The 72,089-nt window shown below is 39.7% G+C and overlaps 1 protein-coding gene across 1 annotated transcript; it reads right to left on the bottom strand.

Moving 5' to 3' along the window:
* Positions 1–34,370: 34,370 nt before the first annotated feature.
* Positions 34,371–66,736, bottom strand: MCHR2 (melanin concentrating hormone receptor 2). Its single transcript, XM_054196483.1, has 6 exons — positions 66,452–66,736; positions 56,411–56,511; positions 48,748–48,957; positions 37,942–38,136; positions 35,791–35,910; positions 34,371–34,695 (listed from the first exon to the last, which is right to left on the bottom strand). The coding sequence occupies exons 1-6, from the start codon at positions 66,734–66,736 to the stop codon at positions 34,371–34,373; spliced, it is 1,236 nt and encodes a 411-aa protein (XP_054052458.1).
* Positions 66,737–72,089: the final 5,353 nt, after the last annotated feature.

Below are 72,089 nucleotides of genomic sequence, written 5' to 3'. Positions count from 1 at the left end.
TCTTTTTTTTTTTTTTTTTTGGCTTTGTATTTTTGGCTGAATACCAGGTGACTCAGAGCACTTGCAGTTCTTGTGCTTGCAAATACAGCTAATAAAGAGTGTTACAGCCCTGAGGGGTGGCTGAACACATAGCACAAGGTGCCCAGTTGGCCTGCCGAGGAACCCAGCAGATGGAGCACTTCACTCACACAATACATGCTGGTGGGCCAGTGCAAAGGTTTTGGGTCATGGACTAACGCTGATGTTGTAAATTATACCCAGTGGTAGTCTTCTGGTACTGTAAGAGAATCCTAATGGGTTGTATTTTTATTTTTGTCACTGGACCCCGTATATTTGCAGTCTAACTTGATGATGCTATTTTAATGATGTTGGCAACAACAAATGTCTTGTAAAAGCATGTGTTGTTTTTGCACTTTCCAGCAATATATTACTTTAATTTGTCCAAAGAATGGTATCAGTGTGTTCTTTTTCCTCCCCAAAACATTAAGTCTTGTAACACATTCAGAGCTTTAAAAGTTTGCAAATTTTGTGGAACTAAACCATAACTCAGTCTTTGGAAGTGGATCTCTTGTCAGTATTCCAGAGCTGCGAAGACATTTTGCTGACGAGTCGTATTTTTTTCTTTTTAAAATCTTGCAGGCTTTAAAATGGAAATTAAGAAGGTCATTATAAAGCTCTCTAAGAAAGAAAAAAACTTGTGCCAGCACTGTAAAAGGCAATTGTTATACTGCTAGACAAATGAATGTAAATTAGAGAAGAGCAAAAGGCGGCATGAAAGATGGACTATGACACAGACAAAATCTGGAATAAAACCATACAAGAAAATATGAGTCAGAAAAATAATGAAAGGAACATTCATACTAATTTAGTGAAGGGAAAGAACAGAATTCAAAGTGACAAGACTGTGCGTCCAAAATGTCTTTCCTCTCACATCTTCCAGCCTGCCTAGTGGCCCACTGCTGTGAGTCACACTTACTGCCTTCTCCCAATTCCCTGAAGTGCTATCAGCTATGATTACTGCATGCAGTCATGTATTCTGTAACCTTGAGCCTTGTCCCATTAACTTTCACTGGTATATGAGACATGGGACTTGCTGAACTGCTGTCCCGGATTTAGGCACCTAAATTCAACCTACTCTCCAAATAAGGCAGTTCAAATCCTGTCCTCGGTCCTTGAAGTGAGATTTAGGTGAACTGTATGTGCCAAAGTCTGAAACTGGGGAAACATGAAAAAATCCACATTTCCTTTTCAGCTGCTGCCTATCCTTAGAGCACTGAAACCTACAAACCCTTCCCTTTATTACTGAAACTACCGTTGCACCTCTGTGCATATCCAGAACTTTGCCCCAGTCCAAATATCCCAGTGCCTTGTTCAAGCCCGTGGCTAATCATAATCCAGAAAATACTAATCAAATTCTGAATTAAATCCAGACTCATCTTCACTTTGGTCCTCTGGTGGGCTTGTTTGCCAAACAAACTGCACACCTGCCACTGGGACAAGCCCCCTGCAAAATGCGATTGTAGCCAGTTCCTTTTAAAGGGTGTGTGGAAGAAGAAAGTGCCCTATATTTTTACAGGGGCCAGACCACTCTGTCCCAGTGAATCATGATTTTTTTTCTGTGTAATGACACAGCTTCAATAAGAAGGACAGAGAATCTTTAACCCAGGCAGCGTAGCCTGGCAGTTAGGACACCCTCTTAGCAGATGTCTTGTGTCACCACAGGCTGTGGGAAGAACTGATTCCAGGTCTTGTTTCCTTGACAAGTGGTTGAGCTCCAGACTGGGAAGGTCAAACAGTTGTGGAAAGACTTTTAGAATGGAAAAAGACTGCTGCTCCTGCCTTTACCTTTTATGTCTCCAATGGCTGAAAAAGGCATCTCCTACAATGGCGACGTGTATTTAGAACACAAATGTTGGTTCACACAGAAACTGAAGGGAAAAGAGGTGAAATTCCTGGGACACAGGAAATTCCATCTCAACGTGAGGAAAAACTTTACTTTGAGGGTGGCAGAGCACTGGAACAGGCTGCCCAGAGAGGTTGTGGAGTCTCCTTCTCTGGAGACATTCAAAACCTGCTTGGATGCGTTCCTGTCCAGCCTCTGCTAGTTCAACCTGCTTTGGCAAGGGGATTGGACTAGATGATCTCCGAAGGTCCCTTCCAACCCCTATGATTCTGTGATTCCATGAAATTAAAGCAATGAGCGAACAAAGCTGTGTGTGCATCCAAACCAGCTTGCTCTTCTTGCCTAGTAGTGCTCCAATATCTGACTTGAAAGCCAAAGTAAAATGGGCCAGATATAAAACCAGAAACATACAAAGCACCAAGCTCATTGTGATTGAGACTTCTCTTGTGTAAATTGCATATTATAGAATCATAGAAACATTATGGTTGGAAGAGACTTTTACGATCATCAAGCCCAACCATTAATCCAGGCCCTTCACAAAGCATCACAAAGCTAACCACTGTCAGCTCTTCTTTTAACAACGGAATTTGGAGAAAAAGGGTCTGCAGATGTGTTGCAAATGGTATGTTTGAGTTCTTGCATCAGAACTAAACAGACTAAATCTATGGAGACTCATTGTAAGAGCTCTGAAAATGTTTAGTCAAGGAGCAATTAGAATACAAAACTAGAACAATTCCCTTTCAAGTGGGTGGATTTTAGAGGAAGGAAGGTTTATGCTTTTGGTATAAATGTTGCACTCCGGGCAGTAATGATCCTCCCCGCCTCGGAGTGAAATCTGGGAGGCCTAAAAGGATCTGAGAAGAATCAGCAGATTTACATAGTCCCTCCCACTCATAGTTGATTTTAACTGATCTTCTCTTGCATATGAAAATTTATAGATCAATACCACTGAAAACTTTGAACTACATGCAATGGAGAACATTTGTAGAAAGCAATGAAAACTTTCTGTAGTTATCTTGATGCTCCTGTGGAAGCCACCATTCCACAGGAAAGAGACAGCTATAGCAATAAGACCCTTCATAAAATGAGTTGAAGACAGCAATTTGAGTATAAAGTCATGTACCACAAAGAGAAGTAGGGGAAATAAACAGAAGATATTGTCATTTAGTAGGTTTGATATGCACAAAATTGTTAAGAATGTAACAGAAAATAAAAATTGTTGTTCTGATTCAGATGAAGGCTCACATACTCCAGTGCTCAACAGTAGATGTTTAAGGACATGATGTAAGAAGTAGAGGAGCTATACAAATGCTTTTCACAGTATACAGTTCTGGCTTTGGCTACAGGAAACTCAGGATTTCAGGAAAAATACTCACATGGCTCATAGGACCAAAAAGAAAGAAGAGAAAGATTTGAACTATGAAGAAAGCCCTAAAAGGAACTCAAAGGGCAGAAGTGTTCAATCACTATTCTTGTTCTGTATTTCGAGAGGAGGGGGTGATGTACTCATATGATGAGAAGATGATAAAGCACTTCCTAGTGTTGTCCTCGTTAAAAACTGTGGAGGATGTTGGTCACTATTTGAACAATCTACCAAGAGAAGCGATGAGGAGACCTTGTTCTGAAATGTTCAAATAATGTTTTTTTACCTCTGTACACGTATGTAATTTTTTGGCTCATACCTTTGAGCAGAACACACTGTCATTGCTATTCCTTTTGGTTTCCTTAGAATAAGCACAGTCTGATACCTTATGCTCTGGTATAATGACTGCAATTTCCAGCTCCTCTGTCCCAACGCCATTACTTCTTGGAAGCAGATATTGCCCTTTATCGCACAGTATTTAAATCCTTATCTCTTCACCAATCTGAAGATGTTTCTGATGGGCGGAAGTGGAGGATGGGAGGTGTGTAAGGTTTTTGATGATCAAGTCACAAGTTTGGCAATAGTAGCAGAAATAGTTGCTGTCATGCTCACCCATCAAAAGCCAGCTTTCTTGGCAGATAGTTCAGGGAGTGCGCTGAAGAGCTCACATAGCCTTGCTGTAACACAGAGGATGCTGGTGATGAGCGTGCCCTGCTAGGTGGAGGTCTGTAAGGTGATTGCCAGTGAGGTACTAAGCACTGAGATTGCATGAGGAGAAAGTTTGTTCTTCTAATGGGAGCTTTTTTAGAGAGTGGTGGAGGGAAAAGAGTATTGTATGTCAAAATACGACTGCAAGAGCTGTGCTTCCAGCCACAGTGAACTCAGAAGAAAATTTCCTCAGATATTTCTAATGCTTCAAGGGAAGATTTTCCATCACCTGACACTTCGATCTATTAGGTGAGATATAAGTAAAAAATATGTCATACTCTTATAATATGCAGTCAGCTGATATAATGTATCTAAAACCTATAGAGAGTAAGCTTGCCAATAGTACAGGAAAATGATAAACATTGCAAGTCACGCCCTTGTTGTGCTGGGGGGCCATGGGAAATATACGAGGAATTAATATCTTGTGAGACTAAAATGTAATAGTGAATATTATCGCAAATGTTTGAAGATCTGGAGGCAGAGTTACCTAGAGGAGAAAAGAAGGGTATAGCTAATATTCTTAAAGAGGGAATACCCAATTTAAGGAGTCATTGCAGGTAGGAAAGAAAATGAGAACACCAGTTGTAAGTGATAGGAGAACTGAAAAAGGGTTTGGGGGGGCAGATACTGTAGAAACCCTGGCTCTATATTCAGTTTGTCCTTAGGCAGCCAGCTGATCCTTTATAGCTTTGGTGGCCACTACTGAACCCTGTGCAGGACTAGTGACTAGGATGTTTTGGAAGCATCCTGTAAAGAGGGAAGAACCTATGAACCTGAAGAACTTACGTAATTCCAGCATAGGCATCCACCACCAGGAACTGTTTGTGTTTCTTGAGGAGTCAGCTCAGGCAACTGGGGCTATAAATGTTTCCTCTCTGTTTGACATTTTGTAGCTCCAGGATACGTAGACATAAAGAAAAAGCAGAAATTCACCACTGCTAGTGAGGTTACCTGTGGGTTTTCAGGGTTTCAGGTTACAGCTTTTTTGTTTGTGTTGCATTTTACTAATTGCACCTTGTCTAACCCCATAAAAAACAGTCTTTGCCACCAGCAGTTGATTGGTATAATTTTGTCCTTACTTCCCAATATAATTACTAAGTCCATAACACACAGTGTTTGCCTTCCCCAAAAGCTTCCAGTTCTATATTTCCAATTCCCCACTCCCAGTTCTACAAAACAGTTTACTGATAGAGAACAACAAGCCATCTATATCAGTCAATTATATGGCACCTTATATCCCCAAACTCAAACCCACTGTGGTTTACATTTAAATTAATACTTTATTTCACAGAGACCTTGCCAAAACAGTCTGTGAAATTAAGCAAGTATTTAATCCTCCAGAAAGGTTAACAATCTTTCAATCCCAGGAGTTTGAAAAACCTATATCTGTAAAACAAATCCGGTGGTAATGTGCAATCCATATGCATGTCAAATCAGTAAGATATTCGAGCCTCTGTGAATGTAAACACATATGCCATTCCTTTTCCCCTTGACCCTGGGACCCTGTGCTGAAGGGGGAAGTAGTATCTACTTGAGCATGTTGGCTAAAGCATCCCAAATGTCCAGGTTCATTTTGTATGAGAATGCTTCAGAAATGCACAGAAAGTCTCTTGGTTTGGGGATGTTGTCTTAGGAGAAGGCCAGTGTTTGTTTGCATCCAGTAATGTAGAGGAAGGTCTCTTTTGCCCTCAGCTTTTCCAGGCTGGCTTTCCATTGTCACTGCAAGTATGTGAATTTTCTGAATTGTCCCATGTTGTTTAGGTTTAGTTTCAGAAACCATGGGAAGAAAGGGCAGTTCCCCAAAATAGTGAAGGTTGCTTCTTCCCATCCCTACCAATGTGACTGTAAGGGAAGAGGGTCTCTGTTTGCGTAAGCATAGGAATTGTAATGTCATAAATCTGCCCAGCACTGCACCAAACAGCTTGTGCTTGTCCACTGGACATGCCACCTAAAGGCAGCTTCTGAACAGCAGACCACATGAAGACTATGAACACAATTAATTCAGCCAGAGATCTTCACTTGTTGGATATAATTTTGGGGAGTTAGTGACAAGCTAGGTTAATTGTTCCTATAGTGTCATTTATTCAATTATATTCCTTGGTTCCTTGCTTCCTGTTATTCCTCTCCCGTCATATTACTATTATACACGTGTAGAAGACATTTTCCAAAGGCATAGTAGATTTTCAAGCATCGGGTTTACCATATGCATGCAGAGTGCCTGTGATGCATAAGTACCAATACTTCTTTGCTGCGTGTGTATAATTAATCCATTATGACCGGGAAACCCAGCATGTGCTGTATATGTACAGAATTGTTGTGTCATAGTTCTGCACTGATCTATTGTTTTTGGAAACCACTGCGTCCTCTGAGCAGTCATGGTGCATTTTTTTCTCAGCATGCACAATAAATATGGTGGCCTTAGGAATAAGTAGACCTACCACTAGCAATCCCATCTTCTGAAAGCCAGCTATCATTTGAGGTACATTTTTTGTTCTTAAAACCCTTGAGGAAACAACTTTGATAATGGCACAGACATCCTGCAGCTTGCCAGCTGACTGGTCAACTCAATGTAATTGTTAGAGACCCACAATTCGCCAGTATGGTCTTGCCAGAGAACAAGAGCAAACAGCTTTTATTTCGGTCTTGGGCCTTAGATCTCGGTTGTGGGACCATGGAGCTAGGGCAGGCTCTTTATACAACTCTGTAAATCTCCAGTCCTTTATATCGTATTAAAGAAAAAAAGGGGTAAGTTAAACAAGACTAGAAGTGGCAAGCGAACTCCGGCTTGGAAGCCTTGGGACCCTGTCTTCTTCCAAATTCTGCTATCGATCTGATGCACATACACACCTTCATATATATGTGTGTGTATGTATATATACACACACTACTTGGGGAGATCAGTGTGCCACTTTCTGTCTCTCTCACACATACGCACACACAGAGACATATGCACATACCCCCTGTTGGCTGTAACGAGACAGCAATCTCTTCCAGTCTTGCCTGAGCACTCTTGGTGTTTCTCTTACACCAATATAACACAATCAGGGCTATATGGAGAAAGGTTCTCATAAAGGATTTAGGTGTTCTGACATTTTATGTCATTATGGCTGTGAGAGCTCCGAATGCTCCAGAAGAGCAATGTTGAACTAGGTACGTGCCTCTTTCTCTCGACACATGGAGAAGCGTAGCACAACTTGTTTTCCTTTACACTTTCTAGTCTACATGACTTTTGACAAAATAATAAATTAATGACCTTAGTAAGAGGAGAGCATATATGCATATGCTTACAAAAGTTACTACTAGTCTAATGGTGGATATGATCATTCTTATTCCTCATGTAGCTGTCCGCAGAAGAAATTAGACACCTTCACTGCTGTTCACATAATGGTAAAAAAGTGATTATGTGAAGTTGTTGACAGGATGATTCACATCAAGCTGGTGGGCAAAATTACCACCTTCAGCTAAACTCCACCGCCTCGGCACGGACATCTGCTAGTGAAACAGGCTCTGATCTGTTTGACTCATCGTGCCAGGCTGTGAACTCCAGCAGTTCAGGAGGTGCTTCAAAAGCGGGTCAGTGGTTCAGGCAGTCGGAGGGAGATCCACGACAGAATGGATTAAGCTTGCCAGCTACCCCCCACTTAGAAGTGCATGGAAGACAAAACTAATTTGCTCTCTTCCTTAGCGCTTAAATGGTACAGAGCATTTATCTCCATTTAAATAGATCAGATTTAAATACCTCATTTAAATAGATCAGATTAAATCCATTTATCTGATTTTTAGAGAAGTTGCAGATATATCTTTTATAAAAATAGGCTTTAAATGGTAATAATTTAGTTAAAATGACAGATTTATGCTGAAGTGCAATTATTGGTCTTTCATGGAGCAAGATGTTTTGTAAGGTTTCAGCAGTCAATAGGCACATGATGAGACTAAAAGTCTAAGCAACAGCGTTAAGGGCATAATGAGAGCTGTCTAGCTAATATCACTGGGATTACTTGTGTTTTTTAAGTGAACAGGAGTCTGAGCCATAATCCGTTAAAATTCAGAGCAAGTATTTTATTGATTTTTGAATAAATTCTTAAGCACTTTGCTAAACAGGAGGGCTCAGTACCTATAATCTTGTTTGCAAGTCAGGGATAACTACGCGCTGCTATTAAATTCTTACTTGTCATCATGCTCCACCATTGATAACTCATTGGGAGATCATTATTGACATTCCATACCTATTTTTGCTGCACCTTGCTCAGGCTTTGCAAAATGTTAATCTAACTTGTGATTTTCCTATTGCATCTGCAGTCCAACTCACTTTATTGAGAAGTGAGCCTTGCCAAAAGCTTGTCTGTACATGAAAAATTGCTTCCATAAAGTCTAAAATAATTACCAGCTGTGTCTTCTGAAATTCACACAGGCTACTATTCATCATCATTCAAACTGGACTTTGGATTCTTGTACTTCATGTTTATATATGAAACTTATGTATTTTTCTAAGTCTTTAAAAGTTCAACTTCTTTTGCAAGTCATTGGATTTTGTGAAAATGATGAAAATCAAATGATCTTTTTGAAGTGAGTTTAATTTATTTGAGTTTCCTGATCAAAAACTACTGGTCTGGATACATACTTGTGGTATAGAAATTAATTTAAACTTCTTGTATCCTCAAGTTACAGAACACAGTAGGGAACATTCTTCAATTTTCAACAGAAAACTTCTAATAGAACATCCTTATTTTTACATATGTATTAAAAGCTATGCAGATTGTGTATGAAATGAAGCAGCTAGCTTGCTTCATTTATGCATATCAGTGTGCATTCAATGTTAAATGCAAACAATGCTTATGATGTTTACTAGATAATCTTAAATGAATTGGACAAAAATTTCTGAGCCATTCATATTAGGATAGCTCCTTGCAATTTCTGAACCATCAGCTGATACTCCCTCCCCAGACAGCATGCACTTTCAAACTTTTAACTGAGTCATTGCACAGTGATTTATAGCCATAAATAAACATGCGCATATATATATATAACCTCCTCCAGATAATAAGCAGAAAACGAATGTGGAAATAATCACAAGTTATAAGTTATGAAATACAGAAAATTGATAAGGGAAGCTGTGGAGCTCAGGAAACATAGATGGTCAGCAGGGTGGGGGTATGAGCCGAAGGGGCCATGGAAGGTGGAACAAAGTTCTGCAGTTCATTAGAGTAGATAAGGGACACTGACTATAGGGGGAAAAACTCTTACTGGGAATGCTTAAGAGCAGATATTTCAATTACTGCTGATTCAGCTTCAACTTTGTAGAAAACAAGTCTGTCTAGATTTGCCATTGCCCTTGCAATAAAGTTATTCCTGTTTGTTCTTAATGTTAAGCTTAAAATGTCTTTAATTTGATGTAGCCCCCTATCCACTGCTCCCAGAGGGGAGAGCCACCAGCCTCTGACACAACTCAGACAAGCAGATATGAAAAGCAGCGTTGATCTACAAGTTCCATATAGGCTTGAAGGAGGCTGCCAGGGAAACTGAGGACAGGTGAGGGCATACTACACGAAGAAGACATCTCATGTCAAAAAGCTTAAATTATTAACGCCGGGAAGTGTAATTTTATGTCTTCCATGCATTTACAGGGACACTGACAGATGGATTAAAATAGTTTGGCATCATCATCATCTGATAAAAATGGCAAGCATAGCAAAAGGGACCCATGGGTAACTCACAGTTTTAAGGGGATGACACATATTACATGGGATTTACTTTCCTCCTCTTCAGATATTTTGGTAAAGACAGCAGGAAAGGAACTGCATGTATTGAGCTCTGATGGTTTTTTTTGAGCTATATAAATGCAGATATACGAAGTGCATCTCAGATACTAAAAACAACAGTTTGAAAACCACAGGGATTATCTTATCTCATAACTAATTTTGGAGTATTGTAAAACGGAAGCATATTCAGCTTTGCATCCTTTTGCTTATGCTATGTTCCTTTACCTTTTTCTCTCAGCATTTGCTTTTTCCTTTCAATTCTTGACTAAAAACCGATTACCGAATTACATGGGATGATTTCCCTACCCCACAGCAGCATTATGACTGTAAGGGTGTTAAAAACAGGGAAGGTGTCCCAGTGCCCTTGAAATATGGATGTGAACAAAGCTCTAAGATGGAGAGCCTTTAGCATGGATCCGAATGTCTGAGGTAAGTTTGTCTAGTTAAAAATAACTGAAGATGTAATTAAAGAGGGATGTTTGCAGCAGATGTCTGCATTTCAGATGCCACTGGGGATGCTATGAAAATAGATGGTCAAAACCTCTTTTCTTTTGGTTTCAAGGGAAACACTGCTAACTTTTCTGTTAACCTTTTCCAGTTCTCCCGTGGCCCTTTTTTGTTTTCTGTATATGAAACCAGCTAGGTATTTCTGTCTATTCTTTTGAAAAGTGAAAATTATTTGATTTTTTTTTTTTAAATTCCTCCTCTCTTCTTCCTGCAGAAAGTGATAATAACAGAGTTTTTTTTGTCTAAAAAATTACAATATTTTAACATAGACATTTAAAAGAAAATAATTTTATACTGGAAGATGTCATAACAGAAATGTTTCAACCAATTCTGTATTAAAAAAAGGGCAATAGGATTAATTTGCAGGTATAAGACTAAACCAAGGCAAGACCTAAAAGAGTAGGTATCTAGGGGACACGGATAGCTCTAAAATCTTACACTTGTTTCCTGCTGCCAGAGAAAATCCCTACTTCTTTGATTTTACTCAGCAACACGCAGAACTGTAGGAAAGAATCACTACCATAAAATTGGCAAGCTTTTTTCTCATCTGTATAACAAAGAATACAAAGTATGTTCCACACCTGTAATTTTCAATCATAGAGATTTTAATCCTATGAGATTTCATTGTTTTGGCTTCCAGAAAAAAGAGTTTTCAAATCTACTTACTTAAGGCTGCTATGCAGGCTTGTATAATAAATCCTTCACATTTTCTGCACCGACCCAGGTCAGTGGTTTGCTCTTTGAAGCTGATGATGTCTTCAATGCAAGTGTTCAAAAGAATTGTTCATATAGAGATGTCAGTTTTAGAGAAAGCAGGATGCATTGTTACTAGATTTATGCTTTATCGCAATACAGATTTGTCCAAAGGTATGCTACCGATTTTTAAGCACATTGGAGGAGAAGTTGTAGCAAATCCTGAAATTCCTTCAAGACGACTTTATTTTCTTAACTTTAACCTTGGTTTGGCATTTATTTAATCTCGATCACAGTTTAATTGCATTTGAAAATTGAAAGGATGCTGTCACATCTCTGTATCGTGCATTGTTTTTACTGTGTGAATAAAGAGGCTTCCAGCCAAACTATCACAATTTGTGGCAGAGTGATTTAAGAAATTATGGCCCTCCAGTTTACCTCCCTTTGCAGAGCAGGTAGAAGCAGATATGTACAAATGTCCAATGCTCCATGGGTCCCAGCCTGGCAGTGCTGAGAACTTAATGAACACCAGTAAGTGTGGCAATAGAGGAGCGAACACAGGTCTGTTTTTGCTGATTCTGAGAGGGCTAAGGATAAAACCTCTGGCAGAAGAGTAGCAGATACCACCTTGGAGTATCTTCTTTAGTTAGCCTAACTCGTCAGATGGCACTTGAAGTGTTTGAGCAGTTTTAGCTGCCAAAGAAAATATCAAAAAATCAGGGTAAATAAAGCCTCAGTTATCATTATCAGAATCTCTTATTTGCCTACAGTGGTTTGGCACATGGACTTTCCACAGCTTTCACGAAAGTAGTGTTGGCAGCTTCTGTGGGAGGAGAAAAGCCCCCAGATGTTTTGCATTTATTTAGGGATTATGCTTTCTCCAGTCAGGTCACAATCCTGGATAGGAACAATTTTTATCTCTTTTTACATTTAAAACTTAACTTTTCTTTTTTTTTTCTTCAATTTGATTGACTTATCCGGAGAGAAAACAGATATCATATTGCTAACTTCCACTATTTGTCCCGCATGTGATCCTCATATGTTATCTATGATATTTATGTTAATATATATCAGTCATATAATAAAAGACTATCTCACAGGCTCTGGTAGTTATTGCATGGATTATGAGTTCAAATTCTGATCTCATACGGGTAAGAATCTTCAGACATAATGTTTTACTCTTGCAAAGTGCTGATTCAACAAACCTAAAAGAGATCTTGCAGGAACTTAATGACGGGATAAGAGATATCTCAGAGAAAATTTTTAGATATGCTCTTCCTGTTGGACAGAAATTTCAGCTTTCAGATATCCCCTTCCTGAGCAGAGGCCTTGCTTTTCCTGTTTATCTATATTGCTTTTCGCAATTTACTTTGGCTAATGTTTTCAACAAATTCAGGCAACTTTGCCTAATTTCAGAACATTAAATGAATTTGATGTGGGCAGCTAAAGTTTAAAACCAAAGCATCTTGAGTCCAAAAAACAGAAACACCAAATTAAATGGAAAAACTTGGAAAATTAGATCATGAGTCTATGGACTTGGACACCTCAAAGAAAGGAACTATGTGGTTTTGAACCTTTGCTGTTTTTTTTGTTAATGTTGTTAACCCATTATTTTTTAATTATTTAGTTTAGGAGAAAAAGAAAGAAAAGCAATTGGGATCTTTTCTTAGATGCTTGGTCTGTTTATTGTGCCTGTGTGTAGCATGTATAAAGCATTACACTAAAACCCCTGTATTTTAAAGAAGTGAAAACTCTTCATGTTCAGAAGCCAGCTGCAGTCTTACAGGTTCACTTGTTAGAACACTTATTTTTGAATTTAGTGTGGTTCTATGCTTTGCACAGGAATGAGTTTTACTGCTCACAAGCAGTTTTAGAGTGAGTGGAAAATAATTTTGCCTGTGAAATCATAATATCATCATAAATACATGAAGAAGAGTGATGTTTATTAAAATAAAAGTGTAGTATTAATTTTCCCTAAAATATGCATTCCTCCGTGCAAAGTAACAAAAATGCACACAGAGAAAATATTTTACCAATTTCTGTCCTCATATTCTTTCAAGAAGGGCAGAGACAATTCAGATAAAAGCGTCTTTCTGTTAAAGACACTGGCAAAACCTTTGTTGTCTTTATGAAGTTGACTTAAATCCAATTCTGTCTTAAAAGCTAATTGTTCTGCTATGCCTCCATCTGCCCCCTGATGTTGCTTTTAGTCTTTCAGAGAGTTTTAGATATTTAGCACTGTTTTTTATATATAATTGCACTAATCCTGACAAAGGAGCTAAACTGGGCCCTGAAAAAGACTCCCTCCCTTCTCTCTAATCATTGTTTTAGAGCTAGTTCGTACAGAAGATAAAATACTTGAGGAAAAATAGAATGTTTTATTGTTATTTTGTCCTTTTATCCCCAGAAGATCAGTAATTTTCAAACATAATCTGTTAAAACCCTCTAGACATAAAAAAAAATATAATTGGGCTTTCAATTTTGACATTTGGGATTTAATTTAGGATATTTTTCTCAGTCAGTTTTTTTTCCAAATTGAATTGCTTTTCTTTTTGTTAAGCTATATTTTTATTATAATTCAGAGCAGCTAGAATGTATTCTTAAGACAACAAGATATTAAGTAACTCTGCAACATAACCTTTTTTGGAACCCTTATGCACTTCTAAGATGAACATCTTAAACAATAGGAAGTGTTTGAGACCACGTTTCTGTATAAATTTAGTCCCAAGGTTATAGATTTTTTTTTAAAACTTTAAGAAGAGTTTTTTATTTTTTAAAAAAAAATTCTAAACATTAAAAAATAAAGGAATTCTGAAGGCAAATTTATATGGTTTTGGATAGGTCGTAGAGGATACAAGAGATTTGGATTGAAATCCTTTCTTTTTTCATTCTGGATCTCAGTAAATTCTATTGTTTCAGCCTTTAGTAACTTTGAAGCAAGGTGAAGAAATTATTTTCCCCCAGGTTTTAGTCATTCATTGAGGTTTTTTTGTGGGGCAGAGAGCAAGACAATTTACAGAATAACAGTTCTTCATAACTTCTGTTTCATGAACATAGCTGTAGGCTCCATTGTCCAGCTTGGCAGTAGGAGAAGCATTTATCACTAGACAAAAACAGTGGGTGTTACCTGACTACACACACACTTTAATTTACTAGACACCTATATCTGTTACTGTGCACTCATTTTAAAGCAAGTGAAAAAAAAAAACAACCCATCCTGTCTAGAACAAGATTAGTCTAATCCAAAAGTAGGTGTATGTAGGAATGATTACTGTAAAACTCATGACTACTTTTGCTTTCCCCTGAAGGTGCATCATACTTCAGACTTTCTCCCACTCAAAAAATGATTTATGCTCTTTAATTACTTTAAATATCAAGTACTGACTGTTTTAATATTATCAATGACTGTAATATCCATTTACCCAGAAGGCAAGAGAACACATTCAAGAATAAATAAAAGTTTTCACAGCTAGTTTCTGCTTCTTCCTGATGACTTGCAGCATATAATTCTCTGTATTCGTTGATGTAAAGCCAAAAGGTATTTTAGATCATCTGCTCTAACCTCTGTTATCTCACATGTCATTCAGCCTCATCTAGTCACTCTTGTGTTGAACATAGTAACTTTATGTAATGTAAGGTATCTTTGAAAAAAGTCTTTCAGGAAGGAATCCAGTCTTAACGAGGAGATAGACAAGCCCCTGCCGCTTCTCTCAGACAGTGCTTGCATTTACCCAACACACTGTGTGCACAGACCCTGTCTGTGGAGAGAAGCTCTCCCTTTCAGTCATTCAAGATAATATATAATTTCCTTACAAGAAAACAACTCTACTCCTAAAGGATGCGCCCATGAGATCTTCTTGCTGCTATTTGAGATAAAAGCAAGGCTGCGCAGGTGGCGTAATTGCTGGTACCTGATGGGAGCTGCCTGCAGGCTCCTCTGTTACGACAGCTTGTGGCTGTTTAGGCTGACTGCTATGTGGATCACTAATGCCTAAACATGCAACGGTTTCTTGGTCAGTGTCATGGTTTGGGCTGGACTGGCTACTGAGACCAACAACAGATGCTTCTTTTACTTCTTTCCCCTTCAGAGAAGGAAGAGCATCTCCCTTCAAGGAGAGAAGGATGAGAGAGAAAGAGACTTATGAGTTTAAAAGCAAATGAACTATTTTAATGAAATGTTAATAATAACATAATAAAAAGATAATAATATAAAAAAAAGAAATTAATGAAATATATATACAATATATACAAAACCAGTAACAAGCTCCCAAGATGACGATCACGTCCCTGGCAGGCACTGGGAAAGTCCTAGACTGGACTCAGTGATGGACAGGAACTGGATTCTGGATCTGGATTCAGGAATGCATGTATTGGGATCAAAGGCAGACAAACAGACAGAGTCCTCCTCGGATGTTGGCCATTGAAGAAAGAGAGCTGACACTTTGAACCCTCAGCTTTCATACTGAGCATGTGGCAGATGGGATGGAATACCCCGTTGGTCAGTTTTGGGTCACCTGTCCTGTCCGCTCCTCCCCGCAGGTGGGATCCCTCTACACTTTTCCGTTTCCAACCCTCCAATGGGGCAAATAACAAAATTAGCTGACCTTGGTTGTTGTAGGAATAAACATAAGCAAGAGCCTCTCTGCATACCATTCCCTGGCAGAAATTACGAACATTAGGTCTTATCTCTGCTAGAAGCCGACAGTGTGTGAAAAATATGCTGTTAACTTCAGAGAGTTCAGTTAGAAGAGGCTTAACTGAAAAGTAAAATTACTGAACAGAAACTTTGTTCTGTTTTACCTCAAACACAGACAGACAGGATGAACACAGTCCCCAAATATTTAAAAATGTTTAGTGAAAGAATGAGCAGAACAAAGAAGACACTGAGCATTAAATCAGCGTAGCAAACTCACCAAGATCTCATCACGATCAAAGCTCAATAGGTCCCTTGTTTCCTTCCAAATATGCTCTCTAGACAGAAATTTGGATAAATTGCCTGAGCTAATAGAATAGAGAGTACTACACTGGTGCTGGATGATCAGCTACCCATAAAGCATTGTCCTTTTGTTTATAAAATCAAAGGTGATTTTTTTTTTCTTCTTCTGTATTGCATTTACTCACTGATTTAGCACACATGGGATTGTGGAAAAGGCCAACAAAATATCTGATCTTCCAATTGTACATCTTGCACAGATGTGGGTATGGGAATAGTGAAAAAATCTTACTGCATCTTGGCCTACTTGTGGACGTGGGGAAAGAGTCTCTATTGAGTTACTAATATCCTGGAACAAAGCAGGATTTTTTGTATAATAATATAAGAAAATAATAATAAGAAAAATATATCTTCTTCTGAAGGTGCACTCTAAAAAAATAAGATCGAAATATATACATCTTTTAATTGAAAGCTGACAGACTCTAGATACTCTTCTGTACTTAAATCTATTGTTCTTTTTAGCATTATGCAGAGATACAGAATTATTTAAAGGCTGTAGAAAGCCACTGCAGTGATGATATTAATGATAAAAAGCTGTCATGCAAAGGTTAACCTGGGTTTTCTTGACCAGCTGGCATTTCCCATTTAACCTTGCAAATTTTGCTACTTATTGCCTTTACCGCTGCACACCTTCTGTACCCTCTTTTATTGAATTTTTTTGAAGTGGACCTATATGCTTCTGACCCAAAACACAGAAAATTCGCAGTTGCCAAATTCCTACTCTTGGTATCCAGACTTTCTGAACATCTTTTCTCTGGCCAAGCAGCCTGCAGCTGGCATGAGTAACCACCATAGCATAAAGTCATTTATGACTGAACTCCTCTTAGACCTTTGTTAATAACCAGAAGAGTAACTGCCATTATATGATTTAAGATTCCTTAAGCAAACAGGAGGAGATAAAGTGAGCTCAGGAAAGTGTTTTTGGAAAGGCACAAAGAGAAATACCTAAGGCAGGTGAAGCAAAATCTGAAAGTGTTTTATCAATGCTAAAAAGAAAAATAGAAGGACTATTGAAGTTGATCAGAATAAAGAAACTGTGATTGTGTGAAGGCATTGAGTGTCAAGTAACTGAATATTCATGGAGAGTTGAAATACAACATAATGACGTTCCTGAGATCCAGCAAGCCTGGCCAACACGTTGCCAAAATCTTGTTATGGGGGATGGTTCTGCATATATCTGGTGAAGCTAACCTGCTGGAACACGGACTCATTTTATCTCATCTGGTAAGTAGTCACTGCCCACTGCAAAGGTCTGTCACTCTGGAAATTGCGTTATTTGATGCTGAATCTCTGATTTTTGTCAGGGTCTACCCAGTTGTTTCTGTCCTGTGTTGTTTGAATCACAGAATGACTAAATGGACATCTGGAGGTTATCTAGTCTGCCCCCCCACCCCCCGCTCAAGCAAGGCCACCAAGAATAAGTTGCCTGGGACTATGTCCAGATGGTTTTTGAATATGTCCATAGATGGATACTCCACACACTCTCTGGGCAACCTGTGCCAGTGCTTGGTCACCTTCAGAGTAAAAAAAATGTGTCTCCTGATATTCAGATGGAGCCTCCTGTGTTTCAATTTGTGATCATTGCCTCTGGTCCTGTCACTGGGCACACTGAAATGAGCCTGACTCTGTCTTCTTCACACCCTCCTTTCAGGTATTTATATACACCGATTGGATCCTCCGAACCTCCCCGAGCCTTTGCTTCTCTAGGCTAAATGGTCCCAGCTCTCTCATCCTTTCCTCATACAGGTGATGCTCCAGTCCCTTAATGACCTTCATGGCCCTTCACTGGACTCGGTCCAGTATGTCCATATCTCGCTTGTACTGGACAATGTACTCCAGATGTGGCCTCAACAGCTCGAATAGAGGAGAAGGATCATCTCCCTCCACCTGCTGGCAACACCGATAAAAATGAGTGTAGCAAACATGATTGTTTTAAGCCACTTGTGCATGTAGAAAGCACAATTTTATCCTAATAAGAAATCAAGGAGTATTGTAAGATCCATGATGTCAACTTTAACACAAAACCCATCTGTCACTCTTGGTGGGAATGGTGGCTCTGACAGATTAAGATTGAAAGAGTGATGATTTTAAAGATAAGTGCAAAAACACTTCGCAGTGCTTCAGCAAACCATGGAATATATATTCACCTTCTGGAAGAAGGCGTCGTTGTCATGAAATCTCAGTCCTGCTCGGTGATCTGCATATTCCAAGGCTATAAGCCAAATCCATACTGTATTAGTATTATGCTTTAAAAGGCAAGCAACGAGGTCTGTGCCCCTATTCCTCTCCAAGAGGAGGATTCTGGAAAGGAGTTCCATGAAATCCCTTTTCGTTGGTACTTGTCCTATGGGATTTTCCTGGTAAAGGTGTTATTCTTGTGTTTCTGAAGAAGAATCATATAACCCATCCATAAAGCTGGATCCCTCTCAAATCTCCACGACAGTGAACGGTCTGTTCTAGAATACAGTATAATAGTCTGATTTACTAATATAAGGATTTCTCATTAATATGCTCACTAGACAAAAATTTTGGAGAAATTATCTGAAAAGAGGCATGATCTTATCCAAGAAAGGGTATTACATTGATGTTGGATACCCATATTCAAGTTGGGGAAGAGCTGGCTAGGTAGTAGCTCTTCCATGGTGATTCTCATGTTGGCCAAATAGGCATCAGCAACATACGCTGAAGAGGGCTGACATAATTCTCTTGTGTCTGAGCAAGAGTACAACTTGCAAGGCATCAGAAATAATTCTTTTGTTGCTCTCAGCGCTGGAGACTGCACTCCAAGAAAAATTGGAGCCAAATGGAAAGAGTCCTGAGGAAATCAGAATCAACAGAAGCCTAGAAAATGTAATTTTATGGTGTGCAGCCAAAGAAGAAAAGCCCAAGGGAGAACATGAGAGCAGTTTTCAATTACGCAACACTGTTGTAAAGACATGGGGAATAATCTGTTTTCCATGTTCAAGACGGAGGTGGCAAGAAGTAATGGTTTTAAATTGAAGCAGATTAGATATTAGGAGTATGAACAGTGAGGATTACTTATTAGCAGTAAGAATAATGGAGTAGTAAGTGAGGTTGCTTAAGAAGTTGTAGACTCTATCATTAAATGTCTCTCAACAAATAACTGTCAAGCATGACATAAGCTATTACCTTATCTTGATGGAGGAGTGTGGTTGTGGTGATGTCTCAAGAACTGTTTTGAAGTCTGTATGTCTACCCTTCTACGAATCTACGAACTTTCTGGAGACACAAGTCAAACACTTAGAATTTTTCTCACTTCCATTTCATTTTTTTTTCGCACCAATGTTATATTAATCATCCTCATCTGTATGATGAGGCCAAATGTGTTATATAGGTCTTCCAGAATGCTTTTTGTTAGTACGCAAGAAACTCTGAGTAAGAGGAGAAGCATCATGAAGGGAGTGATAAATATAGAGCAGCTGACACATCTCAGAAAGCTCTAGCTGATTAGTGAGTAGTTGACTTTAGAAATTCATATTCATGCTGTGGAAGATTCCAAGCAGGACTTCACTCTTGGTTTGTCTTCAGACAAATGTCTGTGTTGCCTGATGGATCACTGAAGTACCACTCAGTCAAATGAAATGAAATCAGATCTTGCATGATATCATGCTGCTTCACTGGGAAGAGAATCAAGGTTGCTGTGTGCAGTGCCAAGTATCGACAAACCATTATATATAAAGAATTTTTGCTTGTAAGAAGGCCTGCCAACATGGTAGATGAGGGCTCAGTGTATGGCATGTGTTCCAGCACTGGTGAAGACCTTTGAAACAGAGACATGATTTAACAGATAATGATTTGCACTTTGAGTGTGGTGGCTGTCACCACATAGAGATGACTGAATCAGGTGGGGTAGGAGTCTACCCAAGCTAGGTACACTGGTCCCAGCTAAAAGACTGGTTCCAACTGATATAGCTACTGAAGTCCAAGTGGACTGGGGGGAGTTTGGAACAGTGTTGGTGTCAGGAAAATCGTAACTGGATTCAGCAATGGTGCAACAGTCCTGGTATGCTAAAGAAGATAAATACCACACAGTTCCAGTATGTGCACAGTGTGTAGAACCCCGAGGTTTTATTTTGTGGAAGAACCAAAACAAATGCTAAAAATTTAAATTTCCCCGTCAAATTCTAATGATGTCAGCCTGGAACAGAAAGCTCATGTCACATGTTTAATATATTTATAGATAAACACTGGGGCAAATACACATCTGGCAAAAGTAACGGTCTTAGGCTTGTTATTACTACTGCCATGTACAGCAGTAATACGCTCATCTAGCTGCTGTTGGCATGTGGTGGAGACCAAACGATGGTTCATTTCTAGCCATGGAGCAGTTCTGGCACATTTCTGACCATGCCAGTAACATATGCAGAAATGGTTCTGGGTGTGCAGATTCTGTTCCCAGGTGACTATTGGAGGTCTGGAAGAATCAATCAATGTGCTTATCATAGTGTGCTACTAAAACTCGAGTAGCATTTAACCGCACAATTTGTGTTTAGAGATGTTTCTTGGTGACGGTGTTACAGACACAAATCAAAGTTCTTTTTTCCAAGTGTTTTCTCCCCACCCTGTTTTCATAACTTCTGGAAGCGTATAACTGCTCTTATCACTAGAGAAGAAGAATTTGCTACTCGCTTCATCTTCCTATTAAGCTGTCATCAGGAGAAATTGTTCATTCTTTTTTTCAAATACAGTTTCATTTTCAAAACACATTTCCATATCTGAAAAATTATGAGACTCTTAATGTTAACATTTTTGGCCCTGGGGGTAGTAGGAATGTGAAGTAAATATGCTGTTTTGCTGCAGTTGTTTTCAAGACAGTCATTCTAGGTTATGGCTACTCTGGCACGTAGCCTGATGGATCCTTTCCCTCAGGCTGTGAAAAAACTCCTCTGTAACTTTGTCAAACTAAGCTGGAAGCAAACAGCTTAAGTGTATGCCACATAGTAAGTAACATTTTGCTTCTTTTGCTTTGTTTTGTTAACATTTTTCATTAAAATAATAATTTCAAGTCTTTTTAAAAAAATTGACAAATGATCTTCAGCCAGCTCTGCAGTGCAAAACTCACACTAGATGAGGTCCTGACATCAAACCCCTCCCTTTTAACATATTTACAACACCTCACAATGTTTTTTTTCTCACACTTGTCTCTCTGAAATGCTGATCTGTTCTGCAGAATAATTTTTCAAAAAATGAGTTATTCCAGGGGAATTGATCAGGATTAAGTAGTGTTGAGATCTACCATTTGTCACTAATCACTTGCAGCACTGTTTGTTTGAACCTAAGGGGCATTACAAATGTCAAAGAACCAGGCCAGGTAAAGCTGTGCCAAGATTTCTGCATCCTTATTAGACTTTATTTTATCACTATGGAAAACCCTCATCATACAGCTATAACCAGACAAGGTGAGATTTCATTATGACCTTTTAAAAAAAGGAAAGTGCCAGTAAATGCTATTTCTACTGTAGAGGGCATTTTCAGCATGTGTATTTCTTCCCAAAAAATGTCTGCTCCTGTGCATCTACTCACATAGAACAGGGAGGTGAGAACTGGTTTACTTGCTTGAGATTAGACAGAATTCCCTCAAAGGGAATGCCCTAACTGTGAAGTTGTAGCCTGCTTTAGCTGGGTTTGGGTGTGAGGAGGAGAAAATGGAACTTCAGAAGTAATAAGGTGAGAGGCAAAGAGAAAATGAGCACAAGCACCAAATCTGGTGGCTTCAGAACAGCTTAGGGATGATGTATTTCTAAATCTCTTTAATACAAAATACACTGATAGTCCCAGAAACAGATGCCAGAATCTAAGGTTCTCCTTCCAGTACAGGTCGCTAAACACCCGGCCACATGCTCCTCTTTGGCCAAGGGCAGCTTTAACTATTACATGTACCTGTAGGAGTGATGGAATCAGCCACATCCTAAACTTTTTTCATATGGAAGTTTCCAGGTGTCTCTTCTGTGCAATGACAGTCCCAGCAGATCAAATTTAGTTAAAGAAGTGGGAGCTGCAATGAGCTTTTGAAAGCGGAATAGCTGTCTTCAATACTCAGTCTGGAATGGGATACTACTATCTAAATCCTGCAAATCTTACTTGGGACATTAATGGAGGCGGTTTGTGCTATTAATAGAGCAGCTGGTTCCCAGCACATCTGTGAAGAAACAGCCTCTGGAAAGCTGCTGCATGTGCTCCTCAGGTCTTGGCTGCCCACATGTCGCAGGTGGCTCCTTTTCTTTCTCCTCACCTGTTGGAAGTCCAATGCCAAAGTCTCAGAGTCAATGCCTGTTCCCACTTGTGCATGGCTTGCTCTCAGAGCCACTTTTGCTTGCTTGAATGACCCAAGTCTTCCTAAAACAAGACTGTCAGCTATCTTTGAGACCTCTTTTTCTCACCTTAATGATCACATTTTGACATATTAGTTGTTCTGGACTGAAGCTGAATCACTTGAACAAGTTAAGACCTGTCTTTTGTTCATAAGCTCTGGGGTCAGTCCGCTCACCACTGGTGTGCCTGTCACAGTGTTGATAGCAAGGCTCCTTAATAGACCTGTGACGTACAGAGAAAAACTGACTCATTTTGTAGTACAGCTCACAGTCACTCCAAACAGCATAACCCAGGAAGGGAGAAAGACTTTTTTACTGCTGTAAATCATGTCCATGTGGGGTTTTTGGCAGCTTGGTGGTATGAGTAGGTTAGCTAGTCAAGCTGTGCAGTGGTGTCCTGGGCAGTCATGTACAATACCTTGTTCAGGGTGTAGGAAGCCTTTACTCTTAAAAAGATGGGATTAATCTGCCCTTGAAAACTAGGGCACGCTTTAAATGTATTTACCTCATTTTTTTACAGCATGTCTTGGAATTTTTCTGAGGTAAAACATTTGCCCAAGCTGGTCAGGATGCAAGAGCAATTTTCCTGGGTTCAAATTGCACAAATTATCGTTGTTCCAGACTTGCAGTTTTACAGGGAAAGGATGCCCTGGCCATTTATCATCAAATGTCAAGTTGAAATACTCACATCTAACTGACTTATGACATTCTTGTTCTGCAGATTTGGCTATAGATTTTGGGAAACTCACAGGGCATGATAGCAAATGGACAGCACAAAAAATGGATATGGCAGAAAATGGATATGGCAGAATGTGACAGTTAAAAAGGAGAAGCACATAATGACCTACACTTTCAGCTGGTGGGCTTTGTCAGGGCTTTCTGCAGAAGGTAGCCCCAGACCTGACCACTTGTTTAGTGACTGGTCATTAAGTGGGATGAAATATAGTGGTGGGTGATCCAGTGTGCAGCATTCTTTGCAGCTGCAAGACAGGTGTCCCTTGAAGCTTAAGACGCGCAGGGAAGTTTGAATGAGGTTTTTCTATATATGGCATATCCCACTGCCAATAAATATCCTTTTCCTTTTGAATATCTTACAGGTTTATTATAACAATCTGCTCAAATCTAAACGCTCATTTCAAACAGCCATTGAAATCATTACCAGTCTTTTCCAATATTTACTTTCCCATATTTTTTAGGAACACTGAGGTAAGTCTTCTGATCCTCCACAGTGCAAATTGTCTCTTATTCTGACAACGCTTGTTCCATCTGTCTGCGAACACAGTTTGCTTTTCATGAGGTCTGAATTAGCATTAGGATTTCTTTTCACTTCACCAGTCTTACACTTTTCAACTGGTTACTTATATTAGCACAAATTATGTCTTTAAAGTGTCTTTGGGTGATTTGTTTTACCTCATAAATCTGCAATGCTGCACCTCATTTGCCCCGTGGTACAAACAGCTCAGCTCCCTTCATGGAAGTCTAGGTGCTGTGCCTGACCAGCATCACCTGCCAAAGGAGGGAACCCTGCAGAATCTGTGAGCTCTGAAGCACATTGAGCAGCTCCACTGAAGTCATATGTGTAACAGTAGGCATATGCTTAAATTCTCTTTTGGAATTGTCCCAGAAAGTTCAGTGCTTTGGAAGACCAAGTCCAGAGCGCTTCAGTTCGCACCACACAAGCGAAGGGGGACGGCTGAGGTGTAGCAGAACGCACGAGCAGTGTCGATCTTGGCTCCCGGAGGCACTTTGCACTTTCTGTAGGAAGGTTGGGTGGAAGACGGAGGGGGGGCAAGCCTTCTCCTTAACCTGCCTGCCAGGTACACAGCATCAGAGATATCGCTGCCATTGCCACCCCTGCAGTTGTGAGAAGGGACCTTAAACTGTGATCTGGCCCTTAAAATGACCTTCTTCAGTATACAAATCTCTTAGTCTACACATAGCTAACTTTTTTTTTTTTGGGGGTAGGTCCTGACCGATAGCAGAGTCACTTCGAGATCATCATAAATAACAATAAATACTAGTGTAAATCATCAGCTATTAAAAATCAAGCTATTTTTACTTAGGTAACCACTTAAAAAATGCCTGCCTATTTCTAGGTGTCCAAGTGAAAAGATTGGCATGTGCTTTTTCTCCTGTTACACTTCCATGCGTGAAACTTCATCCAAGCATGTAATAATATATTAAAGAATATTTTTGCATGTATTTCCTAAATTTGTATTTAATTCAATCCATTTTGTCAATTAAAAATAGCTATTTTATGCTAGACAGTAAAGGAGTTCATCTCAACCACTGGATTTTGTATTGGGTAGACTCTTCAAAGCTGATTACTTGGTCTTTTTTATGCGCATGCTGAAATGCATGTGCATGTGTTGTGCATGCAATATTATAAGATCTGCTTCCCCAAGCTTAATTCCAAACCCAGCCTTCAAGGATCAAACATTTCAAACAGATAAGAGGTCAGTTTTTGTCTTTTTGACTGGATTTTTTCAGGACCCAAAAACTTGCTTAAAAAAAATTGAGTCACCATAGACATTTTGTGATCCTAACTGTATACTTAGTATAAATTCTCTTCTACTCTATTCTATTCTATTCTATTCTATTCTATTCTATTCTATTCTATTCTATTCTAGATTTCAGTGTCATCAAGATAGCATTTGAATGCTAGTAGTTCAGTAAATGACATAATACTTAGTACATATGGACATTCTATACATGTTCTACTCATAAGTAGACATATTAGGTGTGATTCATTTAATCAAATTCTGTATTTGTGATGCGTGTATCTAATCTGAACAGGCCCTTGCACTCCTTTTATAACCAGTGGAAGAACAGTAAATTGGTATGATTCATCTCATTCTAATACAGATGTCTATAATAAATCATATGAATTGCCGGAGTCATAGATTTTTCCCTCCTTAGCTCTAAAGGTTAGCAGAAGGATGACAAAACCTTATTGCCCATCTCACCACAAATCTTCTACCATAGTGTGTTAAATTACATGTTGGTGAGGGATGAAATAGCAAATGGTGACTTGGTTCAAAGTGCAGTGCTGCTTTTCTATATTCGTTAATAGTGATAGGAGCAAACTTATTTTCCAGTGTTACTGACTTTGAGTAGTAGCTTGAATAGACCTTTTAGTATAAATAGGGTCATTCATGCCATACAGTATGAACTGAGTTATGGCCAGCTATTATATCAGGTTACTCATAAAATATTGCTAAGCTGCACTTGAGAATAAGCTACATACTGCCACTCATTATGGTTGGTTTAGTCACCCTTTTATAGGGGACAACAGCCTCGTTCAAGTCTGCTGTGTAATGGTGGTCACAAGCTAAATATGGCTTTCCCATATGCCCAGGGGAATCTTAGGCATTGAATTAGAAATTCAGGTCTCCTTGGGGGAAATTAAGTGTTTAAATAGTGTTTAAACATGAAGTAGAAGAAGCAGACTCCCTTGCTCAATCACTTGAGCCCATCACAACAGATCTTCTACCTGTCTGCAGATTGGGATTGCACCAAGGTTTTTCACGGATTTACTGAGTGCTTGTCGCCAGACTGTTCATAATTGTTGCTTGCAGCTTGCACTCACAGTAAATTTCATTACAACTTGTTTCTTTTCCAAGAAACAGAGGGGTTTTTTCAACAGAAGATAATTATCAAAATTTTTGGAACCTGTTATAGTAAAACAGAACTGTTCTTCGAGCTATAGGTACTTTTCACTTTATTGGAGTTTTGAGCTGACTCACTGAAAATACTCTAGTTTTTGAAATGTTTTTATTCATGTTGATTTTTGGAGAAAATGGCTGATAACTTAGAGTGGGGGGTGCACCGTGAGCTTTGCCCACATGAAGGATCCTCCGCTGCAGAAGATGAATACTCAGAAACTTGTAATAACAGTCTCCCTTAAGATGCATAAACGGGGGCTAAACTCACAACATCTAGATCTGCAAAGAATTTCTGAAAATGTATGGTACTGCTTTTCTATTTAGTTACATGCAGCTCTGATAAGTGGCTAGTTATCTTACTAAAGGTGAATTAAATGTACTGCCACAGTGGTTTATTTAAAAAAGCTCATATTTCAGAATTCACTAATGAGATATTGAAACTTAGAAAAAGGATTACTAGGTCATTTTCATTTGTGCTTTTGTGCTGGAGGTAGTTGGGTAAATTCACAAAGTTTTCCTGTGCTGTTAAATATACAGCGAAAAGGAGGATTTCCTACTGGAATAAAAAAGTCATATGAATTTTGCCCAATATGTTCTATGAGAGAGCTGGTTGTTAAAGTAGTGCAGAGACCCAAAAGGCACAGCAAATATGTTCGGCGAGGACAGCCCATGCTACTACAGCTGGACTAGAGCTGGTATTCACGTTAGTTGTCTCTACTTGTAGTACAAGTTGAACTATAGGCAAAATCTAGCAAATGTGGTGTTCAGCAGGATGTGTGGCAAAATGCCAAGCAGTGTGTACATTTTTTCAAAAATTTGATTACAATTCAGCAATTAATTTTTTCTCCTCTAAAATCCAATGGAAAAATTGCAAGGTTAAATATTTTGTTGATGCAATTGTAGCTTCATAAGGATTAAAGTCCAAATCCTTACAGGTTTCTTGTACAGAGGAATCCTGAATGAGATATCATTGGAAAAAAGTAAATGTAGTTCTCCATCCGCGTGTATAGTTTTACTTCCAAAGCAAGAATATCACTATTTCAGTAGTTACATTGCTTTTTTCATCCACAAAAATCATAAGGTGTAGAAAGCAGTGCTGAAAAAGCCAGACCCTCCCATCCTCTTATTTTTTTGTGTTCTGCTAATGCTTACTGGATTTTTAGACTATACATATAAACTTTAGAGAAAATGGCTTATGTCCCAGGAATGCAATTGTTAGTTCTCTCTCCAGCTAAAAGCAAGGATTTAATTTAATGTTTTTGGTTTGTGAGACTTTACCCCAATTTATTTAAATAGAGCAGATTATGAGACTATTCAAGTTACTTTTGTTTTCTTTTGCTGCTGGTCTAATGAATGGCAGCAGTTAAAAGCACCACTAATGAAAAAAATGGAAAAAAGTCCTCCTCAAGTTTAAGTGAATGCATTTGTTATTAATTATTTTCTCTCTGTATTTTCCCTCTTCCTTAGTGAAAATACTTTCAAGAAGATGGCGTTCTGATTCTTCAAGTACCAAAGAATTGCATTTTCCTTCTTACTTTGTCTTATCTGCTCTCTCCCGTTCCCCTGCCATGATTTTCCGAATCACAGAAAAGGAGAGGGAGATGAATTTTGGGGGCTGCAACTAAAAAGGGAGAGGGCTGAACTGTATGAAAAGGCATTTCTCTGCTCCCTTCCCAGAGCCCAGGGAAGGATGCCAGCCCCCAGCTCCTTCCCTGCCCAGCGCTGCCAAATGCCAGCCCAGGCCACAAACCCTTCACCGTCCTTTGGTGACTGGAAGATGTGCTGGTAAGGGCTGTCTGCCTGAAATACCTAATATTGTTGATTCTCACTTGTCCTCCTCTTCCTACCCCTCAGTGACATTGCTTTTAGCTTCTTGACAATGGGTCCTACTTCAAAGTTATCTTTCTCTGCGGTGTTTGTACGTGAAGGAATTAGGAAATCCAGGCTCACAAGCAAGGCTTCCATTTTGATCCCACATCTTAAGCCAGACAAATGGCTTGAATTCCAGTCAGGTGCATCTTTGTTCAAACGTCAGCTTTATCCAACTAATTTGCTGAAGTGATGGGTGCAGGTTCTAGTGTCCTCATTCTTCCCACTTATCTTGTGGCTCCAGAGCTGGCCAAAGCCCCTCCAAATCTCAAACTACGCAGGAGACAAAGCAGTACATCATATCACAAAGCAAAGATAAAGTTTCATTGTCTTCAAGGGGTGATTTACAAAAAGCTGAGGAAATAGCTCTGATATTCTCATTTCTCTACAGGAGACCAGAAGATAGATGTCAAAGCATTCAAACATACTCCTAAATCCAGATGAATTAAGGAGTCAGAAGCAGGTGCGCGAGTATTCTACTATATCAGAGCTGCAACTACAGTATATTTAGAACAGACAATATTTGCAATATACAAAGATCTATTTTTCTAAAGTGACTGTGTCCATGGAAAGGTAAAGGACGTCTCTACACAGTCTGTAACATGATTTATTAAGCATTGAGAATATCCCCCAGCAGAGTTTGTTGCACTGCTCAAGAAAACAAGGAAGTGCAGAGACATGGTTATACAAATCCCATGCGGAAAGAATTCTTTAAAATGAAAACCTCATTGAGCCAAAATGTCAAAACCACTTATGATAAAATGAAGAAACCATTACTTTTGTCCTAAAGACTTTATTAAAAATACTTTTACTAAGGCTTTTAGTATTTTTTACTCTCCAGTACAAAAGGCCTAAACAAAACACTATCTAGCCTTTCCATCCCTTCTGTTACATAGAGCATTGTACGAAAAAGACATATGGAGCAAGTTTAAAGCTTGAGCTGAGACTGCAGCTATTGGCCCAAACAGTTCATACAGCTATGGCGTCACTTTCAGAGGTGCTTCTTTTCAGTTTGCAGGGTAGGACACCCAATTATAAAATAGGTTTTATTTTTTTCATGCCTAACCAAACAGAGAAAATTATTATTTTATTTAGCATCAGGAACAGTCCTGGGCCATTGTTAGCAACATGATAAAGATTCAGCAGTATGAAGTCAATCTGCAAAAGGACAAAACTAGAGCTTCCTTCGGTATCAGAAGTCTTTCTGGTGTATATGCTACAGGTCTTGGGGATTAATTCCAATGACATTCTTTGAAATGGGAAAGTAGAATGGTAAGTAATGGGCCCGTCAACTTTATCACCTTCCCTAGAGCAATGGGAAAGGTAGCCACCTATGATAGTGTGGTATGATCCACATTAGAAGGCATCTTCTATCTATCTATCTGGTGAGACAGTTCATACCTGCACACAGTCTGTCCTCTTTCACAGAGTGTGCGCAAAGAGGTCGTGGCACAGCAGTGAGTACAGTGGCAAACAGCATGTGAACAAAATGAGGACTGGCCAGTTCCTCCTGGGTAGGAGGGCAAGAGAGCACTGATAGTTAGAAAAAAGAAAAAAAAGGGAAAAAACCACACAAAAAAATAGTTAGTTTAAGAAACTCACAACCTTTTTGGCATGAACAAACAATTTAAGAAAGCTCGTGCAGCCTGTTAGTTCCTTTTATTTTTCCAGTTTTGCCAGTGATGCCATAGAAACTAATTTTCTGTTCCACACAGTCCTGCAAAACTGAAGGTGAAAGATTAAAAGGTCTGACAGGTTTTCATAACACCTCTTAGGAGGGAAGGAGAAAGGGGAGTGTGCATTAGCAGAAGCTGCTCTGAAGTAGTTTGATCCCAAGATCTGTCTGTCAAGCAAATCTCAAGTCTAAGGTTTAAAATAGTAATTATAATGTATGTGCAAGACTGGTTAAGTGATTGCAGAAATTGTCATTGTTATTGGATCAACAACACTTCACACAGAGTTTAACTGAACAGTAAACACGCTTTTAGCTTTACATAATACACTTAACTGGGTGGAAAATTTCCCTACAAATATTCAAATGTGCAAGTGTGTTGTAAGCACAAACAGGAAATCACTGCATTACTGAGTTTGCTCTTGATTTGGATGGTGTCGTTTCTCTTTGAAGAGCCACCCGGGTGATTCTGATTTTCTTTCAAGGCAGGAGGGAGCTGACAGACAGCACAAGGGACAGAAGACGCTACTGCTCTACAGCAGCATGGCCACAATAGGGGATCCTGGCCCAAATGCACACATGGGTGTGTATAAACTCAGCCCTTTGAAATCCAGCTCCAGGAAAGAACAGTCTTCCTATTGTAATCCTCAGCCAGATCACCTCTGGAATGCTAATTTTATCTGCAACTATTTCCAAAAAGCATACCTGCTAGGGACTGTGCACAGACATCCTCTCTCTCTTCTCCCTCTGCACAGACCTTTAAGTTGAGTATGCCCTGTAAATTCATCTCCAGATGGTAGTGGCATTTGGAAAGAAGATTTGGGCCCCAGTATGGCAAATCACGTAGTCACGTGCCTACATTGACTTCTGTGAGACTATCTACATGCTTCAAATGCAGTAAGTCTGTTAAGTGTTTTTACTGGATAGGGAATGCTGCATATATCATACCATTACCGACTCCTAAGCTATCCAATTTCACTTAGGCATCCAGTTTGCTCATGCAGGCAGTGTTTTAGACTGGATGATGGGATTACAGTAGTCATCACAATGTGTGTAACAGGTGATATGTTATTAAATCCCGAAGGTTTGACATTTAATTTTCTGGAAGCAGTTTCAGGTCCGTAGTGCCCTGGAGTACGTCAGGGTTGGATTCATGATGGTTTGGAAACTCTCAGCTGAAACAATCTGATTTAATGACTGAATATTTTCTCCCTCAAACTATTATCATAAGTTCAAATACAGTAAGAGCTTGAAATGCTGAACTGGATGGAGGTTGCAGCATAGTGTTTATAGTCCTTATCAAAAATGCTGCATTTTAAACAAGTGTTACTTGCAAAATAAATACAAAAAAAATTATCTGAAGGTATGAGCGTACCCCTCACCTGTACACAGATACTACTCACCAGATTGCAAGTAAGTATCTTGAAAGAAATTTTTTGAAATATAGTTTGTGTATAGCTTACAGTTATGTGTGGTGCTGCAGTGGCAAAACTACACAGAAAAGCAGGGAATGGAATTGATGTTCCAGTTTGATTCCAGCAATACTTTACCTTTACATGGCCTTCTATGGTTTTTCTTCTATAGCATTCTTCCTTTATATCCAGACTTTCATTATCAGTACTATTTCAACTAAATCACCTAGTTTACAAGCTTTCAGAGCTATTTAAAATTCAACAGGATTGCAATATCTTCCTTTCCCCCCCATATCTATAGACTGGTTTTATTTTCCAATTAACTGCTTATTCTCCAAAACATTAAAGAAAAAGAGTTATTTCTATCATATTCCTTTATGAACTTTCGTTAACATAGAGAATTTAGTAACTCGTAAATAAAAATTTTGAATATTTACACAAATCTATTTGAAATACATCCATTTTATTTTCAGATACAGAGAATTAAAGCAATATGGAGAAGGTGAGAAAAACACCAAATTGTAAACTATTTTATTAGTGTCCCACACAAGAGGGCATTCAACGTCTTGTTGAGCTTGCTGTTGGTAGGATAATTTCATGAAGTTGCACTTCTGTGGTTCCATTTCACTGCTATGACCCCAGAAGCACAGGAGCTTTAAAAGTGGAGGTGTGACAGGCAAAAGAGAAAAACAACAAGGCTATTAAAAAGGACTATTTTACCATTCTTATAAGTGTTAAATATCATATCCCGAGTTACCAAGGAACTGATGTAACTCACTGAACAGTTAAACAAGTTTGAGAAAAGTCTTCTTTGAGGGGAGAACTTGTGCATAGTGATCTACTTTGATTCAAAAGGCCGGGGTGGGCCGGGGGGGAAGGAAGAAAAAAAGGAAAAGAACTGAAACTCGTAAAGTCACAGTTGTAACTCAGAAGCAAAGGTGGCACATGCAGGCACAGACCAGAACAGCGAGCTAACCAGCTTGCTCTTAGCAAGGCTATATTTTGGTAATACTTGATAAGCCACCTTGTGCGCAGACTGTTAATTAATTAATTAATTAATTTTTAATGACAAGGCCTGTAGGTGCAGACCAGACTTTTAACAGACTAATTCATAAAGCTTGGAAAAGTCGAAAACCTTTTTCAGATCTGAACAAACTGATCTGCTGAAATCTCATCATTTTGCAGCTGTCTTGTACAGTTTAATGATATTTCCTCCACTCATAAAGTTTATCTTGAGTATTCCCTTAGGCTACTAAATAACACCATCACAAACGCTTTATGATGCATTTTCTATGTAAAACTTTAGCTTTACACTATGAATAGCTATTTCAAACCCCTTAAAATCCTTTTTCTGTATGTGTGAGACCCTATGGGACTGGCAGGTGCCCCGTGATGGCAGAAGACAGGGCAGTAGCTCAATCCACAGTTTGGGAATGCCCAGCCCAGCCTTCCCCTGGTGAAAGATGTTTTCTTCTTTCCTGTGCCGTGGGTCCTGCAGTCGGTTGGCAGATCATTGTTACGTGCCGGTCCAACTAAATTGGGCCTGGGAGAGGTTCGCAATGATTCCAAGTGTGAAATTAAGACGCAAACGAGGTCAGACGCCGCTCACTGCAGGTTTATTGTTATTCCCCAGCAAAAATCACTAAGACAAGCGATAGAGTAAAGGCAGAAGTAGAGGAAAGGCAGAAAAGAGAAGCAATATTAGGGACTGTAGCAAGAGTATAGTCACCACCACAGGCCTGATGACATCTTGGCAGTCCTCTGGAAGTCCAGTGGCGTCCCGTTGATCTGTGGTTGATGGTGATGGGGGTCTCAGTCCCAATTCCCAAATTGTGGTGGGTCGGCGTGCCAGTTATAGCCCAGGTAGCCCAGGTCAGTCTGTAGCTTGACCAGTCAACGTGACAGTGGCCCTTGCCCAGCTAATTGTCATTTTACACAGTTGCCATATAACCTTTTCCTGTCCCCTTGCTGTTTGGGCAGTGCTTGGCTTCAGCAATTTTGGAGTTAAGAACACAGGCTCGGGTGGGCCCCAGGCTAGGCAGGGCCTGGCCACTCTGGTAGCCAGAGGCCTACACCCTCTCCAGCTGTGGGGAGCAGCACACCCCTTTTCAGCTGATGGCTATCTTGGGTGGTGACTGGCAAGCAAGAGGATGGTCTGCAGAAGGTGCTAAATAGACACAAGCAAGCTGCTTATCAGCCTGCAAGCCTGCCATTGATTTGCAGAAGCTTAAGCAAGCTTTGAGACAGTTATTTTAAAGTTCCAGTCTTTCACAATCATGGAGTGGGATCACAAAGCGTGACCTCCACAGGGCTGCAAATAAATTAATAAAAGGCCCACTTGGGATGGGACAACAAGACGGGAGCTAACCTAAGTGTTTCAGATTCATCAGGTCTCCGAATAACAAGAATACTGTAGACATAAAACCTCTGGTCCTAGTGAAATGTTGTTTTCCCCCAGTAAAGTGATAAGTGAAGTCCTGAGGTAAGACAAAGAGAGAACATGATGCAGATAAACTCACAGTGTGGTGAACACCAAAACTGTGAACACTTCTCAAGACATTAGATTTTTCAATAGATTTTTTTTTCCACCAATTTTCTGTATTAGCTTTAAAGGTGCTAATAATATTGCCTGACTACATCCTACTACTAGAAATCTCGTGGATTAAGTGTCGACAACAAGCAGGCATTCTTCTACCCTTCTTGAAACGAGTGAGAGTGCATCCTGGGAAAACACCAAGTTCCTCTCAGCGCTCATAGTGAGATTAACTCTGGGCTCTTTCAGGACTGAACACCCTTCTCGGAGCTGTCTTGGAAGCAGGGATTTTGACAAAAGTGAAGCAATGACATATCCCTGAAACACAAAGTTCTTTTCAAAACTTAGGTTTAATAATTTCCAATGACACACACTGTGAATTCGCTTCTTTGTTTACAAGGGCACAACAAGGTTAATTCAAAGGCAGTTTTCCTCCAAAAGTGCCTTTTATGTCTCTCCCCTGCCTTTAATAGCTGCAGAAACGAGTGTCATATGAGACAGCTGTAGATAGGATAAAAATCAATAGTTACTCCCTTCTGAGTCATCAGTAACTAAGTCTCTTTTGGTCATTAACTTATAGTTTCCATGACTTCACGCACAGCGTCAGATCCCAAATGCTTGCCACAGTCATTCTATCTTCTTACTACTAGAGGAATAGTTTTTTAAAATCCGCTTTTACCTCTATACATTTGTTTCATCTATGTACAAATCATCATAAAAAAAAAAAGCAATGACACAGTAACAAAGAATATTTTTGCAGAGAATCCCTCCTCTAGGAGCTCTAACCTTTCAAACAGCGGTGCAAATCCTCGTCTTACAGCAGCTTGACATTTGTGCAATTCCAGCAACAAAGCCACTTCTGAGTTACACTTTCATGAAGGAAGTAAAATCAGACCCATCTATTGCAACCGATAAAATGTACACATGGATAATGCGTTTTTGTTGGGAGAAGGCCCTCCTTTCAGAAACTTGACTTGAGGGCGTTTTCGATGATGTTGACATCCCGTTCTGCCATCCTGACTTCCGTGTTTGTGCACCGCTGGAGACGCTTCTGGAAGTTCCCACTAAGCAGGATGTAGAGAAAGGGATTAATGCTGCTGCCAGCGTAGCTGAAGCAGATGGAGACGTAGTAGCTCACATAGAAGGTCAGGGTCGGCTGAGAAACCTGAAGATTCATGAGCTGGATCACATGGAACGGGGCAGCGCTTACCACAAACACGCTGACCAGAGCAAGCACCATCTTAGTGAGCCTCATGACTCTCTGCCTGGGGATACGGGTGGTGTAACTGCAAAACAAGGAAGGATCCCTAGCATGGGAAGTCAAGGTGGGAAAATGATGGCATGGATTGAGTGTGCTAATGAATTGCAGTTATTTGAGACCAAATTCACCTACAGTGCGAGCAAAGGCCGTCTCTCAGCAATTTCATTTTTTTGTTGTTTGCACATTATTGTTTCTTCTGCTTAGGTTGAGTTTGATCCTGTGCTACACACATACAGGAGCCACTGTGAAATGTTTACGTGTATTTGATGAAATACTGACAATTATTTTAATTTAAAACGCTTACTCTTTTTCAACATGGGAGCTATATAGCTTTGCATCCCTTTTCATACACAACTACATTTTTTTTGCTAACAACTGGAAAAGAAATATCCAGTTAAAACATTATTATTATGAGCTTAATGGAGATTTAGAGAAAAGAAGCAAATGACTCTCCTGCCTGAGGAATTAAAAACCACACTAAAATGGAAACCAATTTCTTTTTTCATAGAAAAATCCAAAGCACATAGTCCTAGAACTAAAACATGCTGACCAGGAGCTGCTGTCACGGAAACCGGGAAATTGTATTTCATTTGTTTCATGTGTCAGTTTTCGTTTCTTGCCTAGACTTTCCCAGGCTGTGAACAGCAGCTAGGGATCCTTGTGGGGCCTGGAGTCCCCTTCCTACCAGAGGGGAAATGCAGCCTGGAGGCACCCAGCCTGCAGCTCCCTGGGACACGGCAGGTGGTACCAGACCTGGCACCCACCTTCTCCCAGGGCTTCCTAATCCCTGAACCGAGAGCTTGGACCCACAAAACCTGAATGGACAGGTGCTCTCCTGCAGCCAGAAGCACAGGGTTGGGTTCTGCCTTTTTGTTGACTGAGGACTTCAGCCAAAACTTTCTCCACAATGTTTCCTTCTAACTGGATTATCTTGCTCCCTCCCCTGAGTCCCGTCCCTAGTCTGTTTCCTGGGAACCTAATGCAGTTTGAAGCACTGAAAGTTACATGATGTAATACCTAAGTGTTGTTTTAGGACTGTTCCTTTTGGCTTGTTACTTATAAAACCTTTGCAGTCTGAGCAGAGCATGTGAAATAGGAGGAAACATGAATAATACTTTACCTTCCTGCTTTCTTGTTTTGCTGATACATCTCCCACGTGTAACATAAAATTAAAATATAGCAAATAAGTATCAGTGGTAAAGGAAAAAAGAAAGTCGTCATAGTAAGATAAAGTGTATACCTGTCAAGAAAAATGAAAAAAGAACAAACAACGTGATTACACAAAGGCGATCTCATAAATGTAAAAAAAATATTAAAAATTTTTCATAACGTGGTCTCTGATTTGCGGTTCTTGATTAGAGGTGGATGGAGCCTGTTTTATGTAGCAGCAAGTACCTACAACTCCAAGTACTTTCAGGTATTAAAGTCTGCATTAGGCAATTCTAGGAATACTGTTGACTGCAAGAAGACAACTACAAATTATACCACTTTGCATTCTAAATTCTGTATGTTTGCACTTTTTCCAGGGCCTGTATAATAAGTAAAAATTCTTACAAGCATTTTTGGAGGATGCAGTCTGCTCAGTCCACTGACATTTTGCTACTCTGATAGTAAACCAGTGATGACCGTCTTCTGAGCACAGTTTTTTCAATTATTCTTGCATCGTTAGTCTAATCTAATCTACACCATATTTCCTAGTTGGTTTGCTGGTATTTTGTTACAATTTAAATTACTTTGTTTCTAGTTATTCTTTATCAACTGGAGAACTTCCATCAAGGAAGAAAGTTAGGTTGTTTTGTTATAATTTGTTCCTGAGAAACAGACATAGAGTTTTTCTTACCACTTTACAGATTGAGAGTTTAATAATTTGTTAAACTTTATGGTCATTGAAGTTCATTGCTTTTAACTCTATCTACCAGAGTCTCCTGTTACTTGTCTTCATACTTCTCTGTGTTAAAGCCTGTAATGTGGAATGAAACGAGCCTCTGACAATTGTTCATGCCATCTGAGAGAGGATGGACTAGACTGAATTCCCCAAATCCTTTCAGCTCTGGTTTTCTCCTATTTTCTCTGATTTCTTTCAGGTTATTGGGGGTGTCATGTCTTTCAAAAGTTCTTGAAAATAATCGGTCATACTTCAGGGCTTGTTTTTACTAATATCTTAAATCTTCAGCAGTGGATTTCATCAAGCTTTGCTGGCATTAAAAATATTTAACTTCTGTACTCTTTCATATTTTCCTCTCTTTTTCTGGTGCTCTGGAGTTAGAATTAATTCCATTAAATATCTGGTTGCAATTTAATTGCAAGAGGGGAGAGGGGAAAGGTGCTGGAACAAAAAATGCTCAAATACATTCTTTTAGGCTTTGTCTACATTAACATGTAGTACAAATGAGTAGGGAAAATCTGTAGAATGAAGTACGTGGTGCTTGGGACATGACACATTATACTCATGTTAGGGGGTTTAACTTTGGATTTTCTCTAACTAGATACTGTGGATTGCGGCCTGAATACACAACAGTGGTTTGGAGTCCATTCACTGAGTTTCCGGAGCACTTTTTCCAGTCTGATTTCACCTGAAAAGCATACAGATCATGTGTGCTGAGGCTGCTGAATAATGTGAATTCAAGTGTGGTAATTAGAGACAATTCAGATACTCACTCCAAAAATTCTTTCCTTATCCAAACAACATGCTAATATAAAACCACCCAGCATCAGCCAAAATTTGCTATCTGTTGCTTAAGGTTTTAAAAATTTTCTCTTATGTCCCTTGCTAGTCATCACTCAACAAACTAGCTTGAATTTAACAAATAGGCAGGAATCTGCTTGGCCATGAGATACTGGAAAGTCACATATGCAATTATGAGGAGTGTTTAATCTCTTCTGTGATCTATATCTTCCAAACATGACAGTCTGCCAGGTCAGAAAGGGCAATGAGATCCCATTTGTGAACAACAGTTACCTAAATGCAGCAAGAGAAGATAAGGAGAAACAGAAATCTTTCAGTTATGTTTGCTATGTGGGAGCTGTCTTGCTGAATATCATCGCGCTGGGACTGCCTCTGTGTTACCAATACAATCTGAGATGCAATGACTTGAATGATACAAGGCTCAGCTGTAGCTTGAATTCGATTCCTTCCTTCCTTCCTTCCTTCCTTCCTTCCATCCATCCATCCATCTGCCTTCCTGCCTGCCGGCCAGGCATGTCAAAGACAAAATGGGTGGCATCCTCAACAGCAGCTTAAGACAAGATCCCCCAAGCTTTGAAAGCTTACCAGAGAACATCACCAGGTGAGGTTAGATCAAAAGCACAACTTTCCAAACCATCTTTGAACTTTATTACTTTTGAGTAGACCCACACAGGGAACATCAGAATAAGTGATGCTACCCATAAACATAAGTTGACTCGAATTGTCTTTGATCTTGTTCTCAGGTGGGTTAGACGAAATGGCTGGACAAGAGCGAGGTACCTGTAAAAGCAGATACCAGCAATATAATAGAACAAAGATAAAATATTTAGTTTAATATTTTTGATTGCAAAATGAAAATTCTAAGAATAGCCATGGCAAGGTAAGAAAACTGCATTTTTAAAAAGTCGTCTAGTACAACATGCCAGAATGGCTTTTATTCAAGCAATTCCCTTAACATTCAACAAGTATTGCTATAGCTGATCGTGCTTTTGGTCACAATATTATTTAATTAATATGATAAGAGTTTTTAATAAATTTTAGTGGATTAGCATATAGGAGACAGAATTTAAAAACTCAGACATACAAGAAGCAAGTAGAGACAAAATCTGAGATGAAGTTAGTTCTGGAAAAGGACTGGAGATAATTTAGTGCAGACAAGACTTATTTTTAAAAAAATAGAACTTTTTGACATATTTTAGCTCTAGGAGTGCTCAAGTTATAGTTATAATTTAAATGTTTAGTCTCCCCATAACTGAAGATACAACTGAAAGTGTTCACTACCTTAAAAATAACCTTCAGTTAGCAGCGGCTTATGATACAAAACAAATTCAACTTCTCTTTCATGACCTTCATGTTTTGCAAAAGGTTGGGGTGAACTTTAATCTATTAGATCAAAATGGATTAAAGCGGTCAACCTTTGAGCCAAAAGCAGAATATTAAATGGAACAATTAACATATAAAAAGAAGGGGAAGTTAAAGGAGGGTGTGTTTTCCCTCTATTTTTTTCAGGAGTGAGTAGGGTAGGTAAAAAGTCCACTGCATTTGGTACGCTTTTGCATTTCCAGATGAGAACAGACTACCTACTAACACTGATTCACAGCTTAGCAACTTGTTTGGGAAGAATGTCAGATCATTTTAGAATAAATTCAACAAAGGTAAACAAAGCTGACAATTAATTTCTTCCTTTTTCTTTCCATTCTTTGCACACACAGAATCTGGCATACTGGGACCATCATAGGCCTGGCCAAAATGTACTGGGTGCAGACAGTATGTAATGGAGGCTGAAAATTCCCATTGCCCTGGGTCTTGGTACTGTTTCATGGCTGTCGAACTCACTGCACTCTGTAAAGCCGTTTGAGGGGCACTGCAGCACGGCCCTGTGATGGCTTAGAAGTGATATAACCACATGAGACAACCAGAAACCTGCATCGACTGACCTCACTTTGGTGCTCCACGGGCAAGCTGCTGCAGATACAGCTCTCATCAGCGGGGTCTCCTAGTGGAGACCCCAGCAGAGGGATGATTCTTGTCACATAGCTGTCAGCTTAAGGACATGATCAGTTATGATCCCCTCTGATATGTGATGAGAGGTCTGCCACTGAGGTCCTAGCCCTGCTAGTGGCAGCTGTATCCATTGCTACCCAGATTGTGGGTGATTGGAGGCTTATGCTTCTGCCTTGGCCCCATGTCCACCAACTCGCTCCCTATGACAGGGAAAAGGGCGGGTGGAAGAACCCAGCCTCTGGCAGCAGGAGCTGGTGGGTGTGTGAGCAACCATAATGCTGAAGAGAAATAGGTGAGATGTAACTTATGGAGAAAACACAGTTCATCCATTTATCATTTATCATAATTCTTAAATTAATAACAAGCGATACAACCAAATGAAAGCTCCTGAATGTCAAAGTTTTACACAAAAAAAGGGGTGAGGAAGCTTTGGGGCATGTTTCTTTTTATGACGAGCCTCTAGAAAATGGATTAAAAATTTAATTTTACCCCTTTCAACTATATAATACATGCTTTTTTTCGTGCATAAAGCTGGAAGAATTTTGGGTAGTAGCAGTGAAAGACACCTCTCTTGTGGGACTTAGATTGACTCAGTTTCTTTTAAAAAGACTGAAAACAGAAACATGGTCACAGAAATCTTTTAAAACTATGATTTTTCTGAAATTAACAGAAAAAGATTTACTAGCTGCTATGAGAAAGACAAATTATATAGAAATTTTAACAACACTTGAAAATAATTTTCTTAGTGATTGGCTGGTATCAACTTCTCTACCTAATTCCTTTCTGATACCTTCATGTGAGGGTATTTAAAACTTGTACAAGTTGAAAGGATAAAACAGAGAAATGTTTAAATACTGGTGAAATTTTCACTGAATTTTAGTTTTTGTAGAGGAGAAAAAAATGACAGCCCAGCAAAACAAGGCAGTTCAAGCAAGCGTAATATGAATGTTAAGATAGCTTCTGGTACTGCCTAAGAGGGCATCTTTTTTCTAAAGGGTTATAATGTGTGCGCGGACTGCCACAGCACTGCTCAGCTAATTAAGGAAGCTGATTCAGAAAGTACATCATTCTTGTAGAAGACTTTTTTTCCCCAGAAAGTAGTATTTTTGGTGTGTTCTGAAGAAGGGCCATTACAGATTAATTTTCTGTCGCTCTCAAGCTATACTGTAGCTAGAAATGAAAAACTATTTCTCAATCAATGCTGAACTACTTATGTTGTTCACAGACCAAGTGAAAAAAATGCAGAAAAAACCACAATAAAAACCTGCAAGGAACAGTCTTCATAGTCATGTAATTCCTTCTTAAAAGTATTTCAGGAAAGCAAAACAGGTGTAGACATTTATTAGGATGATTAAATTATTAGAAATAAAGGAACAGAGTTTGGTGGAGCTATTCTAGATTTACATTGTTAAAAACACAAGAAGCCAGATAGGCGTATATAACACCAACTGCAATGCGTGCAAATTAAATGGTGCATTTTGCTTTCAGATACCATGGTATGCATCTACATTTACTCCTCTAAACCCAGCAACACTGCTGTGAAGTTTCTTCAATGCAGCTGAGGGCAGAAGCTTAGTAAGTGACTGGCTGCTTAAGAATGTCTTCACCAGGCTGAAACCTCAAGTTTAATTAGACTGTGGGTTAACTAGTCCAGTACTGGTATCAGTAAATAACCAGAAATATCGTTAATTGTACAGCAGTAACTTTCAATACCTGTCATTCCTTTGCTATATCTGTATTAATACATAGCCATACTTGCACATTCAACACCATGTAAATATCTGACACAAATGAGAAGATCCTTGTCTGTAGGTGCCAGCAACATGTTTCCTGCAAGACCTTGGACTATTTCTTGGGGTCCTGTATTTGTTTTTCACAGATGAGGTTCACCAGCCTGTCCGAACGTTGTGCCTGCGGCACCTCAGTTGCTTGGTATTACTGCCCTTGGGCCAATGAAGATCAGGAACCAGTGCATAAGATCAAGAAATATTCATATTTCATGTGATAATAAATTATTTTTAGTCTTGCTTGAATATGAGTATGAAAGAGATTTCTTTCATCATTCAAGCTTTGCAACAATCGAGTTCTTTTCTCTAAATAACATTCGAGTAATGGCCATTATTGCTACAACCACAAAAGGCTTTTCTGGCACATGATATCTTAAAAAGCTGTGTCTAATTTCATGCAGTTATTCTCGATCCTTATGATGGTGACAGAAAGAACAGAAATCCTCTACATTTGCAATGGTGGAACTGCTTTCTACCGTTCTCAATACAGCTACCTCTCCTATTTCACTGGCGGCTTCATGGAAATAGCTTCTGCCACTGATACTGCTTACAGGATCACTGTAATTGAGAGTAATTTACAGGCTTCTCAAGTTCTTAAAACTTGTGATTACTCCCACTTTCCACAAAATTTGACCTCTTAGTTGCCGTGTAAGCATACTATGTATGCTTTGAGCTTGCTTTCATTTTTTCAAGTGGTGCAAACAACATCTCCATGCAAAGTAAGGGAGCAATAGTGCAACTCTTTTTAAAATTGGCAGCAGAGACGTTTCCAAAGAATGAATATGGAAGAAAATTACAATGGGCATTGGAAGAAAATTACAATGGGCATTACAAAAGTAAAATTTAAAAAAAATCAGCAAATAAACTGTGAATTGAAGGAAATCTTTGTGAGAAAATGAAAGTGTGTAAGATGGAAATAGGGCGTTGGGGAAGCACAGAGAAGTGACATTAGTAGCTGACATGGAGGAAGAAGTGCACCTAACCAAGCACCCCTCTTCCCGCAGGCTGCAAGGAAGGTGACAGGACATGATTTTCCATCCTTTTCTGTGCTCTCCATAGACCCCATGAGTCACCTCTTAGACATACACGCTTGCTGCCTGCTGTTAGTGAGAGACTGAACTTTATCTCGTGCCTAAGTTGGATGATATAAAAACACCTTAATGCTTTCATATGCTTCTCCGTGGCAGGGAGGTTTCAGTGAGATCTCCCTTTTGTTTCAAGCTGTTTAAGCTTGAAACAAAGGTTAGGTAAGTTGTGTTAACTTACCTAACCACAAAACATTGGTTATTTCTTATTAACTCTTTCATTAAGAACTGTGTATCGCACAAAGATTTTTAAGAAAGGTTCACACACATAGAGATTTATTACCATGGTCTGTAGCTGATGGCATATAGTTACTTTAAGGGAAAAATTAAAGTGAAAATAGAGAGTGTGGAAAGGTAAAGCTGTCCTGAGTGGCCAGCTGGGAAGAGAAGCAATAGGGGGTCTCCAGAGAAGCATGCATCTCTGGGCCTCTTCTCCATTGCCATGCATGGCTCTCCCTGCAATGCTCTTTTCCACAGTTTCAACATAGTTTTCATCGGGACTCACTTCTTACCAGTTGCTCCTGCCTATGATGCTGTTGGTGTTGCTGAGATCATGCTTTGCTGAGGCTGCACGCTGACTTACTGTGAAGTTTGGGGCACGCATGTTTTTGGGTCCACTAATTTCAACCAGAAGCTTTGACCACAGGGTAGGGAAAGGGAGGGGAAGAAGGGGCGATTCCCACGCTGGTGGCAGTCACTTCCCACGAGAACCCACCGTAAACAACGCGGTTGGGTTTGCAGGTGCAAGGCCTGAGGATAACAGCGCAAGATCCACAGCGTGGGAACAAGGGGAAAGAGCTGCCCCAGAGGCTCTGGGAAAGGCTGCTGCGGCAGCTTGGGTGACCGGGTGCAGAGCTGCCAGCAGAAAGCCAGCTACAGAGCTTCAGAGAGAGGGCTGTTAGCAATGCAAAAGGCTGAGGCTCTTAAGGCACCGTGAGACGTGTGGCTTAACGGATGAGGTTGCCTTTGCTCAAAGAACCACGGCCCAGCGCAGCTCAAAACTGGCCAACAGTGAATGTAACATTTCAATAGCAGCTGCAGTCTAGCGGTTGTCAGGCTAACGTAGGTTGTAATAAAACTAACTGCGTTAATGGGCATTGAAGACCATTAAGGGAAGGAATGGCATGTGCAAACGAGCCCTCTAGCCTGGGATGGGTACTGAATCCACATCTTCCCGCTCCAGAGGTTCCCATCACTGCCCAGGTGTTGGCTGATCCTGGCTCCTTTGCGGGGTGGACATTGTTTTCCTGGATGTAGAGCTGAGTTTTCATAGGTTTCTCACAAAACCGTAGGGCAGGTGACTAATGATCCCTTAAAATCTGGCCTGCATATATGTGTATTTCCCTAAGTATTGTAAGATGACTTTTCACACTTCCTGGATCAATGATTTTGCTGGACATTTTCATATACTGATAGGTGACTATAAAGGATAATTTCGCTGGGTTTCTAATTCTCATTTTTAATATTCATCGAGGCAAAGGAAAAAAAAGACATTTAGTGAACTTAAAGATGAAAAGGAAATCATTAGGGTGGATGGAATGAAAACACCACCAGGGGAGGGGAGGGCGGGGGAGATTTAGATTAGATATTAGGAAGAATTACTTTACTGAAAGAGTGGTCAGGCACTGGAACAGCCTGCCCAGGGAGGTGGTTGAGTCACCATCCCCAGAGGTATTTAAGAAACGTCTAGATGTGGCACTTCAGGGCATGCTCTAGTGGCAGAGATTCTAGGTTTTTTTTGTGTGTGTGTGTGGTTGGACTCGATGATCTCAAAGGTCCTTTCCAACAATGAAGATTCTATGATTCTACGAAAAATTCCATTCCTGATAGAACTTAAACTTATTCCAGCCTGCCGGTGTTCTGACTTACTCTTCCCCGGACAATGAGAAATTAATCTCACCCTAAATACTTATCAAGCAGCTTTTATCTCCATTCTTTTGCAGCAGTGGGTTTCTACTGGTCATTTCAGTTTGGATGTAATTTTCAATCTTGCCTATTTTCTGATGATAAATTTGTGAAATGAAACATGATTGGTGCATTTGGGGAAACATGCTATCTTGAAGCTAGGAAGTAATTTCCACTTCAAACAGAGAGTGGGACATAAAGGCAGACTTGTGCCTCATCTGACAAAGTAATCATCAGCAATAAAAGAGTATTTTGTTGGGAAAAGTCTGAAGAATACTTAACCTGAAACAAACAATAACGGGAGTGTCTGAGTTGTGTCTCTGACACAGAGAGATGGCTAAGGAGGCAGTGATGGAGCCTGCAGAGCTCTCAAAAAGCGCAAGGCACCATGCATGTGATGTCTGTTACCCATGCCTATTACAGCATTTCATTTTTTGCCTTTCTGCCAAACTTGCTGTTACAATGCCTGGAGCAATATCTATCAGGCCAACCATCACCAAAGTACACGGTACAATCTTAAAAGCCAAGGTGACACTTTGAAGGAGAAAATATTTCATGGGAGCATGCTCTCCTAGATGAAGTTGTAGGTAATTGCATGTCATCTTGTGTGATTTCTGGCAAAGCCATAAACATGGGGTCATACTGATGTCATGCACATAGGACAAGGAGAGGGGAAATGTGTCTTAGAGCTTGGATTTTTCCTCACTTTTTTTCTTCCTGCTTCTGGACATATCTTAACCTATCATATTTGACATTTTATGGTCTAACATTATTACTATGTATTGCATATTGTCACAATATAGTATACCGACACTATTATTATGATTGATATAACTAATTATTATAAATTATCTGATTGTTAATTATTAATATATCATCTGGATTGGCTCAAAATATACTGCTGTTAGGATTGCCCCAAGAGGCAGCAAAGTGTACTACACTCAAAGGCACATGAAGGGCTGCTCAGGAGACTGAGCTTTTAAAAAGCTTTTACCTTTTCCTCTGGCTGGGGTGTTTGTGGCTGCATGTGAAGGGAAGCAAGGAGCGACAGAAGGAGTGTGAAGAATGAGTAAATGGATTAGCCCATGACAAATCAAGTGGTTCTGGTTTTAAATAACTGAAAGCCCACGACTTTCATAGAGATATGGCCCCGTCCTACCAGTGATACTGCCTTGGTAAATATTTCTTTGAGCAACATTACAACAACGGGCAAACCGGGAACACATTTTCTCACGCCTGTCAGTCTTGGCTGCTGCAAACACTTGGAACACCTGCCTGTTTCTTCTCAGCCGTCACAGAGCTACTTACTCCAGATTTATCTTCCCAGCTTCACCTCTCCATTTATGTGCCTGAAGCCTTACAGGGATAGGCTAAATAAATATTTATGCAGCCCTCAAAATTGCCTGGCACCCTGTGTAACTCTCAGACTTCAAGAACTTGCTCAGGGAATTTTTCCCATGCACAGAGACACTTTGCAAACAGGATATTCACCAAAAGCAATTATTTATTGGTGATTACAATAGGCAACAGACAGCTAGGGCTTACCACCCCTGTACGGCACCCTTGAGTCTGTGCTGGGCAGTGTCTATGGGAGTAAAGGGGCATCTTCAGACTCCCTGATTTTTGTTAGTATTTTATGTTTCTTCATGACTATGTTTCTCTTCTTGAACCTTTGAGCTGCTGTCTCCACCTCAATGATCTTGTCTCTGGCTGCAATCTATCTGACCTTTCTTAGCCATGCATGGTTCTACTCTAGGAACTTTCGCAAAGCTTAGCATTTAGCAGCTTTCTCAGGAGGCTGCGATGAGATTGTATAGCTGTGCCATACCAAAAGTACGCCTCGGATCCCCTATCAAGAGGTTTACACCTTTTCTTATAACCAAAGTTTGCAGAAGTAGGCAGAAGGAAGTGCACTCTGTAAGAAGGGACCCAAACAGTGGCATTTTCCTGTGAGGTGCTCCAGTGGATTCGTGTGACAGGGAAAATGAGATGTGCCTCCCAGCCTTCTGTCACAGGAATAAAGTATGACATAGGTTTTACCAGCTGCATCTTGTGTGCTGTGAAGGAATAAGGAGTGATGTGACTTCTGAATCTGGATCAGTTTTTTTGAACGTGTAAGTCTTGGATCTTTTCTTAAAGCGTTCCTTTGCCATTTTAAAGAAGTCACTACCGTCGCTAATTGCAATATTAATCTTCATTTAAGTCAAGTGACTTCTTGGAATGTTCCAAGTAACGTTAGTATAGGACATCATACTGTACTTTCTTTTCACCCATCTCTCCTGTCTCACGAGAGACTGTGACATGAGACTATGTCAATATTTGGGCTTGAGGAGATGCTGTCTGCATCGTACACAGTTCTGATTTCACTTAGGCCATATTTGCATAGTGATATTTTAATCAAAGAGTCAGATTTACTCTTCGTGTACATGGGAGTAAATTATATTAGGATTGTTGCCTATGCATGCCTATGTGCATCCAGAGAACAGGTGCTGTGAGCTGCTTCTTACGAAACGTTCTTTTAACCAATAGGCAAAAGTTCTGCTACCAAAGTTTCATCCAGGTTTAATTTAATATCTGCCTGTGGCATAACATGAATCTGTATTAAAAAAGTGTGCTTGATATCAGCTTAGGAAACTTTCTCATAAATTTTAATATGCACACTCAACTGGCATAGTTTTTACAGTTTTCCTTAATGTTTCTTATTTCATATTAAAGTAAGTAATGGAAAGCAAACTTTTCTACATAGTGCCCCTCATAAATTGACCCTTAAAACTCCATGGAGAGAACAGCTGGTTTTAACACTTCTTAAGATCTTATAAAGAAATTTGATTTGCAAAAAGAAATGCTGAAATAGTAAGGTCTCTGTTGGACCGTTGCGTGACATAGTTCACTCCTATTATGAAATAGAGGATTTCAGTGAATAAAAATGTTATCCAGCAACGCGACAGGTATTAATTTGCATTTTATTCATCTCATGCTTCTTCTGGAAGTGTCTTCCCTGGTCTGACCTGTTCTTGTCTTCCTTTAGAAGTGCTTTTATTTTTGAGAAATGTGAAAGAGAACATGAAGCTGTCCGATATTACATTAGCCATAGCATTTACTAAGGTATAATTATGTTTCTTGCGTTTATTGTGAATTTGGGGTGATTTTACAGTGAAACAAAATCTGATAAACTCTGCTGATTTGTTTTTGCAAAATAGCTGATTTAATCCTTTCACTTAATGAAAGCTCCTGGGTGGATTCAGAGGTGCTTTACTGAAACTATCAAGCACTAAACAGTTTGGGAGCTTGTTATCTGAAAAACCTTTGTCTCTCTTGGCTATGGTGTCACAATTGGTATTAGCAGTTATAAAAGAAATAGGAGAGAAGTAATTTGAAGAGCTTTCCCTAGGCAAGCGTATTTGAGATGGGAAAACTTGCCTTAAAATAGAAAAGAAAGCACAGGCTTACCCTCAGTAATTTGAAAAAAACCCACCCAAATGTCTATTTTAAGACATGGCTTTACTTGGGACATAAACTGGTTTTTTATACCAGGTTTTAATATTTTGACTTTCCTCATTAGGATGTCATGTCTTTTTCCTGCCTTAATGCTTACTGTCTTTTGCATAAAATATTTTTCTAAACAGCAAGATTAAAGATACTGCTATGTGTAAATTCTTTAGGAATATAGGAAAAGACTGTCATTTGTCATATTACTCATATGCAAATTACGAACAGAGCTTTTAACATCGAACTTCAAAGGAACTGATAGTTTCTTGGCTGTTTTTTAACTACATGTCAACCAAATAAGACTTCTAATATCATGCATTAGTGTAGCCTCTTTGTGACAGCCATACTTTATCTATTTCAGAATTATTTCAAACTTTCAATTTTCTACTTTCTGCTTGCTGTTTTCTGATGATTTTTCTCTCCCTCTCTTTAGCAGCTGAATTCCACTTCCATGGAAGTATGCTGTCTCGTATGCTACAAGTTCAATAGCAACCATCCTTCTCATTGGCTCTGTTGATTCTAGCTCATAAGTTCAAAGCTGTCTCTTGAATGTCTTAATGACTGACTAGTGCCTTGTGCTATGCAGGAAAGTTTGTCTTTTTGTTTTCCTTCATGCTCTCTCTGACATATGAAAGAAGACCTCTTTGGTCCAAAGCAGACTTTTCTTTCCTGAGTTTCGTGACTTTTTCCTTAAGGTCAGGAATATACAGATGCTGGTTTTGAAATCTTTAGTTGTGATGAAATCTAAAATTCTTGTTGTACTTTTCCTGTATTTTCATATAGGTTTTAAAAAAACAAATGATACAGTAGGTTTCTGCAGTCAGCCTGGAAGAAAATTTTTTGTCTTCAACAAGAATGGGTAAAACAAATATAGTTTTAGTGACATTAAGCCTTTAGTACATGCTGCGTCCCTAAAAATCCCAGAAGAGTGGCAATTAGGATCCCTTAAGGCCTTGTTCACAGCATGATGCTATAGCAAGACATCAGAGAAGAATTCCTGCAGTTTTCAAAAAATCATTAACCATAACTGATGGCATTTCTCATTCTTGAATTACTACAGCTTTGCATAAACACAGGGATTATTGTCCTGGGGTACAGAATTAAAATCTGAAATGACATACCTGTCCAAACTCATTGCTGTCATAATGGCGCTGCATGTAAACTGGTTGCATGTGTCCAGGGAGGTAATGATGGTGCAAAGAGGGCTGCCAAAAACCCACTTGCCTCCACGTGCCCATTGGTGAATGAGAAAGGGCATGCCAATGATATGAACCAAATCTGCTATAGCCAGATTGCAGATGTAGATATCTGGGATAGTTTTCTTCTGAGTTCTGAAATAAATTGGAAGGCATGAAGATGATTACTTGACATAGTTACTGTATTGTTTTCCAAGTATACCGTTGATAACCAGACCTCAAAACTGAACTGGACAGCAATAAGTACACTGTCAGAATGACTATTTCATAGTCAGGGGAAGTTTGTCAACCCACAGATATTTCAAACTAAATATTTTAGGCTCGAGAAAAATATATTGGTCATAATTTTGCTTTCCGGTGAGGCTGAATGAGTTATTTAATTTATTAACATCAGCACAGTTATACATATTCTCCTTTGAAAACTATAAAGGTTTCAAAATAAACACAGGTCTGATGGACATAGGAACTCCAGAAATAACAGCCTAGCATAAATAGGAGGAGAGAGCAGAGCCTTCCTGTAATGGAGTTGATCCAGGGCTGAGTCTTGCTTAAGGATGCAGACAGGATGTTCTCAAGTGCTCAAGGTAAAAAGGGAACTGGTGAAAGAGGAATGATCCTCTGGGGAAAAAAAATAGTATGCAATCAAATGTTTAAAGGTAGTATCATGAAGTTCATACATACATAGGGAACACAACTGAGTTAAAACTGTATACACAGTCTTCATCTAAGTAATGCAAGTTTGGCTTTTACAATGTCGTAATGTCTATATTGCATAGTTTTTGTGTGATATATATGCTTTTCTAGATTCCTTTACCAAAATGTAATCCTTATCTTAGTATAGCCCCTGATTTAGGCTTGGAGGAATGTTATACGTGCAGTTGAAAGAATTATTGACTAAGTTGCCTTATTCTATACAGATCAAGGAAAGAAGCACAAAGCATCTTTGAGAACCACTGATATTTGTAAGGTATTTTTTAATTACAGGATCTTTTTAAAAAGGTCCACAATCTCCATATAGAAATCAGCTCACCTAAATTCGCTTACAAATTAGATGTCTAGTCTGAGCTAGTTGTCTGGGTTGCCTCTCAGTATCTCTAACCAATTTTTTTTCCGGTCTACTGCAAAGTACCAGTTTATTTGTCATTCTTATGGGAAGATCCAGAAGAATCTGCAGCTGGGAAAACTTCATCTGGCTGTCCACAATCCATATTCAGAAGTCCAACTCTATGACCATAATTTCCTAAAATGACCTGTGTGAGAAGAGTTCTCGATTTCATATTTTTCATGTTGCCTTCACTGCACGCTACAAACTATGAAATAACTATGTTTCCAAAGAAACAAATCTAAGCTAAAGGGAATGAGACAGACAAAAGTATTTTTTTCAAACATTTTCGATAAATTATGAAGTATGATTCACTGTCATCTGGTTATGATGCTGAAACCAAAGCCAGACATCTATAAAGTATATCTTCTGGCAGTAATGACCGGAGCTTGTGGAGAGAATGACGCATATGTGATCTTTTTCCTCCAGTGCCTTTAGCTTTGTGAATACTGAAGGATGCAAAATCTCCAGGAAAAGAAAAGCCCCAAACTGTGTTTCCTGCAAGGCATCGAATGGTGCCATTATGCTCAAACACACAGGTTTCAAGGCATTTGAAAACTGCCTGCACATGTCATTTTACGAAGAACTTGAAAGGGTTTTTTCTGCTTTATATCATTCACATTAACAGGATAAATCATACTAAATTAAAAATTACTTTTGGACTCAGAATAAGCATCTCAAATTGTCAGCTCTCACACTTCATGCTAAATCCAATCAAAAAAGAATATACAGTAAAAAGTTGTCCCATGGTTGATGTAAAGGGAAGTGTTGTAATACCCACTGTCTCGTGCTTTACACTGAGGTTCGGAAAACGATGCCTTTTTAGGTCAGTGTCCAGAGGCCAGGACACGTATTTTCATATGGACTTTTGTATAGTTTCCTGGGATGGCTTGGAGCCACAATATTTAAATGGTAACTTATGCAGTAAACTTTATAATCTCGAATAATTTTGGCCACATTTTATAGTTTATAACTTTCTTATCTTTCATTAAGATGATGGTGCTTGCCTTCTGCTAAAACTATCACTTTACAACAACAACAACAAATCCAGAGAAATAATAGTGATAGACTCAATTTCAAGCTTCTTTCTTTTCGTCCTTTCAGTGATTTCTACCTTCTTGCCACAGTTTCGAAAGTTTCTCAGCAGTTTCTCAAGCCACAGATATTAGCTGGTCAATTCATCCTTCCACCCAAGCCAAGTCAATTTCCATCTCTGAAACACCCTATGAAAAATGTACAAAAGGACAGCCGCTGTTCTGCAAAATCTGTGAATATGTCAAATCTGTGGTTAGTCCTACCTTCTCTTCAATTCTCCTTCTACAGATTAAACTCATTAAAAATGGATTTGAATGATCCCAATCCATTAAAAAAAAGACGTGTTGAGCATACACGACAATGTGATAATCCATACACTGGCTGTCACTCCAGTAACAACTTCAAGGAACATGACAAGTGCATTATGTGTTGTCATCAGTCATTATTTATCCCCTCTGACTGCATTATGTGCTGTCATCAGTATTTGTTTATACCTTCCTGGACAGAGAGTCTTCATTAACGAGAAGCTTAAGTGTTAATTTGGAAGTGATCTTTCAGGTCAAAGAGAAGATGATTTATAAGTATCACAGATTTAAAAACATAAGCACATACCCTTTCTTCAAATAGGAAAGGTGAAAATAGCATCCCTTATTGGCTAGGTCTGCAATGGCAGGTAGCACCATCTTTAAAGTTATCCTCCTGCCCAGGCCTGTCCACTCCTACAAAATCTAACCATTCCCAGCAAAGCAGCTTGACTTAGAAGCAGCTTTTTTAAATTTCCAGCTCTGACGGTAACCATAGCCCACTTCCCTTCTGCTCTCACTTGGAGTTTATCTAGATCCTCGGTCCCTAAGAAGAAGAGGTCCAACAGCAGCATCCCTACACCTACTTAAGACTATCTTATAGCCCTTTTTTTCTGGTAAGCATGCACCATGCTTCCTTTTGGATCATTTATATACATGTTGTTTTCTCCTAGTGGCTGAAAAAACATCTCAATATTTATCAGGAAAGACTTAGAGTATCTTTTTCTCCTTTTAATTGAGGGTGGAACACTTCTAAGCTAATTTTATGCTTGAAATTTAGACCTGTAATGTCTCCAAGTGATCTTGGCTCCTATAATCACTGCAGAGAAACAGAACTCTGGGGGCAATTAAACCTGTCTTAGATAGGTATATGACAAAGATGATATGTATTACTCTCAGTAGTGCTTCTCCATGGAGAGACCCAGATGACTGGCTTGGGCAATGAAAGTTAGGACAAAAAATTTGCTCACATCTGTACAATTGGATAAGACCTATAAAATCTTGTGAGACTGAATCTTGCTCAGTACCCATTATGAAAAACTGCACAAAGAAATTTCTGTTCTACATCTTTGCCTGTGTGCCTTCCCTGATTTAACCATATCTAGCAATGAATTCCAATTAATTCAACTACCTAATTTGTTGCTGGGTAACACAGAAGTTTGTCCAAGATATTCTGGTCCAAAAAACCATTACTGTTTAACTGAATCTCACAGTCAAGCCAGATAACATCACTTAGAGACATGTATCAGTTGCTGTGCAAGATGTCATCATGGGAAGTACCACATTCTAACATTAGCTTGTTTTTTATTTCGGAAACAAATCTAAAACAGAATCATAGAAGTCACAGTAAACTGACAGCATGCTGTCTCAGTGCAGAGACACTTAGCTTTCCCATATCAGCAAGGAATAAAGAACAGAACAGCTGAGATACGTTGTAGGGCACTGGGTATGTTGTTTAACATGTTTGGGTTTTTTTGCTGGATTTTGGAAATGCAGGAACCTAAAATTGGAAGAGATAACCCTTGTTACAGAACTGAGTCATCAGCTGTCACAGGTAACAAGATCAGAAAAGACCTTCTCATGACAGAGGAGGTCATCTCAGAAATACTGATTTTATTTCCACTACTCTTACTGAAGGCTATCACAGGACATCACTGTTCTAGAAGGTAAAAATCACCTTCTAGTCATCAGCCTTTAACACCTCCTGACTGGGGTCTACCCAACTGCTCTTGTATCCGTTTTGGCCTTTAGTTTAAACAGTCCTTTACCCATTCTGCTGTATTTGATCCTGATTTATAGAGAGCAAGCATAGACATCTGAGCTTTTTTTTTTTTAAAAAAAGCCAATTTAGGTGAATTTTCATAGTTCTCCATTCTTCTGGTTGTAGTAATTGTTCTTTTCTGTTCTTATACCAGTCTGAATATCTTATCTTTCCTGGAAACAGCTGGTGAGAGTTATATTTCAGGCCTTGTTATGAGCCTGGAGAATGGCATTAGCATTTCCCTCTTTCCCTTGGAAAGGCAGAGCCTTACATGTATTACAGCTGTGTGTGCTTCTCACGCAGCTTTAGCTTAATGACAGCCCACAACTATCCCAGGAGCTTTTCCTCTGTTGTTTTCTAACTGACAGCGGTGCTTCCTACTTATTAAAATAAATAAATAAATAAATAAATAAATAAATAAATAAATTTTCTATGGCTTTGTGCTATTAAATATTATTGCTTTTCTCTTGTTCTAGTCCTAGTCCCTCCTCTATTCTTTATCTGTTTCATTCTGTGTGATACTCTTACACGCTTTCACATCAGCCACATCTCTCCAGTGTATGTCATTAGTAATACTATTGACGCACTCCTACACTTCGCCCCAGGTCTCTGAGGCATAGTATGAAATCTGCCTGGCCCCCATGATCAGTCCCTGAAAGTTCCACGTTGACCTATTTCTCCTGAAAATCTTTTCTGGCAACTTGTTTCTTATCAACATTGGCTAGTACCATCCCCACTTTAGCTATTTTTTTTTTCTCATGTTATAATTCTTGAACTCACTAGATTGTTCTTCAGCCAAGTTAATAACTTCCAACACAATAACATATAAAATCTGATAATATAAAATCTCTGATCTGGATAGGCTAGCTGTATGTAGCGGTTTCAAAAACTTCCTGCTGGTGACTACATTCAGTTGCAAATACACCCTCTCCAGCTGAAGACTCAGAATGCAAGTTTTGTGCCACATATTTGCAATCCCTGTATTAGGAAATGCTATTTTTCCACTTGCAATTAGCTGCCTTATTAAAAATCAAGTTAATCTGAAAAGCCATACTTATAGATAATTGAAATTGTATTTGATTCCTTTTTCTCTTCTGTAACATATTCTTCCTTAAAAATATAAAGGCAGACTAATGCAGCTAATTGGAGTTGTCTGGATCACATTTTCCCCCTCCACACAAAAGCATAGCCATTTTCCCACCAGCTGGTCCACCAAAGTCAGTAGATTTACGTAAAATGCTTGCTAGCAGAACTGCAGTTTTGGGGACCAGCTTTTTGAGGTTGCTGGGATGAAGGTTATTGGATACTTCTGGCTGACACTGAACCCTTGCAGCATTTTGTCCACCATTTTCTTTTTCATTAAATAGCAACATATCTCAACTCCCTCTATTATTCCCTAGGGATGAAATTCATTCCCACAAGAAGGGCCAGCCAAAAGTCACTGAGTTACTAATTTTTAAATTAAATCTCAGTATAGGCATATAGTATATGTATATCATGTATAGGCATATAGTATATGTAACTTTCATTAGGACTTCTAGTTATTTTCTCCCAGTAAGCTGCCAATAATATAATTTTAATTCACACTTAAAAATATTTGTCCCTAGCTGCAGACCTGCAAACAAAACTGGGGAGCTGAAAGTCCAAGGGTCTTTCTTTACCTTATTATACCATTTGCTACTGGAAAGTAAGTAACTTTCTAGTTAATTAGAGAGATAATCTAGCTTCTTTCTCTCTTAAAAGAATTGACTCTGTAATGCTAACAAAATTAAAATGCATGCATGAGAAAACGTGTTCAATACAGAGCGAAGACACAACTCGGAAGAAGAGCCATTGAGTAGAATCCGATCTGTTTAGTGAAAGGTGAGAATTTGACATGGTTATTTTTCAAATATAGATACATTTTAAATGTACATTCATCTACAGAGTCTGAGGTTTGTGGCTGTCATTTTTTGTGTTGGTAACTACCATATTAAATTTTTAACACACTGCTTTCAAATTCTTTTCCTATGTATAAATGTCCATGCCCATAAATTTGAATGCAAATACGGTTTAAATTATATTCTCTTTTTCCAAGTCATTGTCTGTGTCTATTCCTTCTGTCTCTCATATTTTTATTTAAGCTAGACAAAGGCTTTTCACCAGGGACAAAAAAAAATTTTTGTTCCTTCTCAGTTTCCTTCCATTCTATTATTTTAGAGACTCTCGACTAATTTTTAGAAACTCAATGATTTCTTTTTTCCTTTCTATTCATTCATACATTTAGAAAGCCATATTGCCATTATGTTTGCTTCAGACATACTGTTTCTACATGTCTTCTCATCTGCATTCAGATTATGAGCTACAATCTTCTTGAGTGTATCAGGCATTAGATTTATGGTAGTTTCAAGGGAAGTTTACCAAAGGTCAAGGGCTGACAGACACTTAGTTCTAGATTGGCCTTTGGAAATCTTGCCTTTAGCAGCACAGCATGTAGCGGTGGAGTCCATCTATTAATCCTTGTGGAGTGTGACGTCTATTATTTTATGCTGTCATAATTCTTAATGTTAAATTTGCTTTGAAGATAAAAGCCACTTTTTCAAGATACATGCTTATGGATTTCAAGTTTGTGGTAGCATCAGCCACTTGACAGCAAATTCTTTATTATATAGAAGAAGTAATATCTTGTTAAAATTAAGAGACTAGAAGGTATTTTCTTGCATAAAGGATGTCTGGGTCAGATTTTATGACCCAAAAAATTTTAGCAACTTCAGCAATTTTACCTTCTGAGAATACAACAAAAATACCTTGAGGTATTAATTCCTGTCATGTGAGAATCCTTGACTGGCACTAAGACCCTTGTTGCCAGAAGAAAGGTGATGCTGGAAAGAAGCAATGAGTTCTAGGAAGCTGCTCTAAATGGACAAAAGTTAGATAGAGTTTTGCTATTAAAATAATATGAGGTAGAAGTGTAGTTTTTAAAGGAGAAAAAGACTATATTTCAACTGATCTTAAAAGCATTTTGTAAAACATTGTAATGTCTGGCTACTACCATAACTACAGTTTGAAGGTCAGTCTAGCTTTTACAAGTGCCCCTGTGGGAATATTGCTACCAGTTATAATGGAAGCCAGGGAAGAAGGCATGTATTTTGGTTTCCTTGAATATGTTTGACATCAATCATGCGCTTAAGTGTTTTCTCACAAGAGAAAAGGCTAAGCAGGAGTACATTACTGCTATCTGTAGTCATGATTTAATTTTTTTTTTAATGAGAAGTAAATGTCAATGACTAAACGAAACACGAAAAACTTCCTATCCTTGTCTTTGCTGGGCAAACCACTTCCTTAGTTTAGTCATATTTCATTTTTTTCAGCGATAAATCTTATTGCAAAATGTATTCAATTCCATACCTTATTATTGTGAACACAATGAGGATATTTCCAACTAAGCCTGTTGAACAGATTATCCCAATCAGAGAGGGAAGGATGATTGTCTCTGCAGCACTGATCACCTGGTAATGGTGCCACCCACTCCAAGATCTGTTAAACAAGCCTGGTGTACCATTCTGACAGGAAGGCTGAAATTCACTCATTCTTCAGCGACTTTAGGACTTAGTTCTGTAGTAACAAGAGAAAATAATTTATTCATGGACTAATCATTTGAATACCATTGTTTAAGTTTGTTATCTAAGTGTACATTGCTGTTTAGTGATCATCTGCATTTCATAAAAACCTTTGACCAAAATATTTTATACATTCAGGATTGGATATAAAAGGACTGGGTATTGTTTTTTTCAAAATGAAACCTGTGCTGTAATAACTCCATTATAATTTAAAGAATTTTGTAATCTTCCCAGACACACCATTTTAGAGTCACAGTGCTTATTCTGCTCTCAGAAAGCCCACTGTCCACTTTTTCTCTTGGCTGGGGTGGTCCCGGTAGGCAAGAAGTTGAACACAAGCCGTCAACGTGCCCGTGCAGCAAAGAAGGTCAACAGCACCCAGTGCTGCATTAGGCAGAACATTACCAGCAGGACAACAGAGATGATTCTTCCCCTCTACTTAGGCTTGGTGACACATCTGCAGTGCTGGATCCAGGTCTGGATTCCCAAGTACAAGACAGACAGGGACTTACTGGTGGGCCGTGAAGTTAGTGAAGGGACAGGTGCACCCGGCATATGAGAGCCAGAGAGGGCTGGGCTTGTTCAGCCTGGAGAAGGCTCAAGGGGAATCTGAGCAATGTGTGTTAGTACTTGGTTTCAGGGGAGAGAAGATGCAGGAGCCAGACTCTTCTCAGTGGTGCCCAGTGGTAGGACAAGAGGTAATGGGCACAAACTGAAACACAGGAAACTCCACCTGAACACAAGAAAGAAATTTTCCCTGTGCGGATGGTCAAACCCTGGACTCAGATCGCCCTGAGAGATTGTGAAGCCTCCACATACCTCCATCTCTCTGAATATCTCTTAGACATGTTAAAAATCCCCAACTGAATGTCGCCCCAAGCAAACTGCTAGAGAAGACCCAGCTTTGAGAAAGATGTTTGATTAAGTGATCTCCAGAGATCTCTTCCTACCTCACCTGTTCTGTCATTTCTTGAATATGTGAAATATGAGGCAATGGTGTTAAATCTAAGCTTTTTATGCAAAATCACCTCTAATCTCGTGTGTCCATTTTGAGATGCCCGAAGCTACAAGAAACCTATAGTTTTCTCAGCTATATGTTGTACTTGAGGACAAAGCCATTGTTGGAGATGCACATAGGCCATTTCTTCAACAGCTCCAGCTGTTGCAGCAAAACTATCTGTCTTCTACCCAATACAGTCGCTTTCCAAAATACACTGAACAAAATCAGTCTTTACCTTCAAGATTCTTAATTGTCTGGATATGCAATCCTATATTTCCTTAAGTAAAGATGGTATATTTCTCCTTAGATCGCTTTCCCCCACCAGTTCACCCATGCAACTGCAGCCCGAGTCTCTGCTTTATTTGCCTAGTGCAACTTCAGGCTGGCAGGATCTGAACAAATATATAAAGGCACTCTGCTCAAAATAATTTAGTAAGCCCTGCTGAGAGCCCAGCAACTTCGGATAAGGCACTGAAGAACAATACAGCCCTGCAGTTACACCTGTACCCAACTTTAAAAAACAGTAAATTGAAAGGCAGATCATACTTGCGTATTTTTAATCCTAATTTGAGACAAATTTACATCTGTAGAAAATTTGATGTTTATTTCAGTAAATATGGTATCCTGAAGCAAAATTGCAGCCTCGGATGAAGTAAAAAAATCCTTTATATAATGTAAAATTCCCTTATGCATTTGAGAATAAAATTACCCTTTTAACAGATTTTTAGTCTTTACGGGAGGATGAGTCATTGGTCTTCGATAATATCAAATTAACAGTAGCAGGTTTCTGCTGTTCAAGATACAAGTGACGCAGTGGGTGATAAATCCTTAATTTACTTGCCAAAACCAGGGGGTCTGGGAGGCTACCAGAAATAGGAAAAACTAATAAAAATAAAATGCAGTGACAGATTTTTTTAAAATCTATTTTAAAAACAAGCGGTTTCCTGTTGTTTACAGAGAGGCAACTTACCTGCATCAATATGTTCCCTCAGTACAAATAAGGGAGTAATTTTTACACGCTTATAATGCATTTAAGTCAAAGACCACTAAGAACTTCTTTAGAAGCTTCATGTTTCACAGCAAAGCCATGATGTAGGAAAGTATCTCTTGATGGTGAAGTTTGATCTGTGCCATATGAAGCTGGAGTGAATGGCATGTGGTCACACAGTTACTTGTATTGGTGAAGATAAATGGCTCCCTCGGTGAAAATAATTTCTCTTCACAAATATACTTGAAACCATTCCTTACTAAGGCATTTACAGGATACATTAGAGGTGTGATTATTACCTGTATTATAGCAAAATCACATACCTTTCAAGAATTAAAAAAATGGAAAACTCAAAATGGGTTCTGTTATTGGTGTAACCTCCCATTCTCAGTGAGCGATTGATCCAATGGTCATTTAATAGTAAAAAGATACACTGGGCTAAAAAGAAAATTGTGCGCGTTTAGTGCTTAGTTTCTATGAAGTGAGTGCTACCTTGTTTGTAAAAATGGCAGATGAGAATCTTTCAGCCAATAAAAAAATCATATTTCTTTCTGTTTGAAAGTATAAGATCAGCACTTCATGAAAGAATTGGGAAAAGAATAAGCTTTTAGTTTAGTAAATAGAGTGTCAAATATAACAGACCGACTTTAAAGCTAATAAACCCTTCTGTTTTTTTAACTCTCTCATTCGATTTATTAAAGAGCATTATTTTAGTACTTGCCTCCAAAATTATTGTCATCATTCACCCTTTAAATTTCAGCTGGGGAGTAGAAAAAAAACCTTATAATTTAATTAACATCATCCCTGAAAGGACAGACTGTTCAAAAGTGTATCATCAGCTTTTTTCAGTGACAAAATGTAAAAGCTAAAATATGCTCTCTGAAGCTTCAAGTTTTTAATACATCTGTTAGGTGTCCGCATTTCCTCTGATAAGCTATTACTGTACACAAATGGAGTGCTGAGTCAGTAAGAAAAACATCTTAGCCAACCTAAGTTCAACTATCAAAGCAAAACCCATATAGTCAGCGTTGTGAAGATAAATACAGGGACGTCTTCTCATGGGCCCTAATGATCTAGTAGCATAATTCTTTCTTGTACCTCACTTCCTACAAACTCTGGCAAGGAAATAAACTCTTCCAAGTGTAGCAAGACCTATGATGGGTCTGTAAATCAGGGTAACATACTGAATCATAGAATCATTTTTGTTGGAAAAGACCTTTAAGATCATCGAGTCCAACCATTAACATAACACTGCCAAGTCCACCACTAAATCATGTCCCTAATACAGATGTTTACAACCCATCCTGTCATTCCCCTATGAAATGACAAGTTACCATCTGCAGCAAAATTAACAAAACTCCGTTACATTAAGAAATAGAATTACAGGGAAAATTCAAACCAGTAACTTTTCACCACTTAAGGTCACAGAAACCAGCTGCACACAAATTCACCATGACAGTGACACAAATTCACAAACCCCAAAAGCTGAGAAAAGAGGAAGCTGGCTCCTTGGTTGCTTAAGCATGGAAGAACAGATATTTAGGACATGGAGTAGGGCTTCTTCTTGAGGTCTGGATCAAACCAGCTAATGGAACTGAGTAAAAAAACTTCCAGGGATGGGGCTTCCACCACCTCTCTGGGCAACCTGTTCCAGTGTCTCACGACCCTCATGGTGAAGAACTTCTTCCTAAAGTCCAATCTGAATCATCCCAACTCTAGTTTTAATCCATTCCCTCTAGTTCTACCATTACCCGACATCCTAAAAGGTCCCTCACCAGCTTTCTTGTAGGCCCCCTTAAGATACTGGTAGGCCACTATAAGGTCTCCTCGGGGCCTTCTTTTCTCCAGACTGAACAACCCTGACTCTCTCAGTCTGTCCTCATAGGAGAGGTGCTCCAGCCCTCTGATCATCCTCGTGGCCCTTCTCTGGACATGTTCCAGCACGTCCATATCTTTCTTGTAGTAGGGGCTCCAGAATTGGACGCAGTACTCCAGGTGGGGTCTCACAAGAATGGAATAGAGGGGGACAATCACCTCCCTCGACCTGCGGGTCACGCTTCTCCTGATGCAGCCCAGGATACCATTGGCTTTCTGGGCTGCTAGTGCACACTGACAGCTCATGTTGAGCCTCTTGTCTACCAGCACCCCCAAGTCCTTTTCTTCAGGGCTGCTCTTAAGCCAGTCACTGCCCAGCCTATATTGGTGCTTGGGATTGCCCCAACCCAGATGGAGGACCTTGCACTTGGTCTTGTTGAACTTCATGAGGTTGGCATGGGCCCACCTCTCCAGCCTGTCAAGGTCCCTCTGGATGGCATCCCTTCCCTCCAGCGTGTCAGCCACCCCACGCAGCTTGGTGTCGTCGGCAAACTTGCTGAGGGTGCACTCTATGCCACTGTCCATGTCGCTGATGAAGTTGTTAAACAAGACCGGTCCCAGTACTGATCCTTGAGGGACTCCACTTGTCACTGGCCTCCACTTGGACATGGACCCATTGACAGCCACTCTTTGGGTGCGGCCGTCAAGCCAGTTCTTTATCCACTGAAAGATTTGCATAGAACAGTTGTGATTCTTAACGAGTGTTGTTAAGATTTTTCCTGTATTCATACAGGAAATACATATATTTCATTTCCTGGTTTTGACCAGTTACACTACTGGAGTGTTTATACAAGTTGGCTAATTTAAATTCTTCTATATAGATGTGTTTCTTGTTAAGTATCGTATCTGTTACTAAGCAGTTCATAGGCTTAAAACAGATGGGATTTATACCATGAATTTCTTCCTCCTCATAACTGCCAGGGACTATTACAGGAGTGAGTACATACTAACCCTGATTTGGTTTTAGTAACACAACACGCTTTTACTAGAGGCAAAATCAATGGAGGAGAATAGCTTCTTCTATCTATAATTTATGCATCCTGAAGGAATAATTCTTGGCAACAGCTTAATGAAATAAAAAAAAAAAATAAAATCACCTTTTCATTCAGTTCCATCCTGTTACAGACTGACTCCCACGTGGAAAAAGTCACCTGTAGAACTTGACTACTGTTTGACTTAGTGACTATTCTCACTTTCTGTGGTGCCTTTGACATGCTCAGATTTTGTCTGAAGGGCACAGTCACATCTTGCTGTTGCAAGGTTCTGCAGTTCAGCACCGAGTTTAGCATTAAATTGGAATGTTTTGAGTTGTTTAATTAGGGAAAAGTGTATTTCGTCTCATTGCTTTTTGATCTGCTGTCTAGAAAAACTAGAAGATGTGGATTTAATTCTTGCTTCTGCCACCAGTTCAGTGCATGACCTCAGGCATGTTTGTTATATCCTTTGTTGCTCAGCTAGTCCATCTGCAAAACGCAGACAGTTATGAAGTTTTTCTCACACCTCGGTAAAGTGATAAAAGATCCAGAGACAGAAGATATTCTCTATACTGGTATTCGATCTACATCTTACCAATATACTATAGTCTCAATTACAGTGTTGCATAGTCATAAGGGCTTTACTAAAGAGTGGGAAAACCTGAGAGTAATGGGTGCAACCTGTGCTTCCACAGCGCAACCATGAGCTCTGCTTGTGGGCACTTTTTTGCCTAGTCATAGACTGCGAGTTCTGAAGTAGTTCTTTGATTTTTATTCCTTATTAAAATAAATAAATGCCTACATGACTATTTATATTATCCTGCTTGATCAAATATCACTTAAAGCTCTGAGTATATTTATATTTCACATTAGGGAATTCATTGATTCTTCTTCATACAGAACTGTAAACTTCCCTTTCTCGTAACTCTAAGCCAATTACTGTTCATTTTGATTACAACATTTATTACTTATGGGACATTTCTGATTATCCATTTCTTAAAAGAAGTGTAAGATTAAATTCCAGCCAGCTTCTAAGGCATTTAGAAGTACCTCAGTATTCTTGAAAATGAGGCCTCCGTGCTTGAACACACAACATTAAAAAGAAGACAAAAGAAGAAACTCTGGTGATTCCTACAGCTCAATTGCGACAACTTCTGGCACAAAAAAAAGCTACTTCCAGGAAAAGACAGAGGTAACCCTACCAGAGAACTCATTAGATTTCTACCAGATATGAATATGTATAAGTAGCTTGTTTTAGTTAATTTCTCTCTTGTGTGGCAGATTGTCTCCTCTCTAGTACATTGTATCTCTATTTACAATTTGAATTGACTCTCTTTAAACCAATATACGACTTGAAAGTATTACCATCAGAGTGTAAAGAAAATAAAAGCTACCCATAGATTGGAAGAGGACAGCCTTTAATTAGATAACAACATATTTGGGACGTTTGGAATTAGGGCAAACTTCTTGACATTCAATATCTTGGATAAGTATCTTGCAAGAATCTATTTAAAACTAGATACTAATTCCAGATGTTCTCTTAGATTTGTTTTCTTTGTTCAACTGTAAAGGACTCATAAGAACTAACACTTTGATATTTATTGGAAAATATGCTTATTGCTTTTAGAGTGACCTCCTCTAGTAATTATTTTTTCTCAGTTAGGAATGATTGTCAGCCATCTGGTAACTTTTGTGAAGTAATACTGTTCGGGAAGTGCAGGATGTTGAGTACAAGTAGATAAAGAATGATATTCAGCATCTTTTGGGAAGCTGGAAGTGGAACGTAGTATTCTGGTTTTGAGGCACCCGTTCAAAGCTTGTGGAGTTTACACAATACAAAAGAAAACAAAACTTAAAAGAGAATGAATGAAGAAGAAAGAAGGAAGAGAGAAAGGGGAAAGAAAGGGAAGAGGGAAAGGAAAAGAGCCCTGAGCTGACAAGTCTCAAGAGCAGAAATTTAAAATTTACGCAAAGTTTTTTGAAGCCATTACATAAGAATGTGGGACATCCAGAAATCCTCGGGTTTCTGAATCTGTTCAGAAGCCTGCTCAAGGGAGCAAGTGAAAACACTGATGATATTTACTATATCCACTTCAAGATGAGATCACTAAACTGACTTCACAAAGGCTTGTTGATGAGGCAATAAAGGTGGATAACAGTTAACTGGTTATTTGTCTAAGGTTGTTGTCCAAGGAGATGACTGTGATTTGTGCTGAGATATGCTATTCAGCCTGCTTTTGATTAACCTTTTCATTATCTACTTCTGAAATATTGAAACACCTTAATTACTTCCCTTCTTATGCTTCCTCTGGCATTTGTGAAGATTTCACTGTTAAAGCTTCCGAAAAAAATCCTGCCTACAAATTGTTTAAAATAAGTATGTTCTGAGCACTGTCTCACCTGGTCATCTTCCACCTAAATAAAACTGTTGCCTTGTATCATAGATCAGTTTAAATAGGTATGCTAGGACTGATGATGATGGGACACTGCTATGTAAATAAGAGTGTCCTGACATGGTTCCCTTGGAAAATTTGCGGACTGTTTGCTGTGAGCAGTGTGCCATATGTTACACGGCAAGGGGTAATTCTTTAAGCAAAGTGAACAGCAACTGTGGAATGGGTCAATTTAATTTGCTGATACAAGTGTCAGAGAAATACCAGTTTACCTGTGTATCAACCATGCCCTTCTTGCAAATGATATTTTTCTTCTCTCTAGGAAGAAATGAAATGAAATGAAATGAAATGAAACGAAATGAAACGAAACGAAATGAAATGAAATGAAATATAAAATAAAATAAAATAAAATAAAATAAAATAAAATAAAATAAAATGTACGAGATTGTTCACAAAGAGGGCTGGGTTGTACTAACAATTGGGTGAGGGTAGCTGTGTTCAAATGAAGAGCCAAGGACAAGGGAAGTAATTAAGCAGAGATCAGGGAAGTAACTAAGCAGAGATCTACCTACTTGGCCTAAGAACTGAAGAAGAAATTTGGACCACAGAATATCTGCCTCAGTTGTGCAAAGCATCGCTGAGACAGGTCCGTCCACCATCATGCAACAAACCCATCTGCACCATGATGACAAGACCAGTTGCTGGAAATGCAAGGTAAATGTTACTGCTTAGATTATCCATTTATATCCATGGAGGCTGAAGAATTTGAAGCAGCACATGTTTAAACAGTTTATATGGCTTTTTATAGGAGTGGATATAGGATACTTCCCAGTACTTGGACATAGTACTAAGTTTCAGAATGAGAGATCAACTGGACACCAAGTTAAATGAGAACGAAGAAACATTAATCTCTGGCCTGCTTAGGGTCTATCCTGCTATTTTCACCCACTGGGATGTTATCATAGAACCGGGAGAATTACTACTTATGCTTCCTCTATATTCCCCTGTTTCATTACACATACAGCTCCACTGTATCTTTGCCCCCACATAACCTATACGATGGATGAAAATTCAAGACCAGGTCATAGCTAAGTGATATCACATTTCCTTGTCAAGTATAATCTTCTTTGGTCTTTCTGTGTGGTGCACTGCCTAACACCAGGAGAGATAAGAAACTTTCTGGCTGTTCTTTACTTACAACAGACTCTCTTTGCCTTTTCTTGGCTTCCTATGCAGTCTACTGCCCGCACACTTGTATCAGAGATAACTGCAGAAAATCTGGGTTTATACTTTTTCATGAACACTCACCTAAGAGAACAGCTGTTACTTTCCAAACCACTATTGTAATCTTGATGTTGTCACCCAAAATAATAACCCTGGATAAACAAACCACTGTAGTGTAAACAAACTTCTAATCTACCCCTTTGACGGATTCTTTTTTTTTTTTTTTTTGTGAGGAGGGACTGTAACAACAGAAACTTAGAAAATACTGAAAGTGACATTTTTGTTGAGTTATAGAATTTTAATGACATCGTAGCAGAAGTTCTGCTTGGAGTTTTCTATGTAAGGCCAACATAAATTCAATAAGAGAACTGCTTCCACAGCATTTTCCAGTAAACTCCTTAGCTGGCATGACAAAGCAGATGTTTATTTCTGTAATTCTGATGAATGAACCTGAGGTAAACTGTTAAGGGAAGGTATTTTTCTTCACATGGTATGACTTGACTTCACATGAGTCTGATATCAAAATGCAAGAAAAAAAGGCAGAGTGTCAGGAGAAAGGCTATTTAAACTCAATAGTCCCATCTGATTTTTAACCCCTATTTTAATGCTTGAAGGTTATGTTGCACCATAGCCTTTAAAACCCCCCTCTACTTTTCATTTTTGACTCAATTTCTGCTGCAAATGAAAGATATATGTGTCTTCTTCAATAAACATGAGGCAATGAATGACCAGCAGAAAAGGTCATTTTGACTCATTCCAATGAGCAGGAAAGACTGGAAAAATAGAATTCTTTTAAAGAGTTGAACTGCTGACTTAAAACATAGCTGTCATATCACACAAATATTTTCTTAGCCTTCCTATTTTCTTTCTAAAGCCACCATCCAAAGCACTTTGCCTTAAATAATGCCACGGCATCTTTCTCTCCAAGGATGGCTTGGAGAAATACTGAGTTTCATTGTTCTCCCAGGCAGCTCACCTTCTGTGCCATTTACTGAAGGCACACGCACACCTTCCCACTGAAGGCAAGCATCAATCCAAAAGTGGAATTTTTAACTTTATTTTTTTAAATAAAAAAAAACCAAACAAACCAAAAACAAAACCAAGCAAACCAAAAAAAAAAAAAAAAGGGAAAAAGAAAGAAATCCCTCACGGCTGACAGCACACAGAGCACAAAAGTTCAGAAAATTGCAGCATCCTCCGTCCGGCATCTCCCCCCGCCCCCCCCCGCTCCCCCCCTCAGCCCCGCACGGCGCTCCCCGTGAGAGCGCCTTCCCTCTCCCCGCAACCCCCCTGCGGAGCCGCCCCGCCGCTCGGCACCGGGAGGCGGGAGCAGCGCGCGGAGCCCCGCCGCCCCGCTCCCGCAGCGCCCCGCCACCTGCCTCCCGCAGCGCCCCGCAGCCGCGCTCCCGCGGAGCCCCGCGGTCCGGCTACCGAGGCGCTCCGCCCCGCCACACCGCTCCCGCAGCGCCCCTCCATCCCGCTCCCGCGGAGCCCCGCTGCTGCTCTCCTGCAGCGCCCCGCGTCCCAGCTCCCGCAGCATCCCGCCATCCCGCTCCCGCAGCCCCCCGCGTCCCGGCTCCCGCGGTGTCCTGCCATCCCTCTCCCGCGGAGCCCCGCTGGCCCTCTGCCGCAGGACTTCGCCACCCCTCTCCCGCAGCATCCCGCCATCCCGCTCCCGCGGAGCCCCGCTGCCCCTCTCCTGCAGCGCCCCACCACCCGGCTCCTGCAGCGCCCCACCATCCCGCTCCCGCAGTTCCCCGTGTCCCAGCTCCGCAGCGCTCCGCCACCCGGCTCCCGCGGAGCCCCGCCGCCCCGCTCCGCCACGGCCCCGCCGCCCCGCTCCCGCGGAGCGCCGCCGCTGCGGTGTCCTGGGGTCCCCGGCTTCTCGCCAGTCCCGCCGCGAAGAGAGCAGCCCGCTGAAGCGGAGGGGTCAGCGCTGCCCCCCGCGTCCCCTGTGGCAGAGCTCACCTGCGGCCGTGCTCCGCTCCCATCCACGTCTGAATCCGGACCCGCCGCTCCGTCACGCAACATTCGGCGGAACACGAGGGAACAGCCTGTTAGACTCAACACATCGCCGGCGGCTGTGCCCGTCTCCAAATGCTTACAGAAATGTTAAAGATATAAAAAAACCCAACCCAACCCAGCACCATAGTTACCCTGGAGAAAACAAACAAACAAACTCCACTCTGAAAGGAGTTTGAAGATCACAGGAAAATATGATGCCTATTTTACCACCTACTCCGAGTTCCGCAGCACTTACATCTTCACGGTTTTAAAACCCCCTGACTTCTCAGGGAATCCTTAAGAAACAGGAAGGAAGGACAGGGAAATGGCCATCATGTCACAATGATTGTCCAAGAACCCTGGCAGTCGCTGAGCTACATTAAAACAGAAATGGCCAGACAGCTCTGGTTCAGGCTTTTCAAATTATAACATCTGGTTCTGGTTCTGTTATGCAAAGGTAGTGACCTAAATATATTTTTTTTAATTCCTTGTCTCACATAAGTTTGTGAATATGTGCTTTGTTTTAACTGTATAGTTAGTCCTTTTTTTGGTAGTAAATTTTCATAGTATATATGCAATAAATACCTGAATGAAAGACCCTTGAAAGCAAGACATCACAGCATTGTCGTGTTGACAACAGGTTATTGTCGCAGCTGCCTTTCACACTTAATTTTGGCAAAAATAATTTCAATTTTGGGGGAAATCTATTTTTGCTGAAATGTTCCTGACTTCTCTTATTTCAAAGACCCATCTCAGTTGACTAGGTTCAGAATCCACATCACCATTTCAGCTCCTGTAGACAAAAAACTCACCCCCAAATTCTGAATTATCTTTAAAAACCAGACACTCCCCCTATACCCTCTCTGAGAACTGCAGCTCACATAAGAATATAAGCAACATTAAATGTTTCAGTGGAGAAATGCATGAGAATGCACTAGAGAATAGCATGAGAAAGGCTACTAGAAAAAAAAAAATCAGTTTGGGAAACACCGCAAAATATAAGTTTTACACCCAAAAGGAAGAGAAAGCCTCAGTGGTGTATTCCTTAGCAATCTTGTGCTAAGCCCTGTGCTCTGGAAAGGAAAGGTTCTCAGGCTGCCGCCAGCTGCCATGCCCTGCCCATGGCTGAGTCTTTAGGTACCTTTAGGTGCCCCTGGCGCCCCTACGCCTCCTCAGATGCGCCAACATACATTAGTCTGGTTCTTGTCAAAATGATCGGAGTTAGAAAAGCTTGCTGTAAAAAGAGCTTAAATGGATTCCTCTCAATCTGACAGAACCAGCTGAGAGACTATAATGTGTAATTATACACATTGTACTTGCAGATCTGTGAGAATAGTAACCTCTGGCAAAAAAAAAAACCAAACCCAAACAAACCCCAGCACTGGTCAGAGTCCTCTGTGAAGAAAAATCCAAGGAAAACTGGGCAAATGTAGTCAGGCAGCCAAAACCGAGGACTGTTGTTCATATTTAGGGAGTGGAGATGTCTGTCTCAGGACATAGTGTCTTCAGAAGGGATTATGGGGGAAGGGGAGAGAGGAACGAGGGGCATCATCGAAAATCAAATAAACACAGGCTCTCGGGTGCAACAGGGCAGATAAGTGGCTAATACCATCCTTAGATATAGAAACATTAATACCGATAGGAAGGAGAGGAGGAGAGATACTATCTTTATTTGGTACAGGGAGTGCTGTGCCCTGTTCATGCTTTCACAGCACAGCAGAAATCACGGAAGATTTAAAAGCAAGATAAGAATTTCGAGACTGGAAAACCGGCACGTGGAGAGCGACAAGGAGGGGGGATGATTCTCTCTTCTTTAGCAAAGAAACGATTAGAAGCTTTTAATTTCATCAGTTTATAAATATCAACATCAGGAAAACAAAAAGTTTTAGCTGAAAAAGCTCTTTGTCCATCAGATGGCAATACAATTAAACTGACAGTCTGAAAAGTGAATTAGAGAAAAAACCACAGTGGAAATAAGACATCAATTTATAGCTAAGAGCTTGGCGGTTAGTAGTCATTGGAACAACTCACCAACTTGAAAGGTAGGTTCTGCAACACTGAAACCATTCTTAAAGCAGTTGAGATATTTTTCTGAAAGAGATATTCTTGCTCAAATGGGAATTAATTGCAAATAGTATGACTTGCAATGTTTTGCAATATTTTACAGAAGGCAGATGACAGCTCACAGTTTCTTTACTAGCTTTCTAACGCAAGAGCAAGCTGATGCAGTAGTTAGGAGGTACTTACCCCTTTGGATGCAGCTTTGAGTATGGATTCATATGTTTCGACTTTGCTGATAAAGTGGCAGAATGGAAATCTTTGGACTTGTGACAGTTTGTGATGCCGAGTACCTTAAAGCAAGTGAGGTGGGAGATATGAAAATACCTACTGAGAGGCGAATTGAGGCCAGGCTACCAGACAGCTTCCATGTCTTACCAAAAACTGTTACTGCTTTTCTCTTTTCTTCAGGCATGGTATAACTCAAGCAATTCTAAAAAAGCTATTCCTTTCAAAAGGAAAGCTTAAACCTCCAGAAAATTGCACCAAGATAAAATTAAGATCTGTCATTCTGTAAAGGTAGTAAACACACTGTTGATTGCTTACTGTGATAAAGCTCAAAATCTGGTAGCTTATTTTTCTTTCTGAAAGGCATTTTCTTGCCTTAATCATTATGTGCTCGTACATTACTTCATTTCTTTCTATTCTTAATCTTTAATAGGGACAATTGACAGTTGTTTTTGATTCATAACAACTTGACTCATAATCGGTGACATGCTGCAAAGTTAACAAATCCGTAACTGATCTGAGCTCCACACAAAACTTTGTATCTGGTTTGGGACAAGCAATGAAAAAAAAAGAACGGCTCTCAGATGAATTGGGGGATGTTTACCTGTAACAGAGCCATAACAGGAGTAAGTATTTTGAATTAAGATTTAGCTGCATCAGGGACTGGTACTCTGGACTCTCTACGTACTCATTGTTTCTCTTGCTCTCCTTTTGGTACAGTGAATTTTAATTATTTTGTGAGAACTCTAAGGGCATGAGGAGAAGATGGCAGAGGTCCCTGCTCAGAATACCCACGTGGTTAGGCCATGCTTATCACAAACTCCCTTGGGCAGCACAGATTAATTTATTCCTAGTCTACCAAATCCAGGAATGTTACCCAGCATCTCTGTGATCATAGAATTAATTTCATGATCATCATCTCTGCTTTCTAAAATAGGCAATTAAACCAGAAATTATTGCGGAGGTGGGGTGGAGGGAGAGCAAGGGATGGTGTTAGGAATACGCTTCATGGGTGGAGGCTGCTGCCTCCCTCACATGGGTGTCTGGAACCTCATTGCCTCAGAGAAGCAGGTGATAAGACCTTCTCTTTGGCACGTCTGGCTTCTGTAGCTTCTGGTTTTGACACAGAGCTTTCCTCACGTGGTGCATGGAAACCTTATAGGATAGTCTATGAGGGAAGTTGTGACCTTTCTGTGAATAATCCATGTTTTTGTGAATGCACTAGCCTGAGAAATGGTTAAGAAGAAAGTTAATTAAAAAAAAACAAAAAAGAAAAAAGAATTTGACTTAAAATTTTCCTCATGGCTGAAGTTCAGCTAAAGGCTTCCGCTTTTTCTAAGGTTATCTATTGGTATATTGACAGAACAGCCTCATATTAATTTGCTATAAGCTTTTTCTCCCCCTCGAAGTATTTTCCCTTGAAACAGCCTTTCTTTGAAAGAAAAATGGGTTTCTATGTATACCCTTTGGTTTTGGTCCTAGTCTTTAGGTCTCGCTCACTGGCATTTCAGTAGTCAATGGCAAACGTCACGTATAGTTCGCAGGAGTTTAACTTGCTTATTTTTTTCTCCCAAGGTGCTGAGATACTCCAGATTTTACTTCTCTGAAAACATCGTACCCTTCTTGGCCAGGATATTTTTATCAGGTTGGAGAAGGGGGCTGAAACATCTGCTTCTTCCTAAGGGACGACATGTTTGACACCCTGTTTCTTTGCAGAGACATTTCTACACAGAAGGAGGCTCGGACATTTCATAGCACATTCGGTGCAAAGCCTCAAATGCCCGCAATCTGCTTTCCCACTGCCCCACGCAAAGGGACTGCTAAGAGCAGAAACACAACACCCCACTGTTTCCACCTGCTGCCCTGAACACAAGTCCCTTCTTACCCGTGCGACACAGGCAGGATGCTTCACAGGGCTACACCAAATAACTACAAGGAGTCAATGCCACCAGGTGGTGCTGCTAAACGTAGTTTTCCACATCCTTTTTATCCCTGTGCGAAGCAAAGTAGTCTAAAGCTCCACCCGACAGCTACCTTGAGTTTGCTCCGTTGTGTGAAGAAGCCATTCTCTTTGGGCAGGAGAGAGCAGGGGAGTGTCATCTCTGCCTGCACGCCTGAGAAGAATCAATACCTGAGCCAAACTGCCTGATACGGGAGCTTTTTTGAAAGATGGAAAGCGCACACGCGTTTTAACCGCTGCTCTCCCAGACAAAGTAAACACATTTCACTGTTGCTTCTGCCAAGTCCAGCCAGGGTCCAGCCGTTACCTTCTCTTTGACAGTGAGGAGCAGCAATGAGTTTTGAACACCGAATTTGGAAAAAAGGTTGATAAAATATTTGTTAATAAGTTCCCCCTACCCAGATAGCAGTGTTCCACATAGAACTGATTTAGAGGGAAAACTGGAGGAACTGAGAGTAAAGACAATAGTTGCCACCTCTAGACAAAGTGCAGACTGCACTTTTTTGACTCTGCATTCTTGGGTGATTTCTTTACGTACTCCAATGTGCCTAAGAGTGAAAAAGCAATATAATCCCAGTGTTACAAAATAAATCTCCGTTTTACTCCCCAAGCTCTTTCTATCTGCAAAATATCTAATTGGAGAGAGCTATTATTAGTTCTGAAGTGTATGCTAGTATCATGTGAGATGAGAAGTATTTATTGAAAATACAGTACCAAATGTTAATAAATTCCTCTGTGCCCTTACCTTTTTTTTTTTTTATTA

Source organism: Rissa tridactyla, chromosome 3 (assembly GCF_028500815.1).
Source record: "Rissa tridactyla isolate bRisTri1 chromosome 3, bRisTri1.patW.cur.20221130, whole genome shotgun sequence".
Lineage (NCBI taxonomy): Eukaryota > Metazoa > Chordata > Aves > Charadriiformes > Laridae > Rissa > Rissa tridactyla.
Note: the sequence above shows the minus strand (reverse complement) of the source record. Positions and strands in the feature narration are given on the sequence as shown.

Excerpts from the sequence above, each read along its gene's own strand:
- MCHR2 (XM_054196483.1), bottom strand. The coding sequence starts at position 66,736 with ATGCTGCGGGAGAGGGGTGGCGAAGTCCTGCGGCAGAGGGCCAGCGGG. Across the intron at positions 48,958-56,410 it reads ATTGTGTTCACAATAATAAG|AACTCAGAAGAAAACTATCC; the intron begins GTATGGAATTGA and ends AATTTATTTCAG. Across the intron at positions 34,696-35,790 it reads CAAAACAAGAAAGCAGGAAG|TTACACCACCCGTATCCCCA; the intron begins GTAAAGTATTAT and ends CTTGTTTTGCAG.